This window comes from Lactuca saligna, chromosome 3, assembly GCF_052625555.1.
Source record: "Lactuca saligna cultivar CGN05327 chromosome 3, ASM5262555v1, whole genome shotgun sequence".
NCBI classification, from domain to species: domain Eukaryota; kingdom Viridiplantae; phylum Streptophyta; class Magnoliopsida; order Asterales; family Asteraceae; genus Lactuca; species Lactuca saligna.
Window position 1 is genome coordinate 219,433,313 of NC_136419.1, and position 72,089 is coordinate 219,505,401.

Below are 72,089 nucleotides of genomic sequence, written 5' to 3' on the forward strand. Positions count from 1 at the left end.
GTCGAGTTCCGTATCGACTTAGTTCCAGGAGCTACCCTAGTAGCCAAGTCGCCCTACCGATTAGCACCAGCAGAGATGCATGAATTATCTGGTCAACTTAACGAACTACTCAGCAAGGGCTTCATAAGACCAAGCTTCTCGCCTTGGGGAGCACCGGTCTTGTTCGTTAAGAAGAAAGACGGATCATTCCGTATGTGTATCGACTACAGAGAACTCAACAAACTGACGGTCAAAAATCGTTATCCTCTACCTCGCATAGACGATCTATTTGACCAACTGCAAGGGGCGAACTACTTCTCCAAAATTGATCTAAGATCCGGATATCACCAGTTACGAGTGCTAGAGGAGGATGTTCCAAAGACAGCCTTCCGAACTCGTTACGGACACTACGAGTTCGTGGTGATGCCATTCGGATTGACCAACGCGCCAGCAATTTTCATGGACCTGATGAATAGAGTATGCCGACCTTACTTGGATCAGTTCGTCATCGTTTTCATTGACGACATCCTGATCTACTCCCGAAGTAAGGAAGAGCATGGCGATCACCTCCGACTAGTTTTAGGAACTTTACGAATGGAGAAACTCTATGCGAAGTTCTCGAAATGTGAATTTTGGATCCGAAGAGTCGAATTCTTAGGACACGTGGTAAGCGAAGAGGGAATCCACGTGGACCCATCCAAAATTAAAGCCATTGAGAACTGGTCAGCACCGAAGACGCCGACAGAAATTCGTCAATTTCTAGGTCTTGCTGGTTACTACCGCAGATTCATTCAAAACTTTTCCCGAATAGCGAAACCTCTTACAACCTTGACCCAGAAAGGCGTGGCCTTTGACTGGGAAGAGAAACAAGAAAGAGCGTTCCAAACGCTCAAACGAGCCTTGTGCACCGCGCCAATACTATCTCTCCCCGAAGGGATAGAAGACTTCGTGGTCTATTGCGATGCATCGAACCAAGGGCTCAGGTGTGTTCTGATGGAACGAGGTAAGGTCATCGCCTACGCCTCCCGACAGTTGAAGACACACGAAGTTAACTATACGACACATGATCTTGAACTGGGAGCAGTGGTGTTTGCTCTGAAGATCTGGAGACATTACTTGTATGGAACGAAGAGCACTATCTTTACCGACCACAAGAGTTTACAACACATATTCGATCAGAAGGAGCTCAACATGAGACAACGACGGTGGGTCGAGCTACTCAGTGATTACGAATGCGATATTCGTTATCATCCGGGTAAAGCCAACGTAGTAGCAGACACCCTGAGTCGGAAAGAATATTCTGGTCGCAAGGTCAAGTCATTATCAGTAACCATCCATTCACACTTGTCTAACCAAATTCAGGCGGCCCAACTTGAAGCCATGAAACCTGAAAATGTGACGAGTGAATCCCTTAGAGGAATGGACAAGAGTTTAGAAGCCAAGGGTGACGGAGCCTTATACTTCATGGATCGGATCTGGACACCGAAACACGGTGGTTTCCGAGACTTAGTCATGACCGAGGCGCACAACACTCGGTATTCCGTCCACCCAGGTTCAGATAAGATGTATCTGGATCTTAAAAAGCTATACTGGTGGCCTAATATGAAAGCAGAGATTGCTACCTTCGTAAGTAAATGCCTTACTTGCGCGAAGGTAAAGGTCGAGTAGCAGAAGCTCTCTGGTTTACTGCAACAACCAGAGATTCCAGAATGGAAGTGGGAGCGGATCACTATGGATTTCATAACCAAGTTGCCCAAGACAACGGGTGGACTTGATACCATATGGGTCATCGTTGATAGATTGACCAAGTCTGCACACTTCCTGCCTATCAAAGAAACCGACAAGATGGAGAAACTTACGAGAACATACATTAGGGAAATCGTACGACTACATGGTGTACCTATATCCATTATCTCCGATCGAGATAGTAGGTTCACCTCAAGATTCTGGCAATCACTGCAACATTCCCTAGGAACAAGGCTAGACATGAGCACAGCCTACCATCCACAAACTGACGGACAGAGTGAGAGGACGATCCAGACTTTAGAAGATATGTTGCGTGCTTGTGTAATTGACTTTGGAAAAGCGTGGGATACTCATTTACCCCTTGTCGAATTTTCCTACAACAACAGTTATCACACGAGCATAAAAGCAGCACCATTTGAAGCTCTCTACGGCCGAAAGTGCAGATCCCCTCTGTGTTGGGCTGAGGTGGGTGATACCCAATTAGCTAGAGGGCAAGCTTCCGACAGTACTCTCACTGGTCCGGAAATCATTCGGGAAACGACAGAGAAGATCGTTCAGATTCGTGAACGGTTGAAAGCCTCTAGAGACCGACAAAAGAGCTACGCTGATAAACGCAGAAAACCTTTGGAATTTCAGGTGGGAGACCGAGTCCTTCTCAAAGTCTCACCCTGGAAAGGCTTGATACGCTTCGGTAAGCGTGGGAAGCTTAATCCTAGGTACATAGGGCCTTTCAAGATTCTCGCAAGAGTCGGCCCCGTAGCTTACAAACTTGATCTACCCAGCACACTTCGTAACGTACATCCTACATTCCACGTATCTAACTTGAAAAAGTGTCTGTCCGACGAGACTCTCGTAATCCCACTTGACGAGATCGAGATCAACGAGAGCCTCAACTTCGTGGAAGAACCTGTAGAGATCATGGATCGTGAGGTCAAGCAGACGAAGCAAAGCCGTATCCCTATCGTGAAGGTTCGCTGGAACGCCAAGCGAGGACCAGAATTCACTTGGGAACGCGAGGATCAGATGAAACTGAAATATCCCCATCTTTTCGCTTAGTTATTTGTAACTTCTTATTTGCTTAAATTCTAATTTCGGGACGAAATTCCTTCTAACGGGGGGATGATGTGACAACCCGAAATTTCCATTTGTACGAACATTATCTATTCAATAGGAGCTAGTCCAATTTCTATAAATTTCAGACTTGTCCGAACAAGTTTGTGTACATTAGGGTTTACGTTTCTGGATGTATCCGGAGAATGGATGCTCCTGTAATCGTGAAACTTGAACATTGTAAGTTTCACAATGTGATAGTTCAACTTCCGGAATAAAAATATTTTCTGTCAAAATATTCCAGGACTATAAATAGTTTTCTGAACTAAATTAATTCATTATTTACAATTCCAACTAGAGAAAAGCCAATTCTCTCTGACGGATCTTCGGGTTTTCACCCCGGATTGTGAGTCTACTTTCCTAAACATGTTTCAATACTTGCTATATGCTTTATAACATCATTTATATGTCCAAAATCAACAAGTTAGAGGAGTTTACGGCCAAAGAACTCTTAGGCCGTAAACCCCTTTTTAATGGACAAACATGCCCTAACTTGCCTCCTTGAGCCTTAAGACTTTAACCACTAGTACTTGTGCTTGTTTTGGACTTGAAAACACTTCATAATGATAGAGTTTTAGGAGTTTACGGCCAAGGAAAGGATCTTGGGCCGTAAACCCCTCTTTCTTAAGTAAAAATCATTCCAAGCACACCTTAGGCCTTAAGACAATTTACCTTGCATACTTGGGACTAGAATGGAGAGTAGAACACATCAAAACCACTCCTTGAAAGGAGTTTACGGCCAATGAACATATCTTGGGCCGTAAACTCCAAGTGATGCCCTAAATGTGTGCATCTTGTCCCCATTAGCCTTAGATAAATTCAAGGAAGCCATCCTTGATGTTTAAGAGCCTCAAATCAATTAAAATCCAAGAGTTTACGGCCGTAAACTCTAGGGTGAGAGGACTTTAGGCCGAAAACTCCACTATGGAGTATACTAGAGCCTTAAACTAATTCATGTGTTATTCCAACAAAGCTAGGAGTGTTCTAGGATCAAGATAGCACCCTAACACAACCAAAACCACCCTTTGAGGAGTTCACGGCCATAAACCCATGAGTTTACGGCCGTAAACTCCAAGGTGTGGGGTTTGTTGGGTGGTGAACTCCTATGCAAGGCTATTTGATGTTTCAAACCCTTTTGCCTTGTCCCGTAGCAACTTAGATGCAACCATTTGAACCTTAAACACTCATAAGAGTGTTTACATGTTCCTAATTGTATTAACTTACTTTGTTAAGTTATTATGTGGCTAATTAGTTATATATATGCTTATTATATGATAACTAGGCTCGAACGTGTGAACAAGTCTCCGTTTGACACTTAGCACGGTACCCGATACCTCAAGTCAAACGACTCACCACAAGTGAGTTCATACCCCTTGAATCAACCTTTGAAATGATTTTAAATGTTTTAAATACTTTATGGGGGGGGGGGGGGATACAAGTCAAATACTTATAGTTATTGCTTCAATCACATGTGATTGCATTTAATCACATGTGATTAATAACTAGGAAAACAACGATTTTTACCAATGTTCAAACTGTTTATCAAACTGTTTCACTTCAAATGTTTTACAAACTCTTTTTACTTATCAAATGCTTTTATATAACTTTGTTTTACTTCTTATAAATTGCATGCCCATATATGTATATATATATATAAGTAATGTTTAAAGGGCTTAGGAAGGCCATCCGCCCTATTTCCTTTTCGCGCACTGAGATGTGGTCTGGTGGGACTTCGGGTGACCATCCGAAGGTCGTTTCAACATTAGTTATATATCATATATACATGTATAGACATAAAAGTACTTCCATATTCATATTTATCAGTACATCAATAGTTAGTTACCATCGGGGTAACACAATACATATACATATACTAGAAACAATACATATACATATACTAGAAACAATACATATACAATGATACTAGAAACAATACATATACAATGATGCTAGAAACAATACATATACAATGATGCTAGAAACAATACATATACATATACTAGAAACAATACATATACATATACTACAAACAATACATATACAATGATGCTAGAAACAATACATATACATATACTAGAAACAATACATATACAATGATGCTAGAAACAATACATATACATATACTAGAACAAGAAACAGTACATATACATGAATACTTTATTATTGTGATTTAAATCGGAGCATGACTTAACTGTCATGGCTCGAGTTGTAGCCAGAATTCTCTTGAAGGGAGAGCGTGAGTTTGCGTATAGATCTATACTGGATTGACAATCCTACACCTTGCTGCTAGCTACAGCCGGACCTGCAGGTCTGCGGGTGCCAAACGTCATTCCATTATTACGACCATTCATTTGTCGTTGTTACTAGTCGATAGTATGGTGCAATTTATCACGTAATGCCTTAATATAAATCCGGTTTAAGGTAGTTAGTACCACAGTAGTTCTTATAATACAAGGCTACAGTACTACATTAATCTACCCATTACATATTTTTAGTGATAACCTCACTTAAACGTTTATGTACAAACTATATTTTGTTAAATGATAGTTACATTTGGGAAATTACACACTTTTACATCAAACGAACATACCAAAACAGTTAAGCCTTGGTAGAAGGCTTCGTTAATAGAAAATATAGGTTTTTCTGAGAGATTCAAACTTTTACAAACAATTGCAAACTTTTACATACATTTTACAAACTTATACTTGATACATGTTCAAACATTTTTTAATGACAAATACAGACACTAAAATACTTATGAACTCACCAGCTTAATGCTGATAAACTCTTTCAAAATAACTTGTATTCTCAGGTCGTCAGTAGACAGGTACCGAGGCCAGCTTTTGAGAAGATGGAGCGCATTCAAGACTCATCTTATTATTTTGATATATGTTATTTTTGGTGTATACAATGTACATAACACACTTGTATTAAAATTATATATTTAATGCAATGGATGATGTTGTTTGCTTATTTACATTTACTGTGTTGTGATACTTACATGACGTCCTCCGCCCCAGAACGTTTCCGCCGTTCTTGGTTTTGGGGTGCGACAAATAAACACCAAGTAAATTGGTTACTAAACCCATTATTACTAAAATGTAAATCTCTGTTATCCAAATTGCGAGTTCTATAACCATACTACAGACTAGATATGACTCGAGACGAGGCCAATATCTTTTATGACTTTTGTCACCCTTGAACCTTTCGGTTTGGCTGTAGCTAGCAGCCAAATTCGGGATAGTCAGTCCCGTATAGATCTATACACTCAAGTCACGCTCCCTATATAAGAGATTCTGGTTACAGGGGCGGTCCTCCACTCACGTATCTTTGTGGAGTGTTCTTCGAGGACGTGTCTCCAATTTATAGAAATAACAAATTTACTAGTAATAATACTGAAAGATCAAATGACTATCCTCCATTCGCGTATCTCTGTGGAGTGTTACCGAGGACAAAATAATGTTCTAATTTCAAATGTTATGCTTTTAACTGATATAATGTGGAAAGACATTTGTGAAAATATAAATACAACAATTTAAACTGTTTTTCACAAATAATATGATAATGTATTATGTAGGTTCAAATGGTTACTTGTTACGACTGTCAGTGTTAAAAGTATATGTAATATGAAACACAACATATATAAAACAAGTTTTGAGTACAAGTATTACTTGTACTTTTCTTGTATTCCCCCCTGAAAACAGTGAAAACATTGAAAAAGGGTAGGGGTATGAACTCACCAAACGAGAAAACGCGACAATTTGAATGCTAAGCGTTGGTTCAGGGCTTGATTACACGCGAGGTTCCTATGTAATATGAAATAATATCCAAAGGTATCTAATTAGACTTTAAAACACTAATTAGATATGATAATACACTCCATTGAGCGAAAACACTTCAAATCAAGTGTTTGGAGTGACCCGGGTGACATCTACGGACGTATATGGCTTGGATAACGAGTTTGGACTTCAAGAGTAAACTCCTTAGGGATTTTACGGCCCTAAGACCATGACCACATGAGTTCACAGCCGTGAACTCATGTATGTGGGATATTATGGTGCCAAATGGTCAATTAACACATGGGAAGGGTTGCTATGATTAAATTCAAGGCATAGGAATTAGTTTTACCACCAAAGGAACCATCAAAGGGATTTTATGGCCCTAAACTAGGAGTTTACAGCCATAAGGTCCTATTCCCCTCTTATATTGATGATTTGGTGGCTTTAGATCAATCACATGTGATTCAAACCAATTTTACAAGCCTTAAAATGAAGTTTGGGCCTCATTTGACTTGTGTAGATGAGTTTACGGACCATGAACCCTTTATAGGGGGGTTTACGGCCGTGAAAACTCCAAGGTATTGTTTTCATCAAGTTTAAGGCCCCTAAATCGATTGTGGTTGGTTCTAGGATTTATTCCAAGGCTAATGGTGTGTTTACATGGCTTTTAAACACTTGAAAATGAGTTTACTCTCCATGAGGATGAGTTTACGGACCAAGCATGTTCTCGGGCAGTAAAATCATGTTTACTCCTCAAAACCATGTTTAAGGTGTTCCAAGTCCGAATTGGTAAGCCATAAAGTCATATCTAAGTCCCAAAGTTGGTTTGGAAGGGTTTAAAGGCTCAAAACCCCCTTAAATGTGTGTTTACGGCCCAAGCATGTTACAAGGCCGTAAACACATGAAAATGGTTCTAAATGATTGTTTGAACTCGGATTTGAAGGCTAGTGGGGTTATACTATGAGTTAGGGAAGTTACCTTGATGAATTTGAGCCTTAAATTGATGTTTTTAGACCTAATTCTTTGGTTTGAGGAGAGGTTAGAGAGAGAGTAGTGAGAGAGAGAGAAAAAGCTTCAAATGGAAGCTTAATCCTCTTTAAATAGGTTCTAAGTTTTGGACACGGTGGAATTCTACCCGATACCGGCATTATACGATGCTTTTGGTCGCACCCGATTAAGTTACCGTAACCCGATATGGTCGATTCTAAAATGTTTCCGATTACCAATAAGGAGTGTTAATATGAGTTCTAAACATGTTTAGACACTCATTAAGTCATAATAGAAGTCCCATAATTATGATTTAATTTAATGACATAATGGAAACGAAACCGAACACAACAAATATATTAACGAAAAGGGTTACAATTGATGAAACGAACTTTGGGTTGTCACATGGTGATCGTCGGCAAGGCAACATGCGACGACCTCGTTTGGACGGAAGAAGAAGAAAAGGAGATGGCGGCCGATGAAAGCGTTTAATGGGTAGTAGCGGCTGCATCTTATTCTCTTAGGGTTGAATATGCGATGTGGGGAAGGGATACTGGTATATCCCGTGTCCATTCAAACTTCCATTCCTTTATCCAAGATTATTCCCCATTATTTCAAAATCTTTACAATGTAAATCCTAATAATTACCAAGCATAGCCTTACTTCTAAAATCCTTCTCAAATATACTCTGTAATTTACTAAACAACCCCCAACTATCAAAATTCTTCACACATTAGTCTGGGACTCACATTTATTAAATTATTTAAATAACTAGGGCGTTACAATTTAGCAGCTAATGTGATTAACATAAAAATTGTTTCATGTTATATATAACAACAAAAAACTACTAAAATAGAAGTAAAAGTGAAAAACCCATGAAATCAAAACTTACACAAACTCTCTGGGTCAATAGAAGATTATCCGCCTTCCCCAACCTCTGTCCTCCGCCCACCGCCGGTAATTCCACATGCGTCGCAGCCAACTCCGTCGATTTCCACTCATCCTTTGTGGTCATCAGTTAGTTCAATGGTTGTGTATCCATCTCCAATGGTTCCAATCTCATTTATGCCGACTGCCATCTTTTCAATTTCTCCGGTGTGTAGTGATTTTTTCTCTAATTTCTCTATTGGACGATTTTTGATTTCTAGGGTATATGAAGGGTGAACAACAACATTTTTTGGACACATGTTAGAGTTGTAAAAATTTGAATAAAAAATATAAATTTTTTTGGACACTGACGCTGGTTTCAATGTGCCTGGATTGAAATATAATGGGTAAATTTTTTTAAAGTAAAGTGTTGTCAAAAGAATTGAAATGAAAGTATGTTGGTTAAGATTTTCAAAAACCAATAGTACTACACACTGATCTTCTTCCGTTATGCAAATACTCATCTCAGTTGCATTAGAAACTGCTAAGGATTTTTTAGGTTGTGTACGAAAACATTTGCCTCTATTCATAACATTGTCATAGCATTTAGGCAAATAACGTCTTCTTGATCTTCTTCCACTATCCTAAAACTCATCTTTAGATATGGTGGTGGTTTATCAAGAATACCTCATGAAATGAAGTTTCAGAAGATAAGAATGGAATTTATATAAAAGAAAAGAAAGAAGACGAAAGAACCCTCATGAACATCAGATCCATGGAATGCATGCAAAGCATATTTTGCACCCGCTCCAAAAGGTGGACAACCCAGATGGTCACATAGGGCAATATTTTTGTTTTTTAATATTAATAGTGGATTTTGTAACGGTGTGTCTATTTTCAACTTTAAGGGCTCATTTTTTCTTTCCGTCCTAGGCCTACTATATCTTTGGACCGACCCTGCTCTTTTAGATGAGAAGTAGAGTAACAATACTCCAAAGTATTCCAATATTCATCAATAACTTTTCTACTTCCAACAACAAAATCATGTACGACATGAGGCTACATCTTCATTTTGGCATTAGGTTGAGCTTCTTAAGGCATCCATTTCATTTTAAAAAGAAAATTACTTGAAAGCAAAGTACTTCAATATCGAATTCATTGATTGTTGTCCATTAGAGAGTCAAGAACCAAGACACCTAGACACATACCAACGACGGATAAAGGTGTACCTTTTAGAAACATATGTGTCTTCTACACATATCCTGTAAATTTTTTCTTAAAACATAGAATTGTCGGTTCTAATTTCCCAAGAAGATGTAACCTGTATCCAAAAGGACATCGAATTCATTCAAGTCATGGACAGAGAGCTGGTGTTGGAGACCCAAAATGGAAACGCAAGATCAAGTTCATGCATCAATCGTCGTAGTCAAGAATATCAGGGTAGGCGATGCTTGGCCATGAGACCAAGGGACCCGCGGAGCTTGCGGCAGTTTTGGGTTGTTGCATAGGGGTAATTGTCATGCCCATGTTTATGGGTGTTTCATATTCGGCCATGATGGTCACTAGTCACTACAGTTGGGATTGTAGTAGTTAAAGAAGGTCGATTGTATGTTTCATTTGTAGTCATCCAGACCATGGTAAGGCTGATTGTCCACAGAGAACAAATGAGATGGTTTTGGATCCAACACCTTTAGCTTGACAGTTATCGGATTGAAGACATGAGACAACTAGGGTCCCAAAGGCTAGGGTTTTAGTTACCAGTTTCTTCAGTTCGATCGGATGCAACATTCAATGGTGTCATCAGTACTTTCCATTTATGCTTTCACTATCGCAATTAAAACCCTTGATGACCTACTGAACGGTATTTATTCTAATCGGTTCTGGACCAGTATCTAATGATTATTTATGGTTTATTTCTTGTTGTTGTATGGATTGGTCTGGAATTTTGTTGGTTATGAAGTCATTGGAATCTACAAAACCATAATTGTATCTCATCCCAAGGTGATGGTCTGATATACAAAACATGAAGTCTTTTCCAAAAGATCGGACACACGATACAAACTATGACGATTCATACCAAAAGAAACAACAATTGAATAAGCAAGTAAGACAAAATCGAGCGTTAAAACATAAATAAAGGTTAATGATATCATATTCCGTATACCATGTTAGAGAAAAAAGAAAATTGGTAAATTAAAAAGCCTACCAAAGTAATATTCAAATATGCACCCGCATTTGGCCGACCCTAAACGCCCAATCCTTAGCCATGAAACCACTCATGGTGATACTGAGGGTCCTAGAGTATGAAAAAGGTTCCATGAACCAAATTTATAAGATTAAGATGTTAAATAATTAGCAAACATAATTATCTTCTTATAATAGTTTTTCCTAAAAGTACAATATTTTCACCTTATAGGGATACATAAATCCATGCACGGTATGTAAGGTCTGACCGGTTCTTGGGCAGGTTGGCTCAGATGCTCCTCGATTGTATGAAAGACAATGGACAATTGTATGTATGTGTAATCCCAACTTACTTGTAACAGCCCAGAATTTCCAAATATTTATTATTAGCATATTTTTGGGAAATTGTGAGTGGACTCGGCGAGTTGGAGCTCAAACTCGCTAAGTAGGATCGTGATTTTGGACGCGGGTTCGCGTCTGGACTCGGCGAGTCTACGCTGTGTAATGAAACTCTAATTCCCGGGGTTTAAGACCTATTTAAAGGGCCTTATGGCCGTCATTTGTGCTCACCAATCCATAGAGAGAAACCCTAGAGTGCTTGAGCGTTTTGAGAGAGAAAGGAAGCCATTCTTGACCTTTGTGGTGTTGTTTAGTAAGAAGAAGGAGGTCCTAACCAAGAGGAAGCAAAGGAGGTTGTTATACTGTGGATTTGAAGCTTAGATCATCGCACTTGAGGTATTATTTTAGCTCATCTTCTGTTTTATGAAGTATATTTGGATTTAGGGTTTCTTGTGGCCTTTGTTGGGTTGATTTGATGCCTAAATAGTCCCTTTCTAGTGATGAGGCTTTGGATCTGGATCCATAGAGGTCCATAGAGCCTCACTCATCAAGCTTTATGAAGAGCAATGGAGGTTATGACCTTGAGTTGTGGTATTGGGGGCTAAATCATCATAAATGGTCATATAGATGTTGTATGTACATCAAGATAGTGACTTTACGTGATAAATAAGCTTGGAAGGACTGGATCTATGAGTTAGTGGAACAGATCTGACCTTAGGAGTAAGTTTGAGTCATTGCATGGCATGGACTCGCCGAGTCCGAAGAACAGGCTCGACGAGTAGCATGAAGATTGCCCAACACCACTCAACGAGTGGTCTTGCCGAGTTGAGGGATTGACTCAGTGAGTCAGGGAGAGTCAGAGTGGGTTGACAGGTGAACTGAGTCAAACTGGGACTCGCCGAGTTGTTCTTGAGACTCGGCGAGTTGAGTCGTGGAGGCCCCACAACTCATGCCAGGTGGAACTCGTCGAGTTAGGAGAATACTTGATGTGTCAAGTGAGGATTCCAGGGAAATCAGTGTATGCGTTTAGACTCGCCGAGTTGCTATAGTGCACTCCCAAAGTCCGGTCAAAGTTGACCGTTGACCATTGACCAGTGTTGACCTATGTTGACTTGTTAAGGGATAGTCAACCTTAGTTGGGAAAGTGTTAATTAGAGATGTATTGTGTTATAGGAGGACTATAGCTCGGGAGATCGAGCACTAGTGATTTCAGGGATTTACGAATTACCGAGATACGCGAGGTGAGTCTTCTCACTATATTTTACCTTGAGTAGGTAAATAGAGATATGTGATTCAGTGCTTTTATGTTATATTTATATGTTACGTGTTGCGCTGCATTATTCTTTGTGATTTATGCTGTGCATGTTTACAGAGTTAGAACCTTAGGGTTCACAGAGTTTGGGTGCACGGACCCACAGAGTTATAGCCTCGAGTGGCTAATATGTGTTATATGTGGTATTTTGGGGAACTCACTAAGCTTTGTGCTTACAATGTTTGGTGTTATTTGTTTCAGGTAGTAGTGACGACCGTGGGAAGGTGCCGACTTGATCAGTACACGCGCATGAGATTTATGATTTTGAGATATTGGGATTTTTGTATTACTTGGATTGAACGTTCAAATATGGTTGTTTTATGAACATTAAGTGAATTATGTTTTATAAAATTTGAAAATTTTGTTTTGAAATTTACGGTGTTAGATTACTAGTCCCCACGAGTATCTGTGTCACCAATTGGCATTTTATAAATATTATATCAAATATGAAATCATAATTTTAATGTTAGTTACCTGTTGAATTGGCCAAAATCGTATACCAATGTAAGGTATTCGTTTTATACTAGCTGCATAGGGTATCTACCACAAAATCACCGCTCTAGCATATACACCATGGAAACTCGGACATCGTCTTCATCAAATAACTCATTACGTGAGTTATAGATGACTCATTACATGAGTTATTGAAGAAATGTTGTAATTCGGTAACTTTCATCGAGTATGATGCCAAGACAAAAGGAAACACGCGATGCCTGAAGTGTACATACGATAAACGAGCAGGAAAATACTCCTCAAACCGCAAGCTGATAACAATACAGAAAACTCTTATAAAAAAAGAGTTGATAGTCGTCTATTAATGTAGTAACTCATTAACATCAGGCCTAGATGGGTCACTACCTCCTTGCATAACAAGTAATGGCATAGTAACGAGTGACATTCTACACCCATCGACACATCAAATTGTCTGAAATAGGACGCCTTGAAAAAAGTTGCCCTTATTGGTGTAGGGTTTAACCCAACCTTTATTTTCCGACCCAATTTAGGTTTCTAGTTTGTAGTGACAACTGCTTCATATGTGCCGTAATGTTGCAAAAATATTAAATTAGCATATTGTTCCAAACTTCTACGAATTTAGGATTAGTTCTATGCATTTTGGAATGTTTCAAAATGGGTTTTCTAGGTTTTTACTATACCAATTGTTCCTAATACAAATATTAATCACACAAAAAAACCTACACACCACCTACATCTACTTTAAACAAAATATTTTCTCTAAAAAAATACTAACAACATACTATATTCTACAGAAAATCAAAAACAAAGTCATATTATTAAAATAACAACACATACCCACAAATACTCAAACTCTTTACTATCAGAAGACGTCTTTCATAAAATCGTAAGTCTGAAGTATGGTTTCCTATAACTTTGAAACATCCGATGAAGAATCATGTTAGTCCAAAATGTTGTGATGGAGTGATTGTATGTGACAAATATAGCACATAATTAATTTCCCGCCAAAAAGAACCATTGCAACTTTTGGAAAGGGAAAATGACTTAAAAGCCCAACGAAGTTTCCAAACCATTTAAAAAAACCTAATCATGTTTTGTCTGTTCAAAAAAACCCAACGAACTTAACATTTTGTCTAAAAAGTCCAACAAAGTTCCAAACCGTTCAAAAAAATCCTAATTTTGTTTTGTTTAAGTTCGTTAGTTTTTTTTTGAACAGTCAAAACATGATTGAAGTTTTTTAAACGTTTTGGAAACTTCGTTGGTCTAACAAGTCATTTTTCCGACACGGTAATAAGTCACGTCATATGTTTCTCTTATTTGACTTTCAGGAAAGTGTAACTTAGTTGGGGTTTTTAGAAAAAATGTTAAGTTTGTTGGGTTTTTTTGAACAGACAAAACATGATTGAGGTTTTTTGAACGGTTTGAAAACTTCGTTGGGCTCGTAAGTCATTTTCCCTTTTGGAAACAATTGCATTTTCCCTAAAAAACCAAATGTAATTTTCTGTTGCCTTTATAAGATAGAGATTTTCGGTGATTGCATATGTTCTTCTTTTATATCATTACTCTGCAAAAATACGGTCTCAAAGAATAAAAAACAAAAGCAGGGCATTTATGTATTTTGATATGAGATTTTGCATGAAATTCATATTCTATTTTTCTTGGATTATCCCAAATCTGAATTCCTGTAACGCCATGCAGTATGGTCGAATTACATATTTCAAAATGTATATATAACACAATTCTAAATTATCCAAGTTGTGTACTGAGATCTTGTCCCAAAAATTTAACACAACTGCTTAACTCAAAAAAAAAAAAAAAACAAAGTTTTTCTTTAATATAAAACATGATTTTCACCAACTATTGAAAACATAGAAATCAGAATATTTTAATATTATAGCGGTAATATTCATAGCTTCGAAACGATATATTACACATCCAAATGAGAGTTAAAGATGAATCAAATATCAATTCTCAAAATAAGAGATAGAACAGAATCTGGAACTTGGGACATTGAAATCGACTTATATAAGTGGGAAAACAAAGTTTTAGTGGATTTATGTAGTATTAAGGAGTTGGGAGCCATCTAGTTGAATGATAGGAGTCCAACACGCACACCTATGCATGGACACAGTTCACAAGTGGGACGCTTGTAAATGGATTAATTAGCCATTTAATTTCCAATTAATTTGTTGTGATTTCAAGTTGAAATTCCATTACTATAAATAAATTGAGAGCATGCAAGGTTGATCAGGTACGTTAGTACAAACTGTAGTAGTTGAGTAGTTGTTGTACACTGGAAAATCTTTCCAGATGCATAGATGCATATATACGAATTTGTTTCAAGGGAATGATGTCAAACACGAGTCTCAGCTATATCTTTCATTCTAACGAGTTAAATGATGCATGTTACATGTTTTACATATTTGAAAATATAATTACCTGATTCTTTATTATACATTAATTAAACATCTATAATAAAATAGGCTGCAGGAGATATACTAATAATAATAATAATAATAATAATACTTATTATACATATATCTCCTTTAGAAGAATAGCCCAACTCCAAAACGCCTTATTTCTCATGAACTAAAGGACTGTAAATGGGATACCACATGTTGCTTGTTACATATTCAACAGTCTCTTCCTGCATCCATAATAGCAATGTACTTATATTAATTTACCAATAACAGCAAATTATTTTATTTTATTTTATTTTTTACACGTAATAAAATGTTCTTATATATATTTAATTTGATACCAATATGGGCAATGTATTTTATTTGTTACATATTGTTATTTTTTTTGTTGTAAGGAAATGTAAGTAGTGTAAGAAAAAAAAAATGATACCTTTGACATGTGTGCAAGCTCTCTCGGTCCCACCTCACCATGTCCTTCCGCCAGTTCCTCAGCAACAGCTGCCCGAACCACCGCTGCCCCAACTTCAGCAGTAATATGTCGAATACTGCAAATATAAAGTATAAACCACTAATATGTCTAAAATACCCTTCCTTCCTTCAGTCAACTCAAAAACAAAGAAATCTCTACCCTTTAGAAAAATGTTTGACTCTTTATTAAATGTCTAAAATACCCTTCAGCAAAGACAAAAGTACATGTAACAAAGAAATCATGTCTGCCCTTCATTAAAGATTTAAAAAAAAAATCGTTTAACTACTAGTTAAATGTCTAAAATACCCTTCCATACAAAAATAGAGAGAGAGAGACATGATGTATGTACCTATCGATAGATGGATAAAGTCTGCCCATCTGAATTTCTTCTTCTGTCATATAAGAAGCAAGACTGTAGAGAAAGAAGAAAATTATATTATAATATAACAAATATTATGCTACCATTACTTTTAATACCAGAAAATTCATAAAAGATGAAATATAAACCTATATTAATTATTTTTAATTTTTAAATTACCATTCAGAAGCGGCTTGTAGCATTCCATCGGATATAATATGAGCACCGGATAACAGAGATCCCAAACCAACCCTGTATGTATAGGCAAAATATATTGAATAAATATAATATAATAAATTAAATCTAGAACATATTTTTGTAACAATATTATTAAAATAACTAGATGAGGACTCACCCGGGGAAGAGGTACATGTTATTTGCTTGATTCACATGACCTATTTTCCCATTTCCTGCAAGTGTTATCAATTATAATAATGACGTAAGAAACAATTAAGCAAAAAAAAAAGGCGGAATAATTTCAAATTATATTGATAGATAAAATATGAAAATAATGAAAGTTTAAGAAATAATAATACCAAGATCAACATGCTCAAAAGGGCTTCCACTTCCAAAAACTATATTTTCACCCGCATACTTGAAGGCATCGACAGCAGTGCATTCAGCTGTTTCATGAGTTATAAATGATTATTAGAAAACTTGTTGGTTGATTAGAGGATGAATCTAAGGGACCTGTTTGGTTCATGGAATTTAACGGAACTGGAATTAGAGATTCCATTCCATGGTTGCCAAATCCTTCAAATTCAGGGTTTTAACGGTTTCCACCATTCGTAGAGGAATTTGAACTCTTCCTTTATTTTTATTTTTTTGTTAAAAGACCAAAATAGGCTCGGCATATATGTTGAAATTTTATTAAAAATAGAAAATTCACTAAGGGCGTGTTTGGTTCACAGATTCAAAGGGAATTTGACAATTCATGATTCCTTTCATGGTTTGTTTGGTTGACAAAAGGAAAGAATTCAGTTTCATCAAATTCCTTCAATGTTCGATGGATTTCACCATTCCTAGGCTGGGTGGAAGGAATTCAATTTCATTCTTAATTTTTGTTTTTCCAAATGACCAAAATACCCTTGTTGTCCTTCAAAAACATTATGCAAATAATGGATTCAGAAAGACAAACCATTCAAAGTTGGATTCGACATGGCAAAAATAGCAGGTTTAGCGGAATCCGAGTCTCGCATGGCTGTAAGCACCTTTTTTATATACAACAAAAAGATAAAAGGCTCATGAGAGAATGCAACAACAACAATAAAAAAAAAAAAATAAAAAAAAATAAAAAAAAACTAATTTGCAATACAATTAGCTCATATTTTGGTAATTAGTATCTTAGGACAATTTGTAAAAATATTTCTATAAAGTTAAGGGCAAATCACAGAAAAACAATTATATTTTAAGCAATTTTGAGGTCTAATCACTTAATACTTTATTTTTTCCAATTAAACCATAAAAGCTTAAAATATTTTTCAAATTAATTATTTTAACCTGATATAACATAACATGCTAAAATGGTTAATTTGGAAAACTACTGGTCATATCTGATATATGTCAAAATGGTTAATATGGAAAAATGTCTTTTTATTTATGGTTTGATTGGAAAAAAAATACCGTATACTAGTTGTTAAACCGCAAAAATTTACCAAAATATGATAAGTATTTTGTGTAATCTAGCCTAAAATTAATGAAAAATTATACTTATTAAACGAAAAAAGACAACATACATGCTCATTGAAAACACCTCCAACTCCAGATAAACCAAGAAGAACATGAGGTTTGACCCTTTTGACCTGCAAAACACCATAAAATTAGCATCCCCATTTGCAAAGTATATAACTTTTTTTTTTCTTTCTAAAAAAGTGTTTCATATAATTAACTAAAAAAAACACAATTATTCCAAAAATAGATGTAATGTACCACTTCAACAAGATCAGATCCCTCATGGAGACCTAAACTTTCAACCTCTCCAATATCTTTGGCAAATGGTGCAGCTGCTGAGTCAATACAACCTCTCTCCTTTGTGATCAAACCCTGCATCCAATTTTTTTTTTTTTTTTTAACTTTATATCCATAATAGCAACGTACTTACGTTTCTCTTTTTTTATTTTCTATTCAAATTATTAATTGACTGAAAAATAATAGAAACAGAATAAGATGGTAAGTTGGACGAGGGCATTTTCGTAAAATCATACGTCTTTATCAAGTAGGAAAAATTGAGGTTTTGCTTCTGATCCTGCCATTCTTGCAGCCGCCTGATAGGCTACTTTAAGAACACCAAGCCCTGCACTGAAAAACGTACAGAAAGTCTAGTTAAGCTTCATATAACATATATAACATATATATATATATATATATATATATATATATATATATATATATATAAAAGGAGAAATGAGGGTGTGAAGTACCTTCCAGCACCAACAACAACAATTTTTTGTTTTGCAAAGTCTGATAAAGGGCGACCTTGTGCTCTAACAGTTCCAAGTAATCCAGCCAATGCAACACCAGCAGTTCCCTGCAAAGAAGAACATGTGGAGGAATCACCCATTCCATCATATCAGGCAAAACAAACATGAATTTTTTTTTTTTTTCATTCCGGTGGAATGAACCATTCCATTCCTTCCTTGATTTCATCATACCAAACACTAACTTGATGTTTCAAATCAAGGAGCATAAGCATTAGACAGATTCTAACCTGTATGTCATCATTGAACATGCAGATCTTCTTCCGGTATCTTTCAAGAGTTTCAAAAGCCCACTTGAATTGAAAGTCTTCAAACTAATTTAACATGGACAATCATAAAAGATTTCATATAAATTCAACATACATAAAAAAACCAAACACTTGAAAGTTTTTTAAAAAATGAACCTGGACAATAGCCTTTGGCCAACGTGCATGAAGAGCTTCCATTAATTCATCCACTACTGATATATATTCATCCCCTTCTAATCTAGGTTGTCGTAGTCCTATATCTGTCAAAGTAAATATATAGTTAAAAAAGAAATCATTTAGTTTAAATAATATTAAATTGTGTAGGCCACATGTGGGTAAAGTTAAAGATGCTATATACAATGAATTTTCGTGTACACTTATCCACTTACAAAGGGGATTATCTAGTAGCTGTTGATTGTTAGTTCCAACATCAAGCATGATAGGAAGGATCTGCAATGTAGACCAAATGTTATTAGTAAGCATGGAGACATTCAGTTCATAGAATATTATTGAAGGGAATGAATCCGTTAAAGGAATTGGAATTTGCCACATGTTTAGTTGACAAAAAGTGGAATGGAATTCAATTTCATTCCTTTGCTTCGTTCATATATAAATGAAATTTGATGTTTATTTACTTTAATATAGGGGATGGTTCAAATAAAAACAGTAATTAAAGTGAAAATGTGAAAACACTACTTTTATGTTATTATTCTGCAATGAATTTTGTATCCACAATTTTATGTCATTATTCAGCAATTATAGATCAAATAATCACACGTTAAAACTAATATTAGAATTTACGACAATAATGCATATACAAAAAATTTATAATAACATTCTAATGAATATATGAATAATCGTTAATTTTCACATTAGAATTACTTCAATAATACACATATACAACATTCAATGCAGAGTAATAACATAAACATAGTGTTTTTACGTTTTCACACTATTTAGTGTTTTTATTTGAACTTATTCCATATATATATATATATATATATATATATATATATATATATATATATATATATATATCCAATAAAAAATGAATAATCTAAAACTTTTATTTATAAATAATTACTTTTATTGATTGTAAATATTGTCCCTAGGATTGGTGAAATCCATCAAACCTAAAATATTCCAACATAAGTGAATTCCATCCATTTGGCAACCAAACATGTCTCGGAATGGAATCTTAAATTCCTATTCCGTCCAATTTCATTCACAAACCAAACACTCCATTAAACATCTTATAATTTCTTTTCATGCAGGATTTTGGAAGAGATTGTGTTTGATCAAATAGTATAGCATAAAAATTGAAGTTGTGATTTAAAAAAAAAAAAAAAAAAAAGAATCATACTCTTTGAGGATTGATACCAGCAGCAGCAACATACATATCAAGTTTTCCGATAGGTATGGCCATTCCCTGAACCCCAAGATCACCAAGCCCAAGAATACGGCTGCCATCTGTAAGAACTACCATGTCTACCTGAAATTTTTACAATAATTTACTTATATCCAAATTGGTCTATGAATAAAGTTAATTAGAATGAAAATGCTTGATGTAATAAGTTATGACAGTTTAGCACATTCTTATATATACAGAGAAGAATATTGTGAAAATTCAAACACGGGTTTTTGATTTATTCATTATACAGTATACACCAACTCATTAAATATGAAACCAAATACAGACTTGAACATAATTAGAGTAGTTGAGTAGGAATGAAGAATAAAAGATCAAAAGAAGTAGTTGAATGCAAGAAAAAGCAACGTACTTTTATTAATTTGTTAATTATAGCATCCTATTTTCACATCTTCCTACTACAACATGAATTTTGAAAAATCTACCTAATTGTAGCAATGTCATCCAAATACAAAGCAAATTTGAATGCTATAAATGGGTAGATTTTGCAAAGTATAATGTCTTAATAAGAAGAAATTTAAAAGTACTATGCTATAACTAGGTAGATTTGTCAAAGTATAATGACTTAATACGAAAAAAACATAAATTACAATGTTGTAATAGAAAGAAATGAAAGTAGGATGCCATAATACACAAATAAATGAAAGTACATTGCTATTTATTTCTTAAAAAATAATTGGGAATATTATGAAACCTGCTTAGATGGCCAGTTATAGATCATGGACATCATCTCTCCCTTATCTTTTGCACTGAAGTACATGCCACGTGGGCGTCTAAACAATCCTGAATAGTTTTGACACACCAAACCAACTGTTGGAGTGTATATTATAGGAGCAAAATCTTTGATGTTATCAATAAGTACCTGTAAAGTACACAATTAGATTACTTTAAATTATTATGATGTTCAATAGCGTAAGTTATTTATTAAAATACTTACTCGGTAATATAATGTCTCGTTTCTGTCATGTAGTCTATTTAAGATTCTCCATTTTGCCAATGATACAACACTCTGAGGTTGACCTTTTGTATTATGCTCCAATGAATGATATGATTCCACTAACAACAGACATTGGGAAAAAGAATGAGTTAATAGCTTTAGTAACATTTCCATAACTGATAGATTTTGGAAAAACTGACACCACAAAATAGGAAAAAAGAAGTCATAAAATCCTGTGTATAAACAATAGAAGTGTAGAACTCACTAAAACGATCATATTGCTGATCAAATGATATGACGCGAGGTGGGAGAAGACCACGAAGTCCAAGTCTATCTCTTTCTGTCATGGGAAATCCAGTATCCTGCTCTTGGAGAATAAGAATGAGTAAAACACAATTGAAACTAATCAGTTATCATGTTTGAACACTTAATTTTGAAAAACTTCAGATGGAATGATCAATTGGTGATAAACAGATGTCAGTTCAATGTCACAAGTTCACCACATTCAGAACTAAGATACTTCAAAACGTAAAGCTCTCATGAATTACAGACTACTGTAACTTAATCCTACTAGGATTGAAAATAGCATGGTTTTTGAACAAGTTTAACGAATCTAAATCAATTATAAAGTTAAAATTAACTTTAAACTTAAGAAACAAGCTAGAAAAACACGATCCTCCAAACATATGTTCAGTTCAATATCACAAGTTCACCACATTTAGAACTAAAATACTTCATTAAAGCTCTAATATATTACAAACTACTTGCGATTTAAACCTACTAGTACTTTGAATCAAAAACAAAAATATGTTTTTTTCACTTTCAATCCGTTTATAGCAGCAACTAACCTTGTTAAACCACGGATCATGGAGAATATCGGATCCACGCTTGTGAACAATACTAGGAGCAGGGATCGGAGTTGACGACGCGCAAATCGATAACCTCCGTGATTGCCGGAGATTCAACGCCGCCGCAGCAGCAGATCGAGCCACCGTTCTCCTCCACATTTCCCTGAATTTAACAATACCACTTCTCACAGAGTATAGCGTGGTTTGTATGCATATAGATACAGATAATCTGTATGTATTGTAATAGGTTGATCGTCTGAAACAAGAGTTGCAGTTGAAAGTTAAAAGTTGAAACTGTGCAAGAGTTGAGGACGGAGGGAGTGAGGCTGACCGAGATTTACGGGCAGGGGAATAAGAGGACGTTTGTGCAAGAATTTCTGAAATCAGATTCGGGCAAGATGTATTATTGATTTAAACTGCCCGAAGAATGATAGCGTGGTCTTTTGGCGGCCAAGGGCTTTCTTGGGATTTCACGTTCTCGATTTGTTTCCCCACATTAAGCTTTTTCTTTACAAGTCAACATTGGTTTTTAGAGAAAATTTAGTTGTAAAGGATAATGAAAATTGATGTTTTGATTGATTTATTTTATTTTTGGATAAGTTTTATTATGTATGTGATAAATATATTCTAAATCAATTTTTATTCTACGGACTTGGCATATTTTAACAATAATCTTTTAAGAGTTTACATTATACTAACTTTTTTTTTCAAATAAAAAGATCCAATTAATAAATAAGATATTCATTACTAATTGATTGAAAATAAAGTTATAACATATCTATATCGAATTTATGGTTCATTTTATGAATTATGAATCAATCTTCCCACCATGAAAGCACCTCCAAGAGGGTATTGGTCAAAAGAAAATAGGTAACATATTTATAATACAAGGACTTGTCAACAGCTCATCATTTTTATGCTAATAGTTATATAAGATAAAAGGAGTATATATTTTCTAATATGAACTTCTAAGTTATCATCAATAGTCAAAGGGTCAGATTATCATCAATAGTCAAAAGGGCAAATTACATGTAAATTTAATGTATTTTAGTTCATTTTATTCAAATTATAGATATTTTCAAAGTTAATATTTAAAACACATTATCTACTGACAATAGAATAAGAAGGCTAATAATTTAAAATAATGTTTTTTACAATGAAATGTAATTAGAATGTTAGAAAATTGGGTAGAAGAAAAAATATTGATAAACAAGATTTTGTATTGTAGAAAACATAATATTAATAAACAAGAGGTAGGAAATTTGGTGGGGATAATATTTTCTACAAGGATGTGTGGGTAAGGAATGTTCCTCATAAGATGATGTTTCATAGATTGTATAATTTGAAGAAAAAAAATCGTTATATTCCAAATCAGTGGCATAATAATGTGTGGGTATGGAAGAGGATGAAAAATGAGAACGGTGAGGCTGAAAACAATCAATGTATAAAACTTGAATCGGTAGTTCTTCAAAGTTCAACTTTCGGTTAAGAAGGGAGAGCATAGTTGGGAGATGGACAATACAAGTTTGTGAGGGTAGCATTATTATTATTATTATTATTATTTAACATGCTTTTATTTAGTTTTAGTCAAATCGCATGCAAATTTTATTTTATTTGGTAGCTATATCGGATATTTTCAAGTATTTGTAACGTCCCAAAACTCATGGAAATTATTTTTTTCATTTTAAAATAATAAAACATCCAATGCATTTTTCATAAAAGATCATCATTGTCAACAATGTTTCCAAAAGCACATCATAATATCAACAAATCATAAATGTAAATCTCCAGTGGATGTGATGCAATCATTATGGACCCTTCACTTTCGAACTAAAGCACCTGAAAATGTTAAACCACAAACCGTAAGTACAAAGTTTAAAGAGTTTTCCCCAAAATACCATATATCATATAAAAGCCCAACACATAACTAAATGGGCCCAACCCAGCATACATAAATGGACCCAACCCAACCTACACGTTAATGAGCCCAACCCAACATGTGTAAACAATTGGTGCAAGGGGACGATAAAGGGGTTTGGTCTTCGAAGGATCCCGATCAAGGAAAAGTTGTGGGGAAGGTGATGTCGATGCAAATTCCAACATCACTTCTTGTTTCTCTAACAACAACTTCTACAACAATGACTTCGAGACCAATAGCCAAAGGCAACATTATTAAAGCAATTACTGGGGGATCGAGTTCGAGTTCAAAGCCACCACCTTCTAAGGAAGATAAAGGTGACAAAGGGAAGATAATTGAGAAAGTGATTTATGAGGAGGAGAAAAAGAAAAATATGGAGAAGGAAATAGAAAGGCAAAGGCAAATAAACAACATACTACGACAAAGACAAGGTGATCCACTAGGTTTAAACAAAGGTGATCCAGGTAGCAGTGGTGTTACAAGACAATCGAACAAATTGTCTCATTTGAAAAAATGAATGATTTTGAAAAGATTCCAAAGAAAAGCTATGAGATTGAAAACACTGATTTTAATCAGCTAGATTTTCCAATCAATCATATGATGTTCGTCTCTACTCAATATCAGCTTGTTGATAAGTTCGAAGATAAGGATGGGTTTAAGAGATTGAAGATAAGGTTTCATGCTGTTTTAGGAAAGAAGGAAGAGGAAGTGTGGTCCTCTGTCAAAATTTTCAAAGTGCTGAATATATCGAGAGAAAGTGTGTTCGAAGGTTTGTTGTAGAATTTTCGATACTATGTGGTCAGAGCAAACAATGTGGCTTTCGACTTCTCAATTGCAGACTTTCCTATTATGAACCTGAACGATCTTATCAATGTGGCAAAAATTTTAAGTACAAGCGATGTGTCAAAACTTCAAGTAAACAACAAAGATAATTTTTTGATTGGTTTTGCTAATATCAAAGTTTTCATAGATAATTACTATGATTGTTTGGTTGTGACAAATATCGAGCTTGCTATGGTTGTGAATAGAACCTCAAAGGTGCCTAAGTCAATGCTGAAAGAACAAGGCAGTCTCAAGGACTATGAGGATGGGGAGATTATTCACAAACCTTTGGGTGTTGTCGTTGTTGGAAAGAACAAGAATAACAAGATAACAAAATTTTTATTCCAAGTCTGTGATGTGGAGAGGTATTTGAACTCTCAATATACGAGTCTTATGGTTCGTCTTAAGAATTTGAAAAGGAATACAACTGAAGAGAAAGCTGATAGCTTCATTTTATTTACTTCTTTTTATAGTTTATTTTAGCATATTTCATTCATAATTTAGATAATTTCCATGCATATTTTCCTTTTTGTTATTTTATGACTATTTCGGGTACTCTCGAATTTTGTGAGCATAATTGCAGGTTTTCGGGTCTAGCGGAGCGGGAGTGTTCGGGACGTATAGGAGGCGATGAGATTTGGTAGACAAAAATGACGTTGGGCTTGATGGGTAGTGGAGATGATGCATGGAGTGATCTTGATGATTATTTGAAGACTTGGAGAGAAATAAACTTTAAATTTGCAAGATGCGGGGGAACATTCAAGCGTATGAAAATTATTAATCGGGCGAGTTCACGAGCTTTGGAGGATTTGGAGAGGTCAAATTGGGCTTTAAATGAAGAAAAACTTGAAGAAAATGGGCTAGGAGGTGATTGTATTCGATCTGGGCTAGTGGGATATGCTTTAGAGGCCCAAAATCTCAAAGAAGCCCATGTCAGGCACCACCCGCGCAACCCACCCGCGCAGCAGCACGCGGGTCGCGCAAGGCCCTGCAGGGGTAGTTTCGGAAATTCTTCTTTTGAGCTATTTGAGGAAGGTTGGTGCCCATCTTTTGCATACTCTTGGACATCCGATTTTTGAAGATTCTCTCTGGAGTTTTGGAGACTTTTGAAGGCCAAGAACCCTTGAAGAACATCATATTTTTACCTCTTGATTCTTGCTTAATGTTTGGTACAAATTTCTCTAACTTTGTTTCTTTGTGTTTAGCCATGCTTGGCTAAACTAATCTTGGTTGACTTTTGGTTAATCCTTTGAACTTTTGTTGAATGTTGAAGAATCCATGAACATGTTCTTGAATCTTTATGGGAATGTTTTGTGTTTTAACATCTCATCATTACTTGTATGTTTTAGTTCATGAGTTTAAATGTGTTTGTGGTGATTAGTTGGCTAATTTCTTGATTAAGTAAAGGATCCTCAAATTAGCAAGCAACAAATGATTTTTGTGTTGTTTTTGCTTCATACAATCATAAAAACATTCCCTCCAACATGGTGGTGAAAGCATTTGACCCCTCTTGGATTTGGTGACTTTTTGGTTCTTAATGCTAGTTGACTTTCACTAATTACATGCTATTTGGAATTAGTGACTTTGACTAAGGAAATTGTTATGAGCTTCTCTAGCCATTTCAACAATTAAGAAAAGTCTAGGTAATCTCAAGCTCCTTGGATTACTATAGCCAAATTGAGGATTTAAAACAAGTATTGCACCATTGAATTCTAATGATATGTTCATCAAAAGTCAAAGTGAGAAAACTTTAAGTCAACCATCTTTCCCTTATTGATTTTACATCAAATTCTTATTTTTGTTGCAATTGTCTATTTAAATCATAGTTAATTCTAGTTAGTTTCAAGTATTTCAAAACACCAAACCCCCCCCCCCCCCCCCCAATTTTATTTTTATTGTCATTTTACAAGTATTTTTACAAAGAGATTTTTCATAGAGTTAGAAATTGAACCAATCTCCGTGGATTCGATCCCTTTACCACTATACACTATTTTAGTGTGTAACATTTAGGGTTATTATTTGTGTTGGCCTCGACAACCACCAAATTTTTGGCGCCGTTGCCGGGGAGTGGTTTATTTTTAATCAATTTGTTTCTCTATGCCCAGATCTCAGCGTATAGGTGACTTGATTTACAATCCAGAAATCGAAAAAGAAGCAAGGCGTTTGGCGAAGGAGAAGCGAATTGAACGTGGTCAAACTTCTAATCCTCACGGGGATCCGGAGGTCGAAACCGCTTCATTAAGCGACATAGAACCCGATTCTAGTCCCGACCTTCGCCAAGAAATTCCCGAAACACCACCCCTACAACAAAATCCACCCATTATTGAACCAATTGAAATGGAGGACGGAGGAGAAGTTCCCGAAAGAACTTTGAGGCAAATGATGGAGACCGATGTTACACAAACTCCAACCGGTATCAATTACCCGGTTTTGGAAGGAGGCTCGGAGTTGAAGTCAAGTTTAGTCCATCACCTACCGACTTTCCATGGATTGGAGAATGAAGACCCTCATAAGCATTTGAAGATGTTCCACATTATTTGCACTAGCATGAAGCCACAAGGGTCAACCGATGACCAAATCAAGCTAAGGGCATTCCCCTTTTCATTGGCCGATAGAGCAAAAGATTGGTTATTCTATCTTCCACCGGGGTCGATCAACTCATGGACCGACATGGCAAGAGCTTTCCTTGACAAGTTTTATCCCGACAAGTTTTATCCCGCCTCAAGAGTCTCAAGTCTTCAAAATGAGATTTGTGGAATCCGCCAAGGTCAAAATGAGACTTTCCATGATTATTGGGAGAGGTTCAACAACTTGTGCTATAGTTGCCCACAACACCAAATTCCGGAACAACTCCTCATTCAACACTTCTATGAGGGATTGTTGCCAATGGAGAGAAGATTAGTTGATGCCTCAAGTGGTGAAGATGTCTTTAGTAAAACCCCACAACAAACAAGACAACTTTTCAACACCATAGTCGCAAATTCACAACATTTTGGCCCTCGCCAAGACATGAAGAGAGACACACAACACAAAGTTAATGAAGTGGGAACATCGAATCTTGAGTCTCAAATAAAATATCTAACATCCGTCGTCCAAAAGCTAGCCATGGGACAAACTCCACAAGTGATGGTTTGTGGAATATGCGCAACCATGGGACATCCTACGGATATGTGTCCCATCCTTCAAGAAGATGCGGAGCATGTGAATGCCACGGGAGAATTCCAAAACTACCACAACAAACCATCCGGGTACCAAAATGCATATAATTCAAGTTGGAAGCCAAATCCCAACGGAAGCTACAACCCAAGACCATTTCCTCACAATGCATTGGTTAGACCGTCCTATCCACCACCACAACCTCAATACCAACATCAACAACCACACTATCAATCCAAAACGCACCCTCCAAATCATCATCAACAATCTCCTCAATCTCAACCAAGTAGCTCCGGAATGTCTCTTGAAGACATTGTCAAATCTCTAGCCACTAGTACCCAACAATTCCAAAAAGAGACAAGGACTAGTATCTCCAACCTTGAAGCACAAATGGGAGATATAGTTACGTCCATAAGCAAGTTGGAATCCCGTGGTAAACTCCCTTCTCAAACCGAAAAGAACCCAAATGTCAATGTGGTGACCTTGAGAAGTGGCAAGCAAGTCGGAGAAAGTAGTTCAAAGAAGAAGCCAAGGGAAGAAGAAGAAGAAATAGAGATCATTCCCATTGAAGAACCTACAGTCAAGAACGATGCACCAACCGGAGTTCCAAAGAAGTCCATCCCTATAGTAACACCAATAGCCACTCGACCACCATTCCCCTCTCGACTTGCAACTTCAAAGAAGAATATGGAGGAGAAAGAGATTTTGGACACCTTCCGAAAGGTGGAAGTAAACATCCCTCTACTTGATGCAATCAAGCAAATCCTAAGATATGCAAAGTTCTTGAAAGAACTTTGTACCAACAAGAGGAAGTTGAAGGGAAATGAGAAAATTTTGATGAATGAAAACGTATCCGCGGTTTTACAAAGGAAACTTCCACCCAAATGCAAAGATCCCGGAATGTTCACGGTTCCTTGCAAGATTGGAGATGTCACTTTTAGTAGTGCTATGCTTGATCTTGGTGCTTCTATCAATGTCATGCCCTATTCAGTGTATGAATCATTAAATGTTGGACCCTTAAGTGAAACCGGTGTTATAATCTCTCTTGCGGATAAATCAAGTGTCTTTCCTAGAGGTGTTTTAGAAGATGTCCTAGTGCAAGTGAACCAATTAGTCTTCCCGGCGGATTTCTATGTGATTGATCTAGATGAGCAAGTGTCCTCCAAATCGGCTCTAATCTTGCTTGGGAGACCGTTTTTGAAGACAGCTAGGACAAAAATCGATGTGTATGCGGGAAGCTTGACAATGGAGTTTGATGGTGAAACAAAAAGTTTTAATATTTATGATGCCATGAGATATCCTAGTGATGTTTCATCTTTGTACTTTGTTGATGTTGTTGAGCCAATTACTCAAGAATTGTTTGAGTTATCTAACGGTGATATGTTGGAGATGATCTTAAGCAAATGATTCGATTGTGGGAAGCTAGCCGAGCAATTAAAGTTTTATTCTTTGGATCCGGAAGTTGAGAAGTTGGTAAATAAAATGGAAATGAAAAAATCCACAAGATTAGATGTCAAGCAAATTGAATTGTCCCAAACTCATACAAAATTGTCTCCATCCCTTGTTCAACCACCCGAATTGGAATTAAAGGTATTACCTCAACACTTGAAGTATGCCTACTTGGGAAAGAATGAAACTCTTCCGGTTATCATCTCAACTCATTTAACCGAATTTGAAGAAGAGAAACTCCTCAAGGTGTTGAAGGAGCATAAAGAAGCCATGGGTTGGACGATTGCGGATATCAAGGGTTTGAGCCCCTCCACTTGTATGCACAAGATCTTAATGGAGGATGAATGCAAGCCAAGTAGAGACGCGCAAAGAAGGCTAAATCCACCAATGATGGAAGTCGTGAAGAAAGAGATATTAAAGCTTCTTGATGCGGGGATGATCTATCCAATCTCGGATAGCAAGTGGGTGAGTCCAGTGCAAGTCATTCCAAAGAAGACGGGAATCACGGTGGTCGAGAACAACAAAGGTATGATGGTCCCCACCCGTGTGCAAAACGGGTGGAGAGTATGTATTGACTACCGCAAACTCAATGCGAGCACACGAAAAGATCATTTCCCATTGCCTTTCATTGACCAAATGTTAGAAAGGTTGGCCGGGAAATCCCATTATTGTTGTCTAGACGGGTACTCTGGTTTTCACCAAATCCCGGTGGCACCAGAGGACCAAGAAAAGACAACATTTACATGCCCATTTGGTACTTTTGCATACCGGAGAATGCCATTTGGATTGTGTAACGCCCCGGCCACTTTCCAACGTTGTATGGTTAGTATCTTTTCGGATTATGTTGAAAACATAATTGAGGTTTTTATGGATGATTTCACGGTACATGGCAACTCTTTTCAAGAATGTTTGACTAATCTCACAAAAATTTTAAAAAGATGCATTGAAACAAACTTGGTTTTGAATTTTGAGAAATGTCATTTCATGGTGAGTCAAGGTCTCATTTTGGGTCACATTGTGTCTAAAAAAGGAATTGAAGTAGATAAGGCCAAAATTGATGTTATTCAAAGCTTACCTTACCCGACTTGTGTTCGGGAAGTTCGTTCTTTTTTGGGCCATGCAGGTTTCTACCGAAGGTTCATCAAGGATTTTTCAAAGATAACAAGACCAATGTGCCAACTCTTGCAAAAGGAGGTCGATTTCGAGTTCAATGAGGCGTGCAAAGAAGCTTTTGACAAGCTCAAAGAGTTGCTTACATCCGCTCCCATCATGCAAGCACCAAATTGGGATCTCCCTTTTGAGATCATGTGTGATGCAAGCAACTATGCGATTGGCGCCGTTTTGGGTCAAAAGAATGGGAGGGCCTCCCATGTGATCTATTATGCATCAAGGACACTAGACAATGCCCAAAGCAACTACTCTACCGCGGAGAAGGAGCTATTGGCCATAGTGTTCGCCTTGGAGAAATTTAGCCAATACCTACTTGGTACCAAGGTCATACTGTATTCGGATCACGCAGCTCTTAAGTACTTGATGACGAAGAAAGATGCAAAGCCGAGACTCATCTGGTGGATCCTACTGTTACAAGAATTTGACTTGGAAATCCGGGATAAGAGCGGATGCGAGAACCTCGTTGCCGATCATCTAAGTCGGATCACTTCAAATGAAACTCCTCTCCCATTGCGGGACGAGTTTCCGGATGAGCATCTCTTTTCCCTTACCCAATCTATTCCTTGGTATGCCGATATCGTTAACTTTTTGGTCACAAAAAGGTATCCCGACACATTCACGCGTGCTCAGAAAGACAAGTTGAAAAGTGATGCAAAATACTATGTGTGGGATGAACCTTATTTGTGGAAACACTGTCCCGATCAAATCATTAGGCGATGTGTGCCCCAACAAGAGCACCAATCCATTTTGCAATTCTGTCATGAATTTGCTTGTGGGGGACACTTCGGACCTAGCCGGACTTTGAGAAAAGTCCTTGAATGTGGATTATTTTGGCCAACCATGTCACGCGATTGTTATATGTTTTGCAAAAGTTGTGAGCGGTGCCAAAGGACGGGAAACATTTCGCAAAAGAACCAAATGCCCCAAAATCCAATCCTTGTTTGTGAAATTTTTGACGTATGGGGGATTGATTTTATGGGCCCATTTCCCGTGTCATTTGGCAACGTTTATATTTTACTCGCGGTTGACTATGTTTCTAAATGGGTTGAAGCCAAAGCCACAAGATCGGACGATGCCAAAACGGTTATCGAGTTTTTAAAGTCTAATGTTTTTGCGAGATTTGGTGTGCCTAGGGCTTTGATTAGTGATAGAGGCTCTATTGAAGAAGTATCACGTGACTCATCGTGTCTTCACTGCCTATCACCCTCAAACGAATGGTCAAGCGGAGGTCTCGAATCGTGAAGTGAAGTCTATTCTAGAGAAAACGGTGAATCCGACAAAGAAGGATTGGAGTTTGAGACTTGACAATGCCTTATGGGCATATCGGACCGCTTATAAGACCCCGATTGGAATGTCGCCCTTCAGATTAGTTTTCGGAAAATCTTGTCATCTTCCCGTCGAGTTAGAGCACCGAGCATTTTGGGCGGTCAAGAAATGCAACTTCGACATTGACGAGGCTGGAAGGCATAGGAAACTTCAACTCCAAGAGCTAGAAGAATTGAGAAACGAATCCTATGAAAACGCAAGGATTTATAAGGAGAAAACGAAGCTCTTCCACGACAAGTCCATCACCTGGAAGAATTTTGAACCGGGACATAGGGTCTTACTTTACCATTCACGGTTGAAGTTACTCCCGGGCAAATTAAGATCAAGGTGGATTGGCCCATTTGTTGTAATAAAGACTTTTTGACCATGGAGCGGTGGAAATCCAAAGTGAAGAAACGGGACATATTTTCAAAGTTAACGGGCACCGATTAAATCCATTCTATGAAAGTTTTAATGCAAGTGTTATTGAAGTCATCCACTTGGATGTCCCGGAGTGTTGAACCAAGCTAGAAGGACGTCTCGCCTAAGACGTTAAAGAGAGGCATTTTTGGAAAAGCTTTATGCTTTCGTGTTTCTACATCCGAATAAAGAAGTTTTGAAAATGTTTTGATGCGTCTTTTGAAGTCATTTTTGAAGAAATCAAGAGTTTCTAGGTGTTTGGGGCATTTGGGATCAAGAACTTGTGAAGAAACGGAAGAAAACAGAGAAAAATCGATTTCCGGAAGCAGGGATCTGCGCGACCCACGCACGGGTGCGCGGCTGGTATGCGCGGCCGGTCTTCAACTTGCAACAAAAACCAGGGACCAAACTGCATGATCTGCGCGACCCCGCGCCCCCTCTGCGCGACCCGCGTGCTGCCTTGACGATCATCCCATAATTTGTTGACCAGCTTTGACTTTCGTTGACCAGGTGGTTTAATGAGTTGACCAACATTGACCGGGTGTTGACCACACTTGAATATGGATTGAAAACCTCCAGCAACTCTCCTTCTTCATTTCATTCTCTCAAAACCCTCTCATTCTCTCTCAAACTCTCAAGAACACATACACCCACTTTTCACAAAAATTTGATTTCCCGGAGTTCCACCGGTCGGAATACGACGAGACCACCACCATTCTTCACCATTTTCCGTGCTCTACAAACCCCACCTGAAGTTTACTCCGATCCATCGCCGGGTCTAGGGGCGCCACCACCACCCAACTCGCCGCTTTCCGGCCATTTTCCGGCCAACTCCCACCACCTCTCGAAATTCCGACATCACCAAAGTGTTTCTTTTTCGGGGATCTTTACATCTAACCAAACAAAACCTCAAAATCTCACCAAAAATTTTCCCATAATTTTTGAGCCATCACGAGCCGCCGCCGGATTTTTCACACAAATGAAGTTGGAAATATCCCTTCAATGAACAAGTCTTGCGTTTAGGCACCCACGAATAACCAAAGCTTGGGGTGCACGGTAGCGGATTCCGGGCTCAAGTTCAATTTTGGGATAATACGGGTATTCTCTTTCCTTGGTTTTTATTACATTGCATTGTTTCAATTCGATAATTGCATCCAATTATGCTTTGGAAATTGCCTAAGATCGTTAGTTGTTGCCCGGTTTATTTGGAAACATTGATTTGAGAAAGGTTGAGATTAGTTAATTTGCTTGGGAATTTGTTCAAAAATTGTTTAAACTTTGGTTGGGATTTTCTCATTTTGTCTCGTATTGCTGCTGAATTTTTGTTGGGATTATCAAATTAACCGAGTGGTGTTGTTGAAATCATTTTACATTGTCAAAAGTTGGGTGTCACTATTTCTTGGATTTTTTTTTTGTGTTCAGTCTAAAGATAGTTGCATTAATTTGAGAGTGGTGAGGTGAGGGATTACGTTGGTGAAGTTGTTTTTGATATTGTAGGTTTCGAAAATGGGCAAAACCACGGCTCGGACACGCACCCATGGATCATCGATCGATCCTAACCCGCAACAGGATACCGCCGGTCCATCACGCAAAGCAGCCGGTAAACGAAAAAAAAGAGGAGAAGAGGGAAGCGATCCTTCCCTTACAAATGCTGAGATCAAAACCTATCGCTCCAATCTTCGGGGTCGCGCAATCCGGCCGACAAAATTCTACCATAAAAAGTCCATGAAAAAGCTTGGGGTGCATGATGGTGTATACCATTTGTTCATAAAACTCGGTTGGCGTGGTTTTCTTCGACTTTGTGAAAGAACTTACGAGGAACCCACAATGGAATTTCTTAGCACATATGCACGAGATGATGACACGGAAGTCCTCACATTCCAGTTGAAAGGGGAGCATCATAGACTCACATACGAAGAGCTTGATTCTATCATAGGTATAGACGATCCATTCCGCATCAGCCCCCAAAATCAAGAGTATCAAGATTTTCTGCGTTGCCCTGATGCAAACTTTTGGATGCAAATTTGCGGTCTCCCAACCTTCAACCCAAGCCGACAGCGAGCCAAGCACATCGTTCACCCCTGTTGGCGAATTGCTCACCGAGTCCTTACGACGAGTATTTTCGGGCGTCTCAAGCCCGGTCAAATCAACAGATGTGAGCTATTTTTCCTCCGAAGCATGAGGCGTGCACTCTCCCTCAGTTTTTCAGGCTTCTTTTTAGACAAATGTGACTCCATACGCCAACGTTCCTCAGGGGAAATTTTCATCGGGGGACTTATCACGATCATAGGTCGAGCCGTCGGCCTAGACTTCCCGGATCCCGAGTACATACCTGTCGACACCCCACCGAACTTCCTGCTAGATTGTGACACTCTCATCCGGATGGAGATGTTGCTCGATCGGGGAACCCGCACGTACAGTTGGTTAGACTCTGACAAAGCCCCGGTTTACATCCTGCCAAGTTGGATCGGTTCTTCATTCGATATAGGCGACCCCGACACTTGGCTTCCTCCAGACCAGTTAACCCAAACAGGTGTATTCCCAGAATTCGGTGATGATGAGGGTGACGACGCAGAGGAACAAGAGGAAGAAGATGACGAAGAGGACGACGAGATGCCCGAAGCTGAGGACCATTTTGACTAGCCCTCGATGCAGCAGCCGATGTTTCAGCATGATCAGTTCCAGGCCCCTCCACAACATTTTGACCAGCCGCATCAGCAGGAGGGACACGAAGTCCCACCATATTTCCCCCCCACGTTCTTTGACCAATTTGCCACAATGTTCTCCACGGTGCAGCGTATCGACGCCCAAACGCAAGAGAATTCGAGAGCCATCCTAGATGTGGCAAGCCGTGTTGATCGATTGGAGCAGTCCTCCTCTCACACTTCCCGCCAGCTCCAGGATATGTGGGACTACCACCATCGCCACGGGCATTTCCCGCCGCCCGACCCCCCGATTTAGGTCCTTTCTGCCCTTTCCTTAAGCATTGAGGACAATGCTTGTTCTTAAGCTTGGGGTGGGGCATTTCCCTTTTTTTTCTTACTCTTTTTCATGCATTTTTAGTTAGGTTGCATAACATATTAGTTTAAGTTAATTTGCATTCATTTTTTTTATTTTATTAAATTTTAAAAAGATTTTATTTTCTTCTTTTCTACTTTTTATTTTTGCATAACATTTAGCTTAAGACATTAGCATTCATGCATTTTTGTTGTCTGTTTATTCTCACCTCTCTTGGATGCCATGGAACAGGTTCATAGTTATTGTATCATTATTGGTCCAGGATCTTGTTGCTATCTCACCCATCGAACCGGGACCACTAGCTGCAGTTTGGGATTTCATACTTGGGATCAGATGCTGGTAGCTTAAAGGGGTAAGTGATCATGGACAGGTAGTTTTCATGAAGAATTATGCATACAATACTAACAATTGTAGGATATACTATAGCAATGGGTGTTCTTAGCCTTGCGGTCACTACCGCGGAGAGGATCACACTTGATCATGTTTGAACTGTTAGGATGAAGCATTGGTGCTTGTCCCCGAGTAGAATTCATATCCGGTCTCTTTACATCACCATATCTTTTTGCGATTTTCTTAGAATTTAGAGAGTCTTTTAGTCCACATTTGGACATTTTCATTATCTTTGAAAAACCACAAGTTTGAAAAGGAGCTTACATTACATCTTTATGCTCCACACATGGTCATTTTCACACTTAGGCCATTCGGATTATATCATTACCCTTTCGGTTCCACCTACACACCTTTGGGAACCAAATTTTGAGTCAAAGGGTTTTCTCATCAAAAAAAAAAAAAAAAAAAAAAAAAAAAAACAAAAACAAAAACAAAATGAAGCATGCAAATTTTCAAGTGCAACTATCTTAGATAGGTGGCCGGTTCAATTATTGAACAAATTTCCCAACATCTTGGTCACCCGGCGTTTGATATTCATTTATTTAGGTATGTTTTATTGTATATAGATCGAGTTGTTTTTCGCAAATTGGTGATGTTAAGGAGACTGTCGAGTCGGATACTACGGGAGGTTTGGGCCAACACCAAGTGAATCGATTCCTACAACGGTGCCCGAGCGATTAAACCTAGTTACACATGAGAGAAACCGGCAAATGTGAGATCAGAGTGTACACTTAAAAAAGAGCTCCACCCGAGCCCATCCAGTTGCTTTCTCCCTACTATAGATGTTCTTCATTGTATACATGTTCCATTGAGGCTGCGACTGCTCATCCCTCCTTACTCACCTAAAGGAGTTGTCCTGGCTGTGGTTTATGGTTCCATTGTCATCGGATGAAAAAGTTGTGAGATAGCAGCGAAATCAATTCTGACCATGTTGACTAACGTCGGACAGGTTCCATGGTTCTATCCATTCTTTTTATTTCTAGGGTAGTTCATCCCAAGTTCATTTAGTCTTGTCTTACTTGAGGACAAGTAAGGTTTAAGCTTGGGGTGATTTGATAGCTTCATTTTATTTACTTCTTTTTATAGTTTATTTTAGCATATTTCATTCATAATTTAGATAATTTCCATGCATATTTTCCTTTTTGTTATTTTATGACTATTTCGGGTACTCTCGAATCTTGTGAGCATAATTGCAGGTTTTCGGGTCTAGCGGAGCGGGAGTGTTCGGGACGTATAGGAGGCGATGAGATTTGGTAGACAAAAATGACGTTGGGCTTGATGGGTAGTGGAGATGATGCATGGAGTGATCTTGATGATTATTTGAAGACTTGGAGAGAAATAAACTTTAAATTTGCAAGATGCGGGGGAACATTCAAGCGTATGAAAATTATTAATCGGGCGAGTTCACGAGCTTTGGAGGATTTGGAGAGGTCAAATTGGGCTTTAAATGAAGAAAAACTTGAAGAAAATGGGCTAGGAATTGATTGGATTCGATCTGGGCTAGTGGGATATGCTTTAGAGGCCCAAAATCTCAAAGAAGCCCATGTCAGGCACCACCCGCGCAACCCACCCGCGCAGCAGCACGCGGGTCGCGCAAGGCCCTGCAGGGGTAGTTTCGGAAATTCTTCTTTTGAGCTATTTGAGGAAGGTTGGTGCCCATCTTTTGCATACTCTTGGACATCCGATTTTTGAAGATTCTCTCTGGAGTTTTGGAGACTTTTGAAGGCCAAGAACCCTTGAAGAACATCATATTTTTACCTCTTGATTCTTGCTTAATGTTTGGTACAAATTTCTCTAACTTTGTTTCTTTGTGTTTAGCCATGCTTGGCTAAACTAATCTTGGTTGACTTTTGGTTAATCCTTTGAACTTTTGTTGAATGTTGAAGAATCCATGAACATGTTCTTGAATCTTTATGGGAATGTTTTGTGTTTTAACATCTCATCATTACTTGTATGTTTTAGTTCATGAGTTTAAATGTGTTTGTGGTGATTAGTTGGCTAATTTCTTGATTAAGTAAAGGATCCTCAAATTAGCAAGCAACAAATGATTTTTGTGTTGTTTTTGCTTCATACAATCATAAAAACATTCCCTCCAACATGGTGGTGAAAGCATTTGACCCCTCTTGGATTTGGTGACTTTTTGGTTCTTAATGCTAGTTGACTTTCACTAATTACATGCTATTTGGAATTAGTGACTTTGACTAAGGAAATTGTTATGAGCTTCTCTAGCCATTTCAACAATTAAGAAAAGTCTAGGTAATCTCAAGCTCCTTGGATTACTATAGCCAAATTGAGGATTTAAAACAAGTATTGCACCATTGAATTCTAATGATATGTTCATCAAAAGTCAAAGTGAGAAAACTTTAAGTCAACCATCTTTCCCTTATTGATTTTACATCAAATTCTTATTTTTGTTGCAATTGTCTATTTAAATCATAGTTAATTCTAATTAGTTTCAAGTATTTCAAAACACCAAAACCCCCCATTTTATTTTTATTGTCATTTTACAAGTATTTTTACAAAGAGATTTTTCATAGAGTTAGAAATTGAACCAATCTCCGTGGATTCGATCCCTTTACCACTATACACTATTTTAGTGTGTAACATTTAGGGTTATTATTTGTGTTGGCCTCGACAACCACCAAAATCTGAAATCCGAAAGACGATCATCTGGTATACAGAGGTTCACAGAGTACTTTACTAGGCCGTGGAGATGATAATGACATAGATTCGACAATTTTCACTAAAGGGGAGATTATAAGGTTCGAAGTTTGTAGTGAGGTGTTGATGTACAGTTAGGCCTGGTTAGTTTTGAAGTCATTGTATTGTATTTTGAATGTATGTATTACATAATGCATTGTTAGAGGTTGAAGCTCTCATGTCTAGTCCTTATTTTTTTTGTACACGTCTGTATGTACCTATAAATACGGAAAGTATAGGATGTCGAGAGTAACTTTTGAGAGCATGAGCAATTTACTCATTCTGTACTCCTGTATTCTTTCAGACGTAATCAAAGAGCCAAACAGATTCTATTTACATCATTGATCTTAATTCATTATGTATTTTGATTTCGCTATTAATATTCGATTCATACGACATCACTCTTCTAACCTCAAATATCGAGTATCTCATAATATCATCCCTCAAAAAATCCTCCTCAATCGATAATGCAAAGGAGTTTATATAGTTTTTGAAAATATGTGGCTTGCGACATGAGATAGGGGTCTCACTTCGTGAGCTTGGTAGATATCCATATCGAGCAAGGAGTCTGACTTCCGTGTAGAAATCTTCTATAATTTCCTCCTCACGTCGTGAGCTTGATGTCTCATGTCGTGAGTTTGATTTTTCAACTGAAATCTTCTTCTTTTAAGCTCCAATCCTTCAAAGTTCTAATGCTTGTCACTTGTGGTCCTTATTCTTCAAGAGTGTCTTTATTGACTGCAAAATGTAACTTAATTCAATAAGTATCACATATCTTTGCAATTAACCAAAATATTAGTTAAAATGTATTAAAATATTGCCTAAAATGTGTATAAATATGGCAATATCACATGCTACCTGAGTTATATGGTTTCCATATAACTACAGATTGTGATACGTTTATCAGTGATGGTACACTGGTAAATTTGGATGAACCTGCTAACTACAATGAAGCAATGGCAGGCCTTGAGGCGGCCAAATGCAAAGAGACAATGGACATTGAGATTGTAACATCCCAAAAATTTCAACAAATTTAAACCTTTCAAAAACGACCCATTTATTAATAAAAGTGTTTACAAACTATTATTTCAAAAACATGAATTAAAATCAAAGTCTTCCAAGATCCAATCAGGTGTAAACCAAGGATGCCTACGGTCATGCCTTCACCTTGCCATGGTCCACTGAAGTACCTGAAACCATAAATCAAAACTGTAAGCACGAAGCTTAGTGAGTTCCCCCAAAATACCACCACACGAAGAAATAACCTATGCTTCTAAGGAAATCCTAGCCTCCATCTCTCTCTCTCTCTTTCTCTCTCTCTCTCTCTCTCTCTCTCTCTCTCTCTCTTGTTCATCCAATTGCTAGTGGTTTTTGTGATCCCATTAGAGGTGCAACAATTGAGGCACTAAGCTCTTGAAGGTCAAGATCAAGGAAATGATTACTTGTTATTACTAGCTAACAAGAAAGGTATTATTCTAACTAATTTTTATTCATTAAATCCAAAAATTGTATGCTAGATTAGGGGTCTTGCTTTGGATAATTGAATTGCATGTATAACTTGAGAAAAACCTAGATCCAAAGCAATTAGGGTTTTATGTGCACCATAGGAATGTTGTAATGCTCAAAACCCATCAACTTTGTGGTATTCCAACTAGGGAAAGATTGTCTCATCGTGGTGTGGATGTGTAATCAATCATGTGTCCGTTATGTAATGCTGCAGTGGAGACCATCAATCACCTTTTTGTTGGATGTAGAGAATTGTTGGAGATTTGGAGCCGTATTGCTATTTGGTGGGATGTTCGTCTTTCGGATAGGTTTGCTATTGATGATGTCATGAGGTGGGCTGATTCTACAAGTTTGAGGGTTGGCCAAAGAAAAGCTTTTGACGCAGTGATTATCTCGGCTTTTTGGTGTCTTTATAATTTTAGAAATAATTTTGTTTTTGGCCCGACTATTCCTAGGAAATCTGAACTCTTTGATGATATTGTAGAGAGTACATTTTTTTTGGATTTATAATAGGTCTAGCAAATCTAGGATCAGATGGACTTATTGGCTTCATAATCCGATTATAGCTTCTATTTTGATGTAATTGTTGTTTTCTTTTTCTAGCTTCTTGCTAGTTTTTTAATAAAATATTCCACCGTTCCAAAAAAAACTAATATTTCAGCTAGACTCCAAAAATAGCCTAAGACTAACTTTTTTTTTTTTTTTTTTTTTTTTTTTTTAATTATTTTTTTCCAAATACACCCTTAATTAACTATAAAAAACTTATTATTCTAAATATCCTTTTATTTCATTTTATATATTTAAGCTTGTTTATCAGCTAGTTTTAACAAATGTCATTTTTTTATCAGATAACTTTTCAACTATCAACTAACTTTTTATATAACAACCGATTTTTCAGTTATTAACTCTCTTTTCAGCTAACAACTAACTTTTCAAGCTAGTACTACAAACATATAATAAATGATTACTTTTTACAAATAAAGTAAATAGGACTTTCAATTTTGTAAGAACCCAAAGTAAACATTTTTTATACATTACAAGTGTTTTGACGTTCTAAACGAAACAATATTATTGTGTGATATTAATTTTGGTTTATAAATTCTTATAATAAATATTTATTATTTTATTAGATGAAGAATAATAGTTTACACAATCCGTTGATATGGTTGTTTCAAATAAAGATATTATAATTGTTAAAATATATTTACATTTAATTGTATTAGATAATAACAGAAGTATGGATATGATTTATTTATTTTAAAAAGTATTTAAGTCAATTTGTTAAAATTTTAAAGAGTTTTTTTTTTAATCATTAGTTAAAGTAACTTTTGGATTTGAAGTTTTTTATTTAACCAAAAAAATTAGAAGTTCCTAAAACTATGGCATGCAAGTTTTTTTTTTTTTTTTTTTTTTTTTTCTTAAAAATTAAAAGCTCCTAAAAACTACGTGGTCAACAAGTCCATAATCAATAAAAGTTAATAATATACAACAAACATAAGAACATATTAAATTTAGGGACCAAAAAGTAAATTTTACTGCGGAATAGCGCTCCTTGATATGTATCCCCAACTTCTTTTAAATTAGTGATAACGATATGAAAACAATTATGTACCCCAACTTCTTTTAAATTAGTGATAATGATATGATATCGATTACTTAACACGAAATTGAGACATGTTAGACACCAAGGACCATATAATTAATTCCGTCACAAGGAAGTTGAGAAAAAAACGAAAGTTCAAAGGATCATTCTACTACAAGGAAGTTAAGAAACACTTCAAGGCAGCAAAGTGATAATTACGCAAAACCGTAAGGAACCATATATTTAGTTCCAATACGATATAGTTCAAATGCGTACATCAGGAAAGTATAGATGGTGGCCGGTAGTTAAAAGTTTGAAACTAAAGGCTGGAAGTTGGAAGCTAGAAGATGTATTTTTTATTTAGAGTTGAAAACTCTAACGTTTATTTGTGTAAGTGTTTGGAAAAAATAATTGTAAGCTTTGAAAAGTGTAAAATCACATAAAAGAATAGATGAATAACAACATGAGCTTTTTTTTTTAATGGCAACCTTGTAATTTTGTTATAATAAGAGAGTTTTTCTTTAAACACTACTTGAAATAGCTTTTGGATTAGAATTTTTGTTTAAAAAAAGCTTTAATCATGTATTAATAAGCTTTAATTTATTATACATTTTTGTTAGATATAAAAATTCAGACTCCTAAAAACTCTCAACACTAAGATTATCCATTCGATTCGACTACGTGAACCAAAACATGGATGATTATCACATTTACCATATTTTCTTGTACGAAACATGAGAAAATGAATGTTCAAATTTGACAATCACATCTATACAAAATGTAGAAAAAGAAAGAAAATTGAGTTTTTATGTCATCTTCTTGAATAATATATTTTTCAAGCAAACTATTGTATTTATAAAAATTCGAAAGATACTATGTTTGATAAATTCTGTTAGGTTTTCGGATAAAATCAAAACCAAGCGACACTTTTTTACCTATATTGTTAGACTTCAATTATTAGAATTGACAAAGACAAAACAAGATTGTATAAATTTTTATGACTACTTTATGATTTTTTTTCAAACGACAAATCTAACATACTCCTAAAAACTACACCTTAAATCCACCTATGTCCACAACGGGATTTGAACCCTCAACCTCAAGGAGGGAGGACAACACCGGATACCGCTGGACTACAAGCTATTTTTACTTTCAGGGATATGATAAAGGCATAATGCCTTCTACTCAAACAATATATCAACAACAAATAATTGTCCCACCTTTTTTGATGGGTGTGATTTTTTTTTTTTTTTTTTTTTTTTTTGATGCCAGTGTCCTATTACACATATTTCATTAGTAGGGATGACAACGGGTATGTGTATACCGGGTTTTGTATTCCCTATCCCCATACCTGAATCCCCGTCCCATCCCCATACCCGATCTTATCACCATCGGGGATTAAAAATCTATCATCATCCCCACCCCAATGGGGAATGGGATCCCCAATGGGTAATTAGATATTTTTCCCTGTTACAAAGTTTTAAACTTTTACAAAAAATAACACATAGTTACATATCAACCAACAAAACAAAAACTAATAGAAAGAATATAAAGCACTATAATCACCGAATGTCTTCAAACATTAACAATAACATTTAAATTTGCAAATTAAACCACTTATTGCAAATAAAATATTACAAAAATTACATGTTTGATTGTTGAAAACCCTTACTTTTTCTACTGACTTTCGCTTATACATTATGATTTATGAATTGATTGATAATAAAATATAAATAGTACTATATATATATATATATATATATATATATATATATATATATATATATATATATATATATATATATATATATATATATATATATCGGGTACCCATTGTGGTTGGTTTTAGGTACGGGTATGGGTATCCGACAAGTAGAACCATCTCCATCCCCATCCCCATCCCTACTTTTTGCATTCGGGTACTACTCATCCCCATCTCCATCACCGATCAACTCGGGTTAGGGTTTCGGGTACCCATCGGGTACGAGTTTTTTTTACTATCTCTATTCATTAGTCCAATGCATACGATTTGTTATGTCATATTACACTTCTTTTCATTAGATTGAATTCTTGTATTTCATGACCTTTTACCCTAATTTAACTATCACCATTAACATGCTTAAAACCAACGTAGTTTTAGTTTTAATCATATTTGATATACAACATTTCATATTCTACAACCACATAATACTAATTTTTTTTCTCCATGCATATAATATATAAAACCAACAACTTCATGTCATGGATTCATTGATTCGATCGTCAAATTGACACTATTTTTAAAAGACAATGGTCTAAAATCTTGTGTTTGAATTACTTTAATTATATCCATGGATATTGTACTTGGTGACTTCACTCCACGATCAATCTGAAAGCAAAAATCAAAATTTTGAAAATTATAACAAAAAGAAACATGAGAGTGTGATTCTTAACTAGTGTTAAGCTATACTGACCGATGATGTGGACATGAGTTTGATCGTAGCCTCTAACATGAGTCATGGTCTCAGCCATTTGAACCTGCAATAACCTTTTACACCCACCCACATTTGGACGATATGGTTTTTATTTGCAGCCAAAAAATTTAGCTTTTATTTGAGTAAATTGTTTGAAAAAAATAATTATAAGCTTTTGAAATGTGTAAAATTACATAAAAGAACATACAAATAACAATATGAGTTTTTCTTTAAGGGAAATCCGATAATTTTATTATAATATGCAAAAGAAAAACACTACTTAATATAACTTTTGGATTGAGTTTTTTGTTCTAAAAAACCTTTAAGCTCGTATTAAAAATGAAGCTTTTACTTTATTTGACATTTTTTTTGTTAAATCTAAAAGTTCAAGTTCCTAAAATCTCTCTAAAGCTCAAACATGCCCAAAAGGGTCGGACATTACTTCAATCATATTAAAAACATACCAAAAAACAAATCTTAATTATGATCATATGATGAAAGAAAAGCAAAAATAAGCCTATTAGACCCGTTTAATATGTAACTAAAATTTCTAACTGACCATTTTTTTTTTTGAACGGAAAACTAAATACGGTTGACTAGAGTTTCATGTAATTGACCATTAAAATGTATGGTCCAAATAACAAAATTTATATGTGACATGTTTAAATATCAACACTAAAGATTATCGATTCGACTATAGGAACAAAAACAAGGATCTATTACATTTACCATATTTTCCTCTATGAACATGATAAAATGACTGTTCAAATTTCACAATCACATCTATACAAATGTAGAAAAAGAAAGATAATTAAGTTTTCAAGCCATCTTTTCTAACAATATATTTTATTTCAAGCAAACTATCGTTTCTATAAAGTTTCGAAAGAAATTACGAGGTGTGCAATAAATTCGGTTTGGTTTTGGCGTAAAATCAAAACAAGCAACAATTTTTTAGTTATAATGTTAGGCTGCAATTATTAGACTGGTCAGGACATAACAATATTGTATAAGCTTTTATGGCTACTTTTAATTATAATGATAAGGGCATACTCGTCTTTTACTCAGACAATATATCAATAACGAAATATTGTCCCACCTTTTGGATGTGATAGAAAATTGCAATTTCGCTTACCAACGCAAGTCCAATGTAATATATTATCTCCTATCTTTCACTAGTCACATGCATGCCAAAAACAATACAATCTGTTGTGTCATATTACAATGTCTTTCACTAGATTTAATATACAACATTTCATACACTACAACCACATAATACTATTTTTTTTCCATGTATAAAGTCTATAAAACCAACAACTTTATGTCATGGATTCATTGATTCAATTGTCAACTTGACACCATCTTGAAAAGACATTGGTCTAAAATCTAATGTTTGAATTAGCTTACTTATATCCATTGATATGTCACTTGGTGACTTCACTCCACGATCAATCTGAAGAAAAAAAAACCATAATTTTGAAAATTATAACAAAAACACATGAGTGTGATTCTTAACTAGGGTTAAGTTACACTAACTGATGATGTGGACACGGGTTTGATCAATGAGGTGTTGTAGCCTCTAACATGAGCCACAGTCTCAGCCATTTGAACCCGAGACAACCTATTAGGCCCTCCGACATTTAGAAGCAATCCCATTTTCTTGCCATCTATAAATTGACCAAAATACCCCGAATCTTAGGCGTTGTTTCTTTTTTACTTAATGCAGAAAGAACGGGTTAATAGAGAAATTTAGGTTAACAAGTCTCTCGTTAAATTGTAACTTTTTACGAATTTGACTTTATTCGTTTTTGGGCTATATGAAAGAAATAGCAATGCATGCTCATTTATTTGTATATTATAACATCTTACTTTCAATATAGTGTGCAAGTACACATTTTCTTATTAAGGCATTGTAGTTTGAGAAATGTACCCAATTATAGCATTATAGTTTTATTTCGTTAAATTGTAACTTTTTACACATTTAACCCTTTACATTTTCCTTCCATTTCCCATATATGCCGTAATTTTCTTAAATACTTTTTGAACATCATTTATCTAGAAAAAAACTCACTGGAGAAAAAGAAAAGAAATAAGGTAGTGTATTTGATCAAAATAGGAACATAATATAAAAGCGGCACAATTTGACTTTAATGGTCAAATATATAACCTCTTATATTTAAATTTAAGATAAATTTTAATATAGCTTTAGCACCATCTTTTTAAGGTGTAGTACTTGTTAATAAAAAATATGATATGATCACAAAAACCACATTCATGATGAAGTTGCAAAATTAGACGTGTTTGACCTTAGAAATCAATCATAACTACAACCAGAAATTCAATAACAATAAAAAAAAAAAAAAAAAGAGAAATTTATAACCTGAAATCCATTTGTCGGTTAATATTCGTATAATATTTACAACATCCTTCACATAAACCGGGCAACGAAATTCATCATGAAAGAAGTCTGTTTCTTGCCCTTTGCCAAGAACACTATCCATCCACTGCATTTCATATGTTGAAGTTGAACATAATCATAAAAAAAGATTTTCAATATTTCTTGGGGCAATTTCTATCATGAGGGCATTTACGTCTTTTGCATAGACGAGAGACATTGAATTAGTCCCTCACTCCCTGCCCTAACTTTTTTTTTTGTTGGGACAAAAGACAAGAATTCTTGTCCCATCAGTCACAGTCACAGTCAGTATGTATTTTCCGGCCCTACATGAGAAATGGGGCATATATGTGTGTAAATGATATAACTTAATGTTATAAAAAGAATATATATATATATATATATATATATATATATATATATATATATATATATATATATATATACCTGAACTGGAAGTGATTTTGCGACGGGTGAGATAGTTTGTGGTCCAAAAATAATGCTGCTTCTTAAAATCACAAAGTTTGAACATTTTGCAATAATATAATCTTCAGCTTCCACTTTCGACTTCCCATATACGTTCACAGGAAGTGTCTCATTGTCTTCTTTATAAAAAGACTTTGTCCCTTCATAAACTGGTAAAAAAATTATTATGAACATAAACAAATTAAAATGAGAAAATTATGAATTTTTCTGACTTAATGGGGGACACAACTAGTTTCTTTTTCTTTTTTCTAATTAAGTCAAGTATTGGTAAAGTGACTAAATGGGCAATAAAGTTTTGTAGTCACGGAATCTATTTCTTTTCCAGACTGATTGATTGAGACTAAATGACCATTTTAACCTTACATTCCAAAATTCAAAATTCACAATTCTTGATAAATTTTAGTTGGGAGGAAAAAAAAAGAGCGAAGGTCATAGGGTTCAATTGTATTACCTTGATCGGTGGATAGATGAATGAGAAGAGTATTGCTTTCAGTGAAACTTGATAACCATTTTACAAGTGAAGAAGGAATATTAACGGACATGGCAAGTGTAGGATTTGTCTCGCAAGCACGAGGTATAGAAATTGCAGCACAATTGACTACAACATCAGGCTGCATTGCAAGTTAACTTCCATTAAATTAATTTGAAGGATAAAGATTCCACAATGATCAGTTTAAATTCATCAAAATAATGCACAGAAATCATCATAGAATTAGGCATTTCCAGAATCTCGAAAGAACATAACATGACAATTAAACGAAAACTGAATTGGGTGCACTGGAATCGAAATTTGGATTTGAAATAAGCTCATTTTGTTCAAATTTGAACAGAATTTTCTCCAATTCTCCGATCCATGAAATCGAAATCCCTAAGTCTTAGAAAACATTCAACAATGAGCTGCATTATTACATACCTACAGTTTGATGCGGCATGTCTGACGAAATTAAAACCAAAACATGAACAATAAACGATAAGATTCAATGAATTAGTGGTAGAGAATGAGAACCTGGCCAAATGTGTGAGAGATGGAGTCAAACCCCTGTCCCGTTTGTAAGTCAACTTGAAAGGGGGTAGCATGAGGAAGGGATTGAAGTAAGAGGTTAGGCGGAGAAGACGAATGATGTGTGAACGCTATTGATAGATCGAATGATTTCTGGGATTCTGAAAAGGATTGTAATAGATGCTGCCCCAAGTAACCAGTGCCTCCGATTATCAATAATTTCTTGTTGTTGCTCATTTTTCGTTCTCAGTCTGATCTTTCTGATTACCTGAATGCTGTTGTAGTGTAAATGGTTGTCTAGATCTTTGAAGGGAAATCCATAGGGTCAGCAGGAAAAGTGGCCAGAGCAACTACACCCTGTTTCACGTTTTTATTTATTTATTTACGAGCCCGTGATTACACAGATATTTAAAAAAAAATTAAACATTAAAAAATAAACAGTAAATATATTTTAGGGAAAATGACTTAAAAATATAATTATGTTTCAATTTTGTACAAAAAAAAAACACCATTTAAGTATACACTGTTTAAAAAATACCATCCAATTAAAGAATTTGTTCAAAAAATACCATCTAAAATCACATTTTGCTCTTTGATTCAGTATGGTAACCGGATGGAGATGTGAATGGCTGACTTGACAACTTTTTCTTAATGTGTGGATTATCTAGTTGGCATGGAGTTTACAGGTAGGATACATCCCCCATTTATAACCCATCGTTGAAATAAATTAGGGTAAACATCTCTACTCCTCTGTAACGACTTCCCCCTTCTTCTTCTATGGCGTCTTCTTCTTCCTCTAATCCATCATATCCAAGTTAAGAACCAACATTTCAAAATCTAATTTTGGTAGAAAACATTGTGATTGTGGGTACATTGCTCGAATTTGGACATCAACACCAAAGCTAATCCTGGAAAAAAGATTATGGTTTGTCCATACTCCTTGGTAAGTTTAGCTTAAAGCTAGATTTTTATTTCCATCTCCTAAATAATTTCTTGGTTATGTGACTTATTTTCCTGAATATGAAGGATCGAAATAAGGAAAGTTGTAAGTTCTGGAAATGGGTCGATGATGATGAAGAAGAACTAGAAACAAACTTAATGGAAGTCAAGATTTCAATATTGGAAAATGATTTGAAATCTTACAAGATGAAGACAAATGAGGATGGTACGAGTTTTAGAAAGAAACTCGATGAAATGAGCAGGACATTAGAGATTCAAAAATGCTGTTTGTGGATGCTTTTTGTTCTGCTTGTAGTGAAATTCATGATGTAGTATAGGGAAAGTGAATGGAATGCCTGATTCCAATGTGTTTTGTAAAGGGATGCTTTTGTAGCTTTAATGGTAATGTAATCAAGGGTGCTTTTGCTGCCCTTTAATGTTTATTCTATTTTCTTTGTTTTGTGTTTTTTGAATTGATACACATTTTAACTATAATGGTAATGTAATTGTAACTATAAAGGTGATGTATAACAGTGAATAAATGGTATTGGTTTCAGTGAAGGTTTTTTTGATAAAAAAAAATGATATTGGTATAACAGTGAAGGTGTTGATATAACAGTGAAGGTATTAAACTAAATAGGGGTATATTGGTCAACAGATGAGGCTACATATGAACTTGACAAATGGGACAAAAAATAAGTCATGGTAAATAGGGGTACATTGGTCAACATATGAAGAAAAACTATAACTTTATCCAAAAAGGGGAACAAATGAATGAGCCATCTTCTATACAGGGATAGTCCCTTATATTGAAGGAGCAAGACACATAATTTAACAAAAGGAAACAAAAGGGCATAATTGTTAATTTTATCATTCTGTTTTGTAACCTGTCATTTCCGACTAGTATATGTTGTATTATTATGACATCAATGAGATGCAGAAACACATGATTACATCAGCATACAACTGGTACAAGTTGGATGATTTTACCCCTTCCAATAGTTGATACATCCACATCTAATTAAAAAAAATTTACAAGCTAAAGGTAATTGAGCAAACTAACATTAAACAAACATTAAACAATAGTTTTATGTGCAGTATGCACCAAAAGATGTGCCTTTAAAAGTTTTAGGCATAAACAAACATAAGTTTTATGTGCATTATGCACCAAAAGATGTGCCTTTTATTGTTTTAGGCATAAACAAACATAAGTTTTATGTGCACTATGCACCAAAAGATGCCTTTCATAGTTCAGGCATAAACAAACACATGACCTAACTTAAATTAACTGGGTTTCCTATATTATCCCCAATACCGCCCACCCTTCTCTTCAGCTTCATCATTATGATTCTCTCAGAAGGTCCTTTTCTCTTAGTCACACTGCTAATGTTTTCCCTGCTCCCCCCACATCAACAACAGGTTCATCTGCGACATAACCCTCCTCATGGTCTTTAACTTCATCTGCCATATACTCTTCCTCCTGGTCCTCTACTGTAACGACCAAAAATTTTCAACAAATTTAACTCTTCAAAAACATCCCAATTACTTTAAGTTTTACAAAAAGGTTTTCAATACAATTATTATCAGAGTATTCCCAGAACCATAACATAAAACATAAACACGAGGAGCGGTACGATCACGCCTTTGCCTTGCCACGGTCTCCTGAAGAACCTGAAAAAAAAACATTAAACCACAACTGTAAGCCCGAAAGCTTAGTGAGATACCCCCAAAATACCAACCACATATACCAAACACACATATCATGCTATATCATAACAAATCACAAAACAGTCATGCTTATCAGGTCTACTGTGTGACTGGTCCGCCGAATCGGGCCTTCAGTCCACCGGGTCCACCCTCCGAGTCTAGTCATGTCCCTTGAGTCTGCAGTGTTGTTGGTCCGCCCGCACCGGGCCTTCAACCCACCTGGTCCACTCTCTGAGTCTGCAGTATGACTGGTCCGCCCGCATTGGGCCTTCAGTCGTCCTGGTCCACTCTTCGAGCCTCGGCACGTCTGGTCCGCCCTCGTGGGGCCTACAACCTATCCGAACCGCTCGCTGGGCCTTCGGAATAACCGGTCCGCCCTGGGTATGTTGGCCTACAGCACAAAGCAGGTCCTGCCTCAACCCAACCCCAGTCAAACATCCATGTGCACATAATCATATAACAATTCACATTCAATCAAACCGATCTAGCAGACCATGTATCATAACATACTCAAAATAGGATACCGACCTAACAGGTCACTAGCATATACCATCCTAATACCCAGATGCAAACATAACAAGGCAACAACATAACAATGATATCCGGATTACAATCCGATAAAGGGCCGGCCTTGGTGCCTTAGACCTTGTTGATATAGTGAGGATAACTCACCTCGCGATTGCCGAAACTCTGAATTAAAGAAGCAGATTCCCGAATCACCGACTTACCGGAAAATTCCCAAACTAGCCATCATAGCACAAATAATCATTAGGCTAAGCATAATACCCTTCCAAGGGTAAATTGACCAATTTACCCTTAACTTATTTCGGCCCAACACTGGATAAGCTCTCAAGCCCACTAATGGCCCAAAGTCCAAAAGTCCGAAGCAAAGCCCACTATTGGCCCAATTTACTAAATTAGGCCCACCACACCAAATAGGCCTAGACCCATGGCCCATAATAATTAATTGGGCCCAAAGTACTATATCCAAATTGTCCAGTCATGGCCCATAAATCCAACAGCCCAATAACAGCCCAAAATGAAAATCCAACAGGGGGAGTACGCTGGGCTTACCCTCTCTGGTACGCTGGGCGTACAACATTGATTCGCAAAGGGGATCGGGGCACTGACCCGCTACGCGGGGCGTACTCTTAAGTTACGCGGGGCGTAACTTTGCTGCTCATTAAGTCCTCATAACTTCTTAATGGCTTAAGCTCTTAAGCCCAAACTTTAGATCCTTAGGCCAAATATGCCTAAGATTCATGAAGTCTCAAACTTTATCACTTGGGACGTCCATAAAGCTCTTAATCCAAGGTCTTAATCCATTAAGACCTACTTATCTCACACATGGAACAACCACAACCCTTGGGACCTCATTTTTCTCACTCAAGACCTCTCCAAAGGTCTGAAAGGACTGATAATCTCGGCCAACTCAAAGCATGCATCAAGATGAGGACTTTTGGGACAGGAATGATGTCAAAACTTCACAACACTTATATCTATGCAATATGAATGACAAGCAAGAAGCTTTATAGCTCCTATAGGCTCCAAAGGATGATATCTTTCCAGATCTACAAGCTCCAGCCACTCCACTCTTCTTTGACAACTTCCACTTTCTTCTAGCCTCTCCTTTTCCAAAATAAGCTTTTCAAGGCCAAACGCACCCAACAATGGAGGTGGAACGGCTATCTAGGGTTTCTGAGGTTAAGAGAGAGCTTATGGAGGCTAGGGTATGAACCAACATGTTCCTTATATAGTGGCTGACCCTGATTTTAGGGTTTTAGAACTCTGAGAATACGTTGGGAGTACCTCTAGTACGTTGGGCGTACTCAACCTTGCACCCGCATCCACTTACGCCCTTACGCTGGGCGTAATCCCAGCTTACGCTAGGCGTACTCGACCTGTCCCCAAATTTCATATTTGGCCCTCTTTTTCCACTTTTCCCACAAGATGACCAAAATACCTTTCCTCTTAAATCCCGGGGACTCACAATTAAGTACTCTTAGGAACCGGGCATTACATCTACGTCATCTGCTACATACTCCTCCTCATGGTATTCTACTTCATCTGCCACAAACATGTCTTCAGGTACTTCATTTGTAACTGCATCAAGAGAAAATGTTTGTGTATTGTAATCAAGAGAAAATTGTTATGTGTATTGTAATTAAGAAGCCAACCTTGGTTCAATAATGGACATGTTCTTTTATTGTGACCTTCTTGCTTACAGTGACCACATTTTGGAATCCCTCCCTTCTTATTAACAGTATGCCTTCCTTCTTTTTCCGTAGGACATTTCTTCTTGTTCACCTTTGGTCTCCCAGGCAGCCTTCTACGTCTTGGTGGCAAGATGGTATTGGCAACTACAGTTGGCCATAAATCAACTCCCTTAATTGGCTTTATTGTATATCTATAGCAACTTCCAAACATGTCTATTGTGAACCAAACTGAAACATAGTCCTCTACATTCCCATTCATAAACAATATTGCTGCAATGACATGTAAACACGGTATCCCACTAATCTGCCAGGATCTGCATGCACAAGTTCTGTTGTTCAAGTCAACTCCATATCCTTCATGCAATAATCTGACCTCATATTGTTGTGGTCCACTTGGAGTAACTTCCCAATACCTGTGATGAAATGTTATAGAAAATTAATTATTTTACCTTAAGTAAATTAGCTTTTGAAGTAAGTAACAAACCTTTGTGCTTTAATCAAATTCTCAATCCTCCTTCTGATGGAGGGACAGATTGGCAAGTTCCATTTTTCTCCCTTCTTCTTTTGATTGAACATTCTCTCCATGACATAGACTCTAATTTCTTCAAGCATAGTTACTACCGGTTTTTTCCTTGCCTCTACAATTGCAAAATTGAAGGATTCTGATATGCCATTCTCTACGACATCACAACACCTATCTTCCAAAAAATGTCCTACACCATGTGCTTGGATCTTTTTCCATCAAGTGGTCATAAGCATTTATGCTAAGTTGCCTAATTTCCCTCATTGTAGCTTCAAATGTTTTTTGTGTTGTAGACTTCGCTGCAATCCAAAAAAGCCTCTTAAACTCAACACCCGTAAACTTTTTCTTAAAGGTGGCATAGATGTGCCTAGCACATTGCCTATGCTCACTTTCTGGTGCTCTCTCCTTTACAGCCTCAACTGGACCCTTATGCTGGTAAGAAATGATTGTTAACCTTGTCCCATCTCCCATCTCAAAGTCATCCGGTAGTAGATCTAAGAACCACTTCCAAGTTTGCTTGTTTTCAACTGCAACTACAGCCCATGCCAGGGGACATATTTGATTGTTGGAGTCCCTACCAACAACTGCTAATACCTCACCTCTACAAATACCCTTCAGAAAATATCCGTCAATACCAATCACCCTCCTACACCCTTCAATCCAGCCATCTTTGACACCCTTCAAGCAAACATACATCTTCGAAAAGTACACTGTAGAATCAGGCATAGTATCCACATCTATTTGGACTATTGAACCCGGATTAGCCCTCAACAACTCAGCACCATAGTTCCATAGCTTTTCATAGTGTCCCACCAAACTTCCCTCAATTTCATCCAATGCAAACCTTCTAGCATTTCTACATTGCCCGACACTCACATTAAGACCAAAATTAGTCTTCACCAACACTTTCATTTTCCTGTAACTAAGCCTGGGTTGTTCCAATATATTCCGAATTAACATTTTTCCAATCCACCTCAATGTGAAAATTGACCCCAGATTTATAGCTCTACAACAATTATGTTCATCAATCAGTGACTTGATTTGGAATGAATTTTCTTGGCTTATCCAAGTAGCCTACAATCTAAAAGGGCAACATGCCTTTCCTTCAGCTTTACTGCACCTAACTAATAATCTACTTGCATCATTTTTTTCATACCACAAATTGTAACCATTAGAAACAGCATAATTGGTAATCATTTGCTTAACTTCATAACGATCACAAAATTTCATACCTAAGACAGGTTTCATTGTGTCCCATTGTTGGTTAGGATCATGAACAGGAAAGTAAACTTCATCTGTGCTGCCACTATCTTCATCATTAACCCCTCCCTTTGGAATAACATTTGTATGGGCCAGAAATGGATATGTAGATTTCTTTAATGGAATAACTTCATCATCAAGTTCATGGTCCATTGATATATCATCTGACATGACTGAGTCTACATCATCCTCATATTCATCACTTTCTGTGTCCCCTTCTTCATCTTTTTCTTCGTCAATCCACTCCATGACTGGCTCTTGATATTCATCAATGTATACATTGATTTTACAATCATTGGCATACCTAGCATCAAGAAACCTTACATAGTCATTATCATCTCTTAGTTCTCTCAATCCATCTACCACAAACCGATTTTGAAGACAATAATATACATCAATGCACCTTTCCTTGGTTAATTTTCGAAGCTGTAAGATGAACTCTTTAAACCCCATGTTTTTGAAATCAACTCCCGTAACAGATTTTTTCAAAGGATTAAAGTACACTAATGGCTTACGGTCAAAGTTTCCACCATGGTAAACATCGATAGTAAGCATACCTTGCACCTTGAGTGAAAAATCGGTGTGAAAAGCAACCCTAATTTCACCGTCTGTGAAAAAACCTCCAACGTGTTCTATGTGATTTCGATTTTTGCGAAAGGGTTATTCCATGTAATATATGGAGAAGCCACGTAATTGTTTACTTTTTTCTTCCCGGTAACATTTACCTCCTCACCGGCAGAACCGGTTACCACGATAGAATCAAAGATCAAAATGTGATTTTAGATGGTATTTTTTGAACAAATTCTTTAATTAGATGGTATTTTTTGAACAGGGTATACTTAAATGGTGTTTTTTGTACAAAATTGAAACATAGTTACCTTTTTAAGTCATTTTCCCATATTTTTCATGTAAAACTTTAAAATAAAAAAGGAAATTATTTATTGCAAGGTAATATCATATATATGTGTATATATATATATATATATATATATATATATATATATATATATATATATATATGCAAGTATATCATTTTAATTTTAAAAATGAAAACAAGTCAGAAATTGACAAGTAGATAATATTTATTTCAAAAATATTATAAAATAACAAGTGTCAAAACCCATAAGAAATCGAAAAGAGGCAAAATAATTTTTATTTATTAGGAAAGATTATTTATGTATTTATTTATTTATTTCCTATGACGGGTAGATATAGGTAAAAAAACAAAAAAACCCTAGAGAGCTGATGTTGCATGGCCTCAATGGGGCTAAGACCAACAAACACCACCCTTCTTCCCGTTGTGTTATCCCCGGTTGTCTGCTCAAAGTGTCTTATTGTCATTTTTTTCGTCCTTTTTCTTTTTTTTCTTTGTTTTTCTTGCCTCACCACATTGTATTGAAGGTAGGCTTGAACACCATCCCTACAACAGCGTTGAGAGCTCGATGTTGATGTAGCAACTTGGTACCAGGATGTCATACCAACAATCTAAGAAAATTATAGAAATGTTTGTCAAAAGATTATGTTTTGGTCCAAAAAAAAAGAATTGTTGTACAAATTTGGATAATGATTTTGGTGTATATGGTTGTCAATTTTTTATTTATTATTGTTTTGATCCGCACCTAATATTTGAATAAGTGCATCATCGAGTGAAACATCCCCAAAAATCATGACTAAAAAATAAAAACATAGTTATCAAAATCATATCATCAAAACATTAGTCATAGTATCTCGAAACATCATGAACGACATATTAATTGAAACATCTGTCAAATATCAGAGTAAACATCCCATGCTAAAGCATCATGGTGTGTGCAATACAGTCATCTTGAACTCTCACCTTTGCTACCGGAAGTACCTGAAACCAAAACTGAAAACTGTAAGCATGAAGCTTAGTGGGTCTCCCCAAACTACTACATACCATACACATAATCACATATAAACAAATAGTAGGCCCCGCCCATTCATCGATCCCCTTCCGACATCAGACAATGTCCAGCATCAGACCCCACCCGACATCGGACAATGTACGACATCGGGCCCCGCCTGGCATTGAGAAAAGCTCGATATACATATAAACATATCAACAAATAAACATAAATAATCACATAACAAAAACAAATAAACATTCCTCGGGCCCGCCCAACATCAGACCGAAATCCAAAAGCATATGAACATTCCTCGGGCATTGCCCGACATCGGACCGTAATCTGAAAACATACAAACATTCCTCGGGCATTGCCCAACATCAAACCGTAATCCGGAAGCATACAATACAGACACATGCAAGAATCACGAAAACATCAAGCATAAAAACATTCCTCGAGTACCGCCCAACATCCAATCGAAATCTGGAAAACATATAAACCTACATTGGGCACCCCCCGACATTGGACCTTAGTCCGGAACATACTAACATAATATACGACCCGACATTGGTGCATTCGACCTGTTCACACAGGAGGAAAACTCACCTTGCAAAGCTGAATGTAGAATCTCATGGTAAGAAATCTCTAGCAGTTGCTCTGACGACTCCTCGAGCTATCAGCACAACATAACACTTAGTCAAAACTCAATAATCCTTCTTAGGGTAAAATGACCTTTTTACCCCTGATCTAATCCAGTCCATGACCTAGGCCCCAAATCCATAACATGAAAGGCCCAATTCTAGATAGCCTTTCCAAGCCCACTAGTGACCTAATTTTCTAAAATGGTGTCACAACTAGCATTCTAGATAGGAAATTCTATGCTCATGTAAACATTATATATTATGATACATGTAACTCTAATTTGATACTATGCACTATGCTTATTCAATGACAACAAACTTAATCAAGGGTCATAAGTGATGTTCAAAACTCTATACAAAGCATTTCAAATAGGCAATCATGAGTTGAAAACCCTGAAAATCTCGGTTTAAGATTTATATGAGCCAGGATTCTCTTATTGGGCCTAATGGACCAATAAACCTTTAACTTGACTATCTTGGGCCTAGGAACCCTAATTGGGCTCTAAATGGACCCACACTCATAAAGCTTAACATTTTTTGGGCCATGTGGGCCTAAAATGGTTCATTTTATTCCTAGTGGGCCAAGTTGGGCCATAACAATTCCAATAGCCCTAATGGGCCTTAAACCCTTTAAAGTGGACTTAATTGGGCCGTGAACCCTCCTAAGGGCTTAATGGGCCGAAAATTATTTTTGGGCTTCATAAATTCGAACAAGGCAAAAGAAGGCTCAAATTTCTTCAATCCCTTTTCTCCTAGCCAAATTCTCAGCCCAAACTTCAAATAAAAAAATAATAAATAAAAATAAAAATTTGCATGAAACTAAAGGTTGACAAATCATTGTTATTTATAGGATAACTAAGCTAATTTGCATATCATACATCTAAGCAAAATATTAGCCATGGTGTATTAACCACTAACCTCTTTCCTCCTTCCTCCTTATCTTTGGCTGAGAGCTTTACCATCACACAAACATTTCACTTTCAAACTCACTCATAATTCCTCTCAAGCTTAAAGAAAAATCTCACATTCCTTTGACATTTTCCTGACCTTGGTCTGTGATCCCAAGTGTTCATCAACAATTATCATCTACTTGGACCATCAAAGCTTCGAAACTTCTTCTAAGGAAGCATTCAAAGCCGAAAACAACCTCATCTCCTTCCATATCTTCTTCAAAATCGAAGGCAACAACCCAAAGTGAGTTCATAACCTATTGTTTTCGATTTTTACTTGTTTTTTGGGGGAGAATACAAGTTGTTTTGTGTAGATCTATGTGTATATGCATGACTATGTGTGTGTTTTCATGAATTATTTGGTAATTATGTGTTGCTTACTTCATTAATCTAAAAATATGTTAAGAACATGAAGTTTATCACTTGGATCTTCATAAAAACCTTGATAAAAGTATGTGTTATCACATATAATACATGTAAACTTGTAGTTCTGGGATTTATACACTTAAAATAGCAAAAACAAGTGTGTGTACAAACATGGATAACTTAAACTCAAAAATCAGCTTTTGCCAGAAACGTTTTAGTTTAATATTGGACTGTTTTGATCATCTTAATGATAATATTTTTCAAAACTGTTTTACATGCAAAAATTTCAGGTTTATACCTTTAAAATTATTACTCTCACGTTTTCATACGATTTTTCTACAATTGTTGGTGAATTTTACAAAACTGCCTATCATATTTGTAATAATGTCGGACCAGTCTTTGAAAGTGAGCAATTTCACACTTGTTTGAGGCCACTAAAAATTTTGAGAAAAATTGTGAACAAAGTAGACAAAAGTTTCAAACAACTAGAGTTACAGATCCAAATTTCGACTTACGATGATTTTTCTACAAATTTTCCAACAACTGGGTTAGAAAAGTCAAAAATCAGAAAAATTGTTTTAAGTTATTAAAAATATTTAAACTTGTGTTGGATGCAAGACTTGGCCTTTAAAAGGCCCTAAAATGTTACTTTTACTAAAATTGGGCTTTAAGTGTATATTTTTGTCTTAATGGGTCAAGAGTGTCATTTTTACAAAAAGTGGGCCTTTTATATCATTTTATTATATGATCGAGCTAAAACTAACAATATCATAACAAATGAGCTAATTAGGTCATTTTTATGTTTGTTGGACCTTGGTGACCCATTAATATGTTTGATAGGTCCTGAATACTATTTATATGTTTATTGGGCCTCATTGACCCATTAACATGCGCGACGGACCTTGGATACTATTTGCGTGCTATTCGGGCCTATAAATACCTTACATGTGAAATGAGCCTTAGTTGTCTTTTTATATATATTTCAGGCCCATGTTATATAATCTCATTCCTATTGGGCCTTGAAATGACTTACATGCTTAGCGATGCCTTGGTGTTTCACTTACATGGTTCATTGGGCTAAGAATGAGTGTTATATGTTTCTCTTCGCATAAATTCGATTAAGGATCTAGTGAGTTTTTTCGATTGACATCTATTGAGTGTACGATCGTAGCCTGTAGTTATAACCAGAGTCTCTTGGATGGAGAGTGTGAGTTTGTGTATAGATCTATACGGGGGTGACGCCCCACACCTGAGCTGTTCGCTACAGATAGACTAGTCCAGTCTAGGGTGACAAACCGTACCTTAAACAAGTCGGTGTCTTCCAAACGTCAAGACAAGCGAAATTGTCATTATCAAGTATGGTTGTAAAGGCTCACTTAGAGGAATTAATGTTATAAATTTACGGGAGACCATTCTCTTTTCTCTTTGGATTACTCAGGAACATACTCGTACTGGTACTCAACCTTGGGGGTTGGTATGACAACATTCTCTTTTACAGACAATATTGGGTTGTCTGTGGCATTCTCTTTACACTCTCCTTACGATTTCAACATTATTCTTATACATTATAATAATCATTAACACGCATGCATTTATACAAGATCAGATACAAACACACCAAGCTGTTTTAAGAAAATATAGGATTTTCTGGTGGTTTCAAAGTTGTACAAATCATTTTCACAAACATTCTTATGAATTCACCAACATTTTTATGCTGACCTTTTTAAATTAACTTGTATTTTCAGGAAACCGTTGAAGCAGGTTGAGCGGAACAAACTAATGAATATTTTGTTATATTTTGTTCCATCATACTTTGACTATCTTGGCACGTAATATTAAAATAAAATACTCGATCTAAACAATGAATGTTGCTATGTTACATGTGTGATGATGATGATGTTATGTTTCAATTATATACTCTGTGATGATACTACAACAATGAAGTCACGCACAAGCCCTGACCGTTTCTGCCGTCTGGTTCGGGGGTGTGACAATTGGGCCCAACTCCTTAAATACCCTTTCCTTAAGCCCAAACATAACTTTGGCCCAAAATCTGATTTCTGATTGCCCACTATAGCCCAACATAGTAAAGTCCAAGGAATGGCCCAAACCGAGGCCCAAATGACGCATAGCCCAAATCCATTGAGTATGCGGGGCGTACTCCTCTGTACGCTAAGCGTATAGTCTGCATACTCCCCTGTTAAGCCATAATCTCAAAAAGAGCTTAAACCCTTAAGACCTAAACCTCCAAACATAGATCCAAGTCTAATAAAGTGTCTTAACTCATAAAGTCGATAACTTTGTGGCTTGTAAACCCCCAAATGGACCCAAACTCGAAATATGACAACCTACTTCCATAAAAATGACTAATAGTCATGCATGGACACATCAAGACCTTTAAGATGGTAATTTTTTTTATCTTTGGGACTCAAATAGCACTAAGGGTGGCAACCCGAAGCCTAAAAACGTATTTGGAACCATAAAGCTCCATTCTAGGGACCAAAAAGGTCCAAAACCCCATTACAAGAGATCTAAGCATTCATGAGTCAAGTTTTGAGTTTTTTATACCTTAAATAAGTGCTAAATGATAATGATGTATCAGATCCTTAAGCTCAAGCAACTAAAGTTCTTCTTCATCAACTTCCTCTTTCTCCTCTTTCTCCTTCTCTCGCTGCTGAACTATAACAACATGAATTTTCAAAACATTTTTTCATTTTTCAAATAACATAAACCTCATTCAATATTCTCAAATTCTCAAGTTTAGCAAATATCATCACGATAAAAACATATCCCAAGATCATAAAATAAAGCTCCTGCTAGTGTGTACAGTGTTGGATAAGGTGTCTAAGTCCATAACTATTTCCGGTTAATACTTGACCCGACCTGGCATGGTCCATTTGGGTTGCAAGGCACCATGTAATTGGATAAACTAAATGAGAGAAATAACACATTTGGTTTATTAATATATTATAAGCTCTAATATATTAATAATATTATTTAATTAGTTTTGATCAAGAATTAATTAAGTGATCAAAAGAATAACTAATTAAATATATGGGTAGATTATGTAAATCTTCCATATCTTATATAGTGGGCTAAAAGGCTCCATGGATTATCAAGTTGGGTTCCACCCATAGGATGCTCCATGGATGCTCCATGGAGTTAACCCATGGATTGAGAAACGAAGAGTCATGTTACATTAGGGTTTTACCTAATGCAACACACTATATAAGGACCATGTCTCTCCCCAAAATCGGCTACACTAGAGAAACAAGAGGGCATGGCCGATTTTGAGTGTGTTAGAGTATTCTATCAAGTTTATACTTTGCATTTGGTGTTGTGTGAAGCATTTGAGGCATCACACTTGAGGTGCTAGGCTCACAAGGTTTCAAGGAACACTTACAACAACAAGGTATGTAGTTCTATCTATTATTCAAGTTAAAATTGTTCCCCATGTATGCTAGATAGGATCATAGCCTTGGAAATCAACTTTGCATGATAATTAGACAAACATAGATCCAAGGTTATTAGGGTTGCATGTACACTTAGGAAGTGTTAGAATGCTCAAAACCCAACAGTGGTATCAGAGCCTAGGCTTGTTTGTTCGTTATTTGTGCTAAATAGTTGAAAAAAGTTGATAGTTTTGCAATCTGACTGATGAACTCGCCGAGTCCATGGGGGGACTCGCCTAGTTCATGTGAATCTTCAACCTACTCGCCGAGTAGGTTCATGCACTCGGCGAGTAGGAGCCTCAGATTGCAGTTTTTCGACTTTTGTTGCTGGAAATGGACTAGAAACATTACCTTAAACTGTTTTGGTACTTGAAAACCTGTTTTAGATGGTGTAATGTCTTTGCTAATCCATTTACAACAAGTTATCAAAATTACAAAGTTTTAAATGTAATTTTTGATTCATGAAAGTGTTCATATTCATGTTCTTGATGTTATGATGTTTAGATGATCATAAATTTTTTTTTGCAACCTATGTGGTAGATTAATTCTTGATCATTATGTGTTTTAATGGAGTCCATAACTTGTCCTCAAGTTATGGAAAACCAAAAGTCACTTTGATTTAATACCATTAAAAGAACACAAGGGTTATATAAATGAAGAGTCTTCATTTTTAATACCCTAATAAACTCATAAGTTACAAGAAATGAAAAGTTTTGAAAGTTTACAAAACTTGCCCTCATGTTTTGGAACAAGTAAAGTCTTGATTAAAACTTTAAGTCGACGCGTGTAGCCTCGCTGTCCGACGCGTGCTTGTCAGTGAGCCAAGCCATCTGGCACCTTTCGCTGTTGCTGCGTGCCTCTCTCGGATCCGAAGATGCCTTGCATCAGACGCGTGTCCCTTCTCCTTCGCTGCCACTTGCTTCGCTGAGTCATCCTTCTCGGCCGACCTTCGCCCTATAAATAGGAGACATGCGAAATTGGCCGGGTAAAATTGGATTTTTGCCAATTTTTACCCCTTTCTCCATATTTTGACTATTTTGACATCCCCCGAAGCCCCGGTGTCAATTTTAGCAACCGAAACACGTCCCGAAGTGCCCGGAGAGCCCGAAAACTTATCTTTTTTGGTTTTGAAGCTCTACCTTCGCAGAGCCTGGTTTTCAATAAATCTCCCGGTTTTCAACGAATAAAGTCATATTTAGAGCCGAAATGCTGCACAAATTATTATTTTGACCCCCAAATTATTTCAAGGTGAGTTCAATATATAGGAACAATTGTATGTTATGTGTTATACATGCTATGTGCTTTTCAATGTTATTATTCCGGTTATTTTCCCGTGTTATTTTTATTCGCTATTTTTAATAGCAAAGTTATACCTTTGACCATGTGATCAGTGAAAGGAATTAGATTCACGATGGTACTGGTATGTAGCCTCTGGCCATGTAGAACATGTCTCATAAGAGAATGTCACACCTCCAAACCAAGGATGGCGGAAACGTCCGGGGGTGGAGGACTTCATGTCTAGTATCATAACCACAATTGCAATAGTAATTTAAGCAAACACAACTAACATATATATAATTGAAATAGTTACATCATTGTATGAGTTATATGTTTCCAAATCAATTACAATATGTTGACAAAACATGAAATTTTGACGCCTTAACATCCCATCCTCAAAATGCTCTTTGATAACTGTTTAGTGATTTCCTGAGAATACAAGCTGTTTGAAAAAGTGTCAACACAAAGGTTGGTGAGTTCACAAGCTTTTGTTTTCAAACTTGATAAACGTCTTTCTCTTGTAAATGTCATGTTTGTTTCAGAAAAATCCGATATTTCCTTAAAATTGTGTAATGTAGTCTTATATCCGAAGACCAAAATGTATAAGTAACTTATCTTACTGTAACTACGTGAATTTTCAAAACAAATTTTCATTTTTCAAACAATATAAACCATCATATAATATTCTCAAATCTCATGTTGAGCGAATGTCATCATAATAAAAATACATCCTAAGATCATAAAATAAATCTTCCGTCAGTGTGTACAGAATACGCCGGCGCCTTCCCACGGTCCTTGCTAGTACCTGAAACACATAACACAACAACGGTAAGCATAAATGCTTAGTGAGTTCCCCAAAATACTACTTACACACACATACGCCCTTCCAGGCCCTGACCTTCCGGTCCATGTGTCTCAGGGGACTTCCGTCAAACCCGGTAAACCTTCCGGTCCTACCAGCATCGACCTTCCGGTCCTCATCACAATGCCTTCCGACCCATAACATAACGCCTTCTGGCCCACATCAAACATAACATACATAGCAAATACAACAGTTCACTTAATCACATACAATGCATACTTCTCATAACATATCCGACCTTCCGGTCACACATAAATACTCTTCCGAGTACAGTATAGTGAGAAGACTCACCTCAGATATCTCGGTAACTCACTGACTCGGTGGGAAATGCGATCTAGCCTCCACCTAAACACATAAGGCAAATATTCCCATAAATATGACCGTACTCTAACCTTTCTTCACATCCTCAGAAGGGTAGAAGACCATTTTACCCCCCTTTTGACTCAAAGGCCTCGCTGCTGACCAAACCCTAAAAGTCAACCAAAGTCAACGGTCAACTTTGACCCGACTCGGCGAGTGCACTTGGGCAACTCGGCGAGTCCACCTGTCTCCACTCAACTCCTTAGTCCAATTAACACGTCGAGTCCTTCCCTTTACTCGAAGAGTCCCCAGGCATGAATCGTGGGGCTACCTTGACTCAACTCGCTGAGTCCCAAGAACAACTCGGCGAGTACATTCCACGCACAGATTCTTTTGACCTCTTGAGGTCAGATCTGTTCCACCATTCCATAGATCTAACCTTTCCAATCAATATAATCACATAAAGCTCGGAACTTGATTCTTATAAGCATACATAATGGCATCAAATGGAGATTTAGTCCCATAAATGGCAACCTAAGTTCAATCACCCCTCAAGGACCCATAAAGCATATTGGATTGATGCCTCTGAACCTCTTTGAGTCTAGATCCAATGCATAGACTGGATAAGGGACCAATTGCTCCACATAAACATCCTCACAAAATGTTAGAAAACCCTAATCTCTAGGTTCAATACCAAAACTGAAGAAAAGTCGAATGAATACCTCAAGTTGGAATCTCTGGACTCTGAAACCACTTGAACCACACCTCCTTCAGCCTCCTCTTGCTCTTGATCACCTCCTTTTTGCCAAACCAAGGAAAGAAAGGTCAATAAAGGCTTCTCCTTCCTTCCAAACAATATAGTTCACTAAGGGTGCTCTCAAGGGACTGGTAGCCGCAATGGGAGGCTAAGAGTACCCTTAAATAGGCTCCAACCCCGGAGGATTTAGGGTTTCATTAAACAGCGTGGACTCGCCGAGTCCAAAGTGAATCCGGATGAACAATCACGACCCTACTCGACGAGTCTAGGCATCAACTCGCTGAGTTCCTTCTCGTAATTCAAAAAAATAAATATTAAATAATATACCTGGGATTCTGGATGTTACAATTCTCCCCCACTAGAATCAGACTTCACCCTCAAAGTCTCATTCTACAAACAATTCCGCATGCTGCTCCCACATGTCGCGCTCCGGCTCCCAAGTCAGTTCTGATCCCTTCCTGTGTTGCCACTGCACTTGCACCAAAGGCACTTCCTTGTTCCTCAGAACCTTGATCTTTCGATCCCTAATTGTCACTGGTCTTTCCACATAGTTCAGGCCTGCATCCACCTGAATGTCCTCCAATGGTACTACTGCCGACTCGTCAGCAATACACTTCCTCAACTGCGACACATGAAAGGTGTCGTGAATCTGACCCAGCTCCGCAGGTAGATCCAAATGGTAGGCTACCCTGCCTACTCTCGCGATTACCCTGAAAGGTCCAATATATCGAGGCCCCAACTTGCCCCTCTTCCTGAATCGGATCACTCCTTTCCAAGGATAGACCTTTAAGAGTACAAGGTCGCCAACCTGAAACTCGAGTTTGGACCGGCGCCTGTTCGCATAACTCTTTTGGCGACTCTGAGCGGTCAACAATCTGTGCCTGACCTGCTGTATCTGCTCTTTCGTCTGAAGCACAATCTCTGTACTAGCCATTACCCATTGCCCCACCTCTCCCCGTCTGAAGCAGATGGGGGTCCGACACCTCCTCCCATACAACAGCTCAAAGGGTGGCATACCAATGCTCGAGTGATGGTTGTTGTTGTACGAAAACTCAGCCAAGGGTATATAGGTGTCCCAACTCCCTCCAAAATCCAAAACACAAGCTCGGAGCATATCCTTGAGTGTCTGAATCGTCTGCTCACTCTGCCCGTCCGTCTGTGGGTGGTATGCGGTACTGGAATGCAGTCTCTTTCCCAACTCTTCGTGAAACTTCTACCAAAATCTGGAAGTAAATCGTACGTCCTGATCTAAAACAATCGACATCGGGACCCCGTGCCACGATACTGCCTCCCTCACATATAACTCTGCCAACCTCTTCGCAGAAGAGCTCTCACTGATAGCAAGAAAATGAGCGCTCTTTGTCAAACTATCCACAATCACCCAAATTGCATCAACCCCCTTCGCAGTCCTTGGCAATTTGGTGATAAAATCCATGGTTATTTGTTTCCACTTCCACTTGGGAATCTCCAGCGGCTGCAGCTTACCATGCGGACGCTGGTGCTCGGCCTTAACCTGGCGACAAGTCAGGCACCTCTCGACAAACCATGCAACATCCCTCTTCATACATGGCCACCAATACTCCTTCTTCAGATCCAAATACATCTTAGTAGCCCTGGGATGGATCGAGAACTTCGATCGATGTGCTTCTTCCATCAAAATGGTATGCGTCCCGCCCACAAACGGTACCCAAATCCGTCCCTGAAATGTCATAAGTCCCCGACTATCAGTAACGAACTCCGATACCTGCCCGACAACCCACTCCCTCTTTTGGTTTTCTGGTCTCGCAGCCTCAACCTGGACCCCTCGGATGGTGTCCAATACCGGAGTCATCACTGTCAACCTCATACAAACATCTCGAATCGGGGTGCTCTCCGCCCTACGGCTCAACGCATCGGCTATGACATTAGCCTTGCCCGGGTGGTATAGGATCTCACAATTATAATCCTTCATCACATCCAACCATCTCCTCTGGCGCATATTCAGGTTTGGCTGATCCATCAAGTGCTTCAGACTCTTGTGGTCCATGTATATGGTACACCGAACCCCATACAGATAGTGCTGCCAGATCTTGAGGGCAAACACCACAGCCCCCAGATCCAGATCGTGGGTGGGATATCTCGACTCATGAGGCTTCAACTAGCTCGACGCATATGCTATAACATGCCCCCTCTGCATAAGCACTGCCCCTAACCCAAATATTGATGCATCACAATATACCACAAAATCCTCCATCCATTCCGGGAGTGCGAGCACCGGGGCTTCGCACAACTTCTGACGAAATGTCTCAAATAAGGATTGCTGCTCCGGACCCCAAGAAAATGCAACACCCTTCCGGGTCATCTTGGTAAGTGGCACATCGATCTGGGAGAAATCCCTAATAAACCTCCGATAATAGCCGACCAATCCCAGAAAACTCCTGATCTTAGTGGGTGATCTCGGCACCTTCCATCTCATCACTGCCTTGATTTTGGCCGGATTGACCAATATCCCTTCCTGATTAACAAGATGCCCTAGGAACTGGACCTCTCGTAACCAGAAATCACACTTGGAGAATTTGGCATACAACCTCTCCGATCTCAGAACTCCAAGGATTTCCCTCAAATGCTCCTCATGCTGCTCTCTAGACCTCGAATATACCAAAATATCATCAATGAATACGATCACCGACCGATCCAACATCGGCCTGCACACCCTGTTCATGAGATCCATGAACACAACTGGGGCATTGGTGAGCCCAAAAGGCATCACCACAAACTCGTAATGCCCATAACGAGTTCTAAATGCAGTCTTCTGGATATCTTCATCCCGAACCCTCATCTGATGATAACCCGACCTCAAGTCTATCTTGGAGAACCAAGATGCCCCCTGCAGTTGATCGAACAGATCATCGATCCTAGGTAACGGATACCGGTTCTTGACCATCAACTTGTTCAACTCCCGGTAATCAATGCACATCCGGTGTGAACCATCCTTCTTCTTGACAAAAAGAATCGGCGCTCCCTAAGATGAGCTACTCGGTCGAATAAAACCCTTTCCCAATAGCTCTTGAAGCTGCAAGGATAACTCCTGCATCTCTGGTGGAGTGAGGCGATAAGGCGCCTTGGCAATAGGTGCTGCTCCCGGAACCAGATCGATATGGAACTCTACTTGCCTTTCCGGAGGCACGCCCGATAGCTCCTCAGGAAACACATCCTGAAACTCGCACACTACCGGTACCTCGTCGACCGAACATGGCCTCCCTGCGGCCACTCGTGTGTCCGTCACATAGGCTATGAATCCACTGCAACCTTGCTGCAAACTCTGTCTCGCCCTGGCAGCCGAACAAAACGCTGACCCACACCGGTTCCCCTCGCCATACACAGTAAGCACTCCCCCACTAGGGTCTCGTATGGTCACCAGCTGTCTCTCGCAGTCAATGACCGCTCCAAACTTATTCAACCAGTTCATGCCCACGATGACACAGACATCTCCCATCGCGATAGGAACTAGATCTATAGGGAACTTGACACCAAAAATCTCGAGTACGCATCCTCGAATCACCTCGGTGGCATATACCACTTTCTCATCAGCTATGGAAACCCTCAGGGGTCGACTCATCACCTCCCGATCAATACTGATGTGCCGACTAAAAGCCAAAGATACAAAAGAACCACTCGCACCCGAGTCAAATAATACCAAGGCAAGTACATAATTAACAAGAAAAGTACCTACGCATATCATAATATAAGCACAATATCTCAACATGAAAGTAAATACACGAAAGAATACATACCAGCTACAACATCGGGCACCGTACGGACCTCCTCCGCAGTCAACTGAAAAGCTCTCCCACGAGCCTTCGGAGCCTCGGCCTTTGCTGGTCGAATCTCGGTAACCCTAGCAGCAGGCGTAGATCCCTTTGCTGATCCCTGGTGAAGCTGAGGACACTCGGCCTTCCGATGGCCGGTCTGGTTGCAATGAAAACAAACCATAAATCCTTTGGGGCAATCCGTGGTGATGTGCCCCTCCTTGCCACATTTGTAGCAAGCACCCGATCGATAGGCCCCCTCATGACCCTTACCGCACTTTCCGCAAGTGCGGCCCTTCTGACCTCCCGTCCTCGAATCGGCAGACTTGGTCCGCTTGGCTGCTGGCTGAGACTGAGCCGGCTACCGATCCACCTGCTGAGACTCGGCCTCCTCCCTGGCCTGAGTCTCCAACTCGATCTCCCTCTTCCGGGCCTTTGCTTGGAGCTCAGTAAATGTCCGGTATGTTGAGTTCGATATGAACTCCCGAATGTCCCTCCTCAGAATACCCAAATATCGGCTCATCCATGCCTGCTCAGAAGACACCTGCTCAGGGCAGAACATCGCCCTCTCATGAAACTTCCGGGTGACCACAACAACTGAATCATTACCCTGCTTGAGGGTCAAGAACTCCTGAATCAACCGTTCCCTCTCCACCGGGGGAACATAATCATCTCTAAACATGGTAGTGAATCTCTCCCAAGTCACTGCTGAAATCTCTGCAAGAGTGAAGTTCGCCGTCACGAACTTCCACCAATCCTTCGCCCCTAGGCGGAGCTGGTTTAAAGTGAACCGTACCCTCAGATGCTCCGGACATGAACACGTATAGAAGCATCCCTCAATGTCAGCAATCCATCTCATCGCAGTGATCGGATCCTACGTCCCATCAAACTCGGGTGGCTTCGTGTTGCTGAACTCCCAGAATAGCAATGAGTCACCTCCCTGAGGTCTGGCAGCAGCCACAACTGCCGTAGCTGCAGCGGTTGCGGCCTCAGTCACCGCGGTGTACCGCTCATCGAAAATCTCAATTAGCGTGGTCTTGATAGACCCAAACATCTCCGGAATCTCGGCCCGAATCACCGTAGCCACCTCATCGTGGATCATCTGACGAAGCTCCTCGTCACTCACACTGCTTGTCCCAGGTCTGTGGTGTGTCCCAACCATAATGCCTCTCTGAAATACAACATAATAATGTCAGAGACTCAATCGAGCATACTCGCACTCGATAACGCAACCCTACTCGGCCTCCGATACCCAAAGGATTCTTACTTGGGTTGCCCATGATCCGGTGTCTTTAGTAGTACGGGCCCTATACTACTGACTACACCGCATCAACATTCGCCCCAAGTCCTACTCCTTGGACCCTGGATCATGAGTACTCTATTCTTGCTATGCACTGGCTACTTACTCGCTCTCAAGGCATCTCCTAGCAGCAGGTTTCCCCTAGACTAAGGCATCACAAATCAGGCCACTCTAGTCCTAATATGAATACCTAGTCTACTCTAGCATGCATTGTTGGATAAGGTGTCTAAGTCCATAACTATTTCTGGTAAATACTTGACCCGACCCGACATGGTCCATTTGGGTTGCATGGCACCATGCAATTGGATAAACTAAATGAGAGAAATAAAACATATGGTTTATTAATATATTATAAGTTCTAATATATTAATAATATTATTTAATTAGTTTGATCAAGAATTAATTTATAATTAATTAAGTGATCAAAAGACACCTAATTAAATATATGGATTGATTATGTAAATCATCCATAACTTATATAGTGGGCTAAGAGGCTCCATGGATAATCAAGATGGGTTATACCCATTGGATGGTCCATGGAGGCTCCATGGGAGTTACAAACCCATGGGTCATGGAAATGAAGAGTCATGACACATTAGGGTGTAACCCTAGATGTGTCAACACTATATAAAGCTCATGTGTTCTCCCCAAAATCGGTTAGACAAGAAACAAGAGGGCTAGAGCCGATTTTGAGTGTTATACATTCTCTACAAGTTTACTCCATAACATTTGGTGTTGTGTGAATCATTTGAGGCATCACACTTGGGGTGCTAGGCTCACAAGGTTTCAAGGAACACCCACAACAACAAGGTATGTAATTCTATCTATTATTTAAGTTAAAATTGTTCCCCATGTATGCTAGATAGGATCATAGTGTTGGAAATCAAATTTGCATGATAATTAAACAAACATAGATCCAAGGTTATTAGCGTTGCATGTACACTAAGGAAGTGTTAGAATGCTTAAAAGCCATCATGCATAACATATCATAACATATCTCATAACACATATTGTAAGGGCATTTTGGGGATTTTACCGTTTGGGCGCTGGCTGACCGTACACACTGCTTCTTCTTTGGTTATCACAAAATCTCTTATAAAATTTTATGCTTTTATTATTGAAATTTTTTTTCTCAAATCCTCAGTTTGAATTCAGTTACGCCCGAAGGTGTACCCGAATCCCTCAAACCAAGGCTCTGATACCAACTTGTAACGACGTGAATTTTCAAAACAATTTTTCATTTTTCAAACAATATAAAACATCATATAATATTCTCAAATCTCATGTTTAGCGAATGTCATCATAATAAAAATACATCCCAAGATCATAAAATAAATCTTCCGTCATTGTGTACAGATCACGCCGACGCCTTCCCACGGTCCTCGTTAGTACCTGAAACACATAACACAACAATGGTAAGCATAAATGCTTAGTGAGTTCCCCAAAATACTACTTACACACACATACGCCCTTCCAGGCCCTGACCTTCCGGTCCATGTGTCTCAGGGGACTTCCGTCAAACCCGGTAAACCTTCCGGTCCTACCAGCATCGACCTTCCGGTCCTTATCACAATGCCTTCCGACCCATAACATAACGCCTTCTGGCCCACATCAAACATAACATACATAGCAAATACAACAGTTCACTTAATCACATACAATGCATACTTCTCATAACATATCCGACCTTCCGGTCACACATAAATACTCTTCCGAGTACAGTATAGTGAGAAGACTCACCTCAGATATCTCGGTAACTCACTGACTCGGTGGGAAATGCGATCTAGCCTCCACCTAAACACATAAGGCAAATATTCCCATAAATATGATCTTACTCTAACCTTTCTTAACATCCTCAGAAGGGTAGAAATGTATAAGTAACTTATCCGAAGACCAAAATGTATAAGTAACTTATCTTACTGTAACTACGTGAATTTTCAAAACAAATTTTCATTTTTCAAACAATATAAACCATCATATAATATTCTCAAATCTCATGTTGAGCGAATGTCATCATAATAAAAATACATCCTAAGATCATAAAATAAATCTTCCGTCAGTGTGTACAGAATACGCCGGCGCCTTCCCACGGTCCTTGCTAGTACCTGAAACACATAACACAACAACGGTAAGCATAAATGCTTAGTGAGTTCCC

At 37.6% G+C, this 72,089-nt stretch overlaps 4 protein-coding genes across 5 annotated transcripts; all 4 read right to left on the minus strand.

Moving 5' to 3' along the window:
• Positions 1–15,125: 15,125 nt before the first annotated feature.
• Positions 15,126–22,446, minus strand: LOC145037843 (NAD-dependent malic enzyme 59 kDa isoform, mitochondrial-like). Of its 2 annotated transcripts, XM_078986586.1 has the most exons (20): positions 22,295–22,446; positions 21,964–22,219; positions 21,381–21,477; positions 21,116–21,234; positions 20,873–21,040; positions 20,113–20,241; positions 19,139–19,199; positions 18,906–19,009; positions 18,732–18,815; positions 18,445–18,551; positions 18,229–18,322; positions 17,954–18,067; positions 17,761–17,826; positions 17,163–17,235; positions 16,561–16,647; positions 16,380–16,434; positions 16,205–16,276; positions 16,016–16,078; positions 15,628–15,742; positions 15,126–15,424 (listed from the first exon to the last, which is right to left on the minus strand). In XM_078986586.1, the coding sequence occupies exons 2-20, from the start codon at positions 22,120–22,122 to the stop codon at positions 15,353–15,355; spliced, it is 1,839 nt and encodes a 612-aa protein (XP_078842712.1). In that variant the 5' UTR covers positions 22,123–22,219; positions 22,295–22,446; the 3' UTR covers positions 15,126–15,352. The 2 variants fall into 2 exon arrangements, with proteins under 2 accessions (XP_078842712.1, XP_078842711.1); XM_078986585.1 differs by lacking the exon at positions 22,295–22,446 and having other exon boundaries at positions 21,964–22,271.
• Positions 22,447–44,998: 22,552 nt separating this feature from the next.
• LOC145037844 (NAD(P)-binding Rossmann-fold superfamily protein) lies at positions 44,999–48,089 on the minus strand. The gene is made up of 6 exons (XM_078986587.1): positions 47,737–48,089; positions 47,182–47,341; positions 46,692–46,879; positions 46,230–46,353; positions 45,386–45,516; positions 44,999–45,302 (listed from the first exon to the last, which is right to left on the minus strand). Exons 1-6 carry the CDS (start codon positions 47,965–47,967, stop codon positions 45,174–45,176), a joined length of 963 nt encoding a protein of 320 aa, XP_078842713.1. The 5' UTR covers positions 47,968–48,089; the 3' UTR covers positions 44,999–45,173.
• A 4,289-nt stretch (positions 48,090–52,378) lies between these two features.
• On the minus strand, positions 52,379–53,177 carry LOC145036395 (uncharacterized). Its single transcript, XM_078984839.1, has 3 exons — positions 53,077–53,177; positions 52,602–53,005; positions 52,379–52,479 (listed from the first exon to the last, which is right to left on the minus strand). Exons 1-3 carry the CDS (start codon positions 53,175–53,177, stop codon positions 52,379–52,381), a joined length of 606 nt encoding a protein of 201 aa, XP_078840965.1.
• Positions 53,178–53,286: 109 nt separating this feature from the next.
• On the minus strand, positions 53,287–54,027 carry LOC145036396 (uncharacterized). Its single transcript, XM_078984840.1, has one exon. The coding sequence runs from the start codon at positions 54,025–54,027 to the stop codon at positions 53,287–53,289; it is 741 nt and encodes a 246-aa protein (XP_078840966.1).
• Between the last annotated feature and the right edge of the window lie 18,062 nt (positions 54,028–72,089).

Coding starts and splice junctions, on each gene's coding strand:
- LOC145037843 (XM_078986586.1), bottom strand. CDS start 22,122: ATGTGGAGGAGAACGGTGGCTCGATCTGCTGCTGCGGCGGCGTTGAAT. Junction 19,010..19,138: donor GCTACTAGATAATCCCCTTT/GTAAGTGGATAA, acceptor TTACTTTGACAG/ATATAGGACTACGACAACCT. Junction 16,435..16,560: donor TTTTGAGCATGTTGATCTTG/GTATTATTATTT, acceptor TAACACTTGCAG/GAAATGGGAAAATAGGTCAT.
- LOC145037844 (XM_078986587.1), bottom strand. CDS start 47,967: ATGAGCAACAACAAGAAATTATTGATAATCGGAGGCACTGGTTACTTG. Junction 46,880..47,181: donor TCATCTATCCACCGATCAAG/GTAATACAATTG, acceptor TTTTTTTACCAG/TTTATGAAGGGACAAAGTCT. Junction 45,303..45,385: donor AACCCGTGTCCACATCATCA/GTTAGTGTAACT, acceptor TTTTTTCTTCAG/ATTGATCGTGGAGTGAAGTC.
- LOC145036395 (XM_078984839.1), bottom strand. CDS start 53,177: ATGGAGAGAATGTTCAATCAAAAGAAGAAGGGAGAAAAATGGAACTTG. Junction 53,006..53,076: donor AATTTGATTAAAGCACAAAG/GTTTGTTACTTA, acceptor ATTTCATCACAG/GTATTGGGAAGTTACTCCAA. Junction 52,480..52,601: donor GATTCCAAAATGTGGTCACT/GTAAGCAAGAAG, acceptor CTCTTGATGCAG/TTACAAATGAAGTACCTGAA.
- LOC145036396 (XM_078984840.1), bottom strand. CDS start 54,027: ATGAAAGTGTTGGTGAAGACTAATTTTGGTCTTAATGTGAGTGTCGGG.